The 72,089-nt window shown below is 38.6% G+C and overlaps 2 protein-coding genes across 5 annotated transcripts; one reads left to right on the top strand and one right to left on the bottom strand.

Annotated features, from left to right (window-relative positions):
* Nucleotides 1-13,978: 13,978 nt before the first annotated feature.
* Nucleotides 13,979-61,025, top strand: IBR3 (acyl-CoA dehydrogenase-like protein). Of its 4 annotated transcripts, XM_088978270.1 has the most exons (20): nucleotides 13,979-14,078; nucleotides 14,223-14,287; nucleotides 14,777-14,867; nucleotides 14,956-15,128; nucleotides 15,273-15,407; nucleotides 15,776-15,916; nucleotides 16,090-16,221; nucleotides 24,169-24,354; nucleotides 24,678-24,755; nucleotides 24,930-25,049; nucleotides 37,888-37,986; nucleotides 38,113-38,230; nucleotides 48,523-48,800; nucleotides 48,987-49,181; nucleotides 49,405-49,547; nucleotides 50,039-50,123; nucleotides 50,227-50,436; nucleotides 50,857-51,009; nucleotides 51,527-51,631; nucleotides 60,459-61,025. In XM_088978270.1, the coding sequence occupies exons 4-20, from the start codon at nucleotides 14,994-14,996 to the stop codon at nucleotides 60,648-60,650; spliced, it is 2,505 nt and encodes an 834-aa protein (XP_088834396.1). In that variant the 5' UTR covers nucleotides 13,979-14,078; nucleotides 14,223-14,287; nucleotides 14,777-14,867; nucleotides 14,956-14,993; the 3' UTR covers nucleotides 60,651-61,025. The 4 variants fall into 4 exon arrangements, with proteins under 4 accessions (XP_088834396.1, XP_088834397.1, XP_088834395.1 ...); XM_088978271.1 differs by lacking the exon at nucleotides 13,979-14,078 and having other exon boundaries at nucleotides 14,183-14,287; XM_088978269.1 differs by lacking the exons at nucleotides 13,979-14,078; nucleotides 14,223-14,287 and having other exon boundaries at nucleotides 14,761-14,867.
* Nucleotides 61,026-63,693: 2,668 nt separating this feature from the next.
* On the bottom strand, nucleotides 63,694-66,397 carry LOC148867589 (endoglucanase 17-like). Its single transcript, XM_088976686.1, has 8 exons — nucleotides 66,017-66,397; nucleotides 65,690-65,896; nucleotides 65,255-65,455; nucleotides 65,057-65,149; nucleotides 64,801-64,962; nucleotides 64,571-64,682; nucleotides 64,329-64,492; nucleotides 63,694-64,227 (listed from the first exon to the last, which is right to left on the bottom strand). Exons 1-8 carry the CDS (start codon nucleotides 66,272-66,274, stop codon nucleotides 63,895-63,897), a joined length of 1,530 nt encoding a protein of 509 aa, XP_088832812.1. The 5' UTR covers nucleotides 66,275-66,397; the 3' UTR covers nucleotides 63,694-63,894.
* Nucleotides 66,398-72,089: the final 5,692 nt, after the last annotated feature.

Genomic DNA, 72,089 nt, shown 5'->3' with positions numbered 1-72,089 from the left:
GATGGGTATCACTTACCTTTCCCTGGTTTTCACATAAATCTGAAAAAAGAATATGGGATTCTTGGTCAATGGGAATCAAAATCCCATTGGCCAACTTCCCCCTTCTCAAAATCTAGAAAAAGAATGCCCCCATAGTCACTGTGGAGGGTGACTCAAAGCTCATTGTCTCTTGCCTTCAGAAGGCGATTGACCTGCCATGGAGATTGAAGAGCATCGAGGATTGCCTGAAGCTGAAGAACTACTTTGACAGGGGTATGGTGTACCATCACGTATTCCACAAAGCAAATCAAGCCTCTGATTAGTTAGCTCATGAAGCTCTCTTTTGTGCCCTAAATTCCTCAAATTTTAATGTGCAAATCCTTCTTCGTTCCCTTGCTTTCATTTGTTCTTTTGGTTTCTAGGGAAGTGTTATCTCCCGTCTTGTGTAGCTTTTCTTGTTTTATCAAGAAAAAAGAAAAAAAAAAAGAAATATCATAAATCAGGTTTGCATTGTACATATTTGTTTTTGCACTTTTCTCAAACTGGACTTTAGAGAGTTCAGTCAATTTGTATTCTTAGAGAATCTCTATAGACAAAGACTTGAAATGCATGTACAAACCCAAATACCCAATAAGCCTTCTAATACAGCATATGTTGAACTTCCATAGCCCACTTTCCGACCTATGAAATATTTATGGCATGCAACATTTTTCGACCTATGAAATATTTGTATTTATACTGTATATATACAAATATGTACAGTACAAATACATATAAAATAATACAAAATGTAAGATTTTGCACTCTACATATTTGTATTTGTACTCCTTCCAAACTGGACGAAAAACTTTGGCTGTTTGCAAAAAGCAGCCTAGGCCATTTGGGAGTTTCTTGTGTTAGCTTATTCAATCCCTTGCTGAGGAGAAAAGAAAATGAACCTTTGTTTTTTTTGAAGCTGATATAGCTTTTAGCTCCATGAGCTTCTAAGTTCAAGATTTCCAAAAGTGTGTTTTACATTAGAAAATGCAAAGAAACTTATTTCTGTTTCACCAAAAAAAAGAAAAAAAAACGCAGCTCTCTTCATCCATTTTTTTTTTTTATTATCCATCTTTTTGCTACAAATGCAAAGAGATATTGATGGTGTTCGGTACTAGAGTCATTTTTCCAAGGTGTTTCTGCCATATCAGCACCATGTAGGCATTTTGCTCTCTCCCTCATTTATCTTGTATGATTGAGTATTTTCAAGCCATTTCAAACACCAAATATCTCATGTTATGTTAGGTCATTTTAATGTTTCTTGCAATAGAAACAACTTTTTCAACTTTTTGCTCATGTGACACTAAGTCACTAACGCCTAATGGTGCTTAACTAGCACCAAACGAGGTTCAAAATATCGCTACCGGCGTATCAAGTCATATTGGTACATTTTTTTTTTTATTTTTTTCAAAATCGGTTCAGGGGGATGGTTTAAGGCTCCTCCACCCCCTGAACTGATCAGAACCCCGATACACCCCCTGTACGGGTGTATCAGAGAGCTCCCAAAACAATACGTCTCAACCAATATGGGTTGATATGTGTTGATACTTGGAACCTCGGCACCAAATAACAATATAAGATATGTTCAAAAATAAGAGTTAATTTAATGAATTCTAAGGTGCATCTATTGTCCACGGAAATGGCAATGATACCAAACATCTCAATTGATAGAATCCAAATCGCTATGGATGATGAAGTGTCCCATAGCAAAAGGGAATTTAAACTAAAATCAAACTCTCCTCTTATCACATGCCAAGAGAAGATAGTGTTAAATCATTCAGTAGAACTAAAAGTGGTTTTACAAGAAGATAAAAGATAGATTCTAGTAGGCTTCTTCAATGAAAGATTAAAGGGAAAATATCTAAAACTCACCATGACTATTCAGCATTTCTCTTAAATTCACCATAACTTTTCAAAATGTCCAGGAAATGTCAAAGAGCTTTTGTTCCGCTAGAGCACTATTAATGTTTATTGATAGAAGTTGTCCATATCAGCATGAATACAACTTTCATGACCAAACTGCCCTTGAATGGTGAATCTGCCTTATTAAACATTTTTCTGACTAAAATACCCTTAAGCGCCCAACTGCCTTATACAATGTAAAACATTAGAAATTGGAAATAATAAAAAATGAAATAAAATAAAAGCTGTAAAAACATAAAAAAATTGCACAACCAGGGAGTGACCCTACCCACCACCACTCAAGTGGGAGCCGCTTGTATGTCGCATTCACAAATGAATTACCATGACCGGCCCCACGGCAACAAGTGTGCCAACCACGCTGCCACTCACCTCCTGCCCTTCACTGCCAACCAAGTAGACCGTTAGCCCAGTCGACCAAAGTGGAGCAGGAAGGCTCCACTTTGGTCGAATTTTAATAATATATCTCGAACCAATCGTGTAGTAGATTGATGGTCTTTGGTAGGGGTGAGCATTCGGTTTTTGGTTAAAAAAATCAAAACCGAAATTTAGAAAAACCGAAATAATCGAAATCGAAAATTTCAATTCGGTTTTCGGTTATTTCAGTTAAAATCGAATTTTAATAATATATACTCTATTATATATATTATATATTATGAAATCAAATTTCAGTATATTATATATTAATATATAAATATATAATATATTATATATTATATGTTACATATTATATTATATATTACATATAGTAATAAAAAGTTTAATTAATTTGGTTAATCAAAATTTTAATTTCAAAAACTAAAACCAAAAGCCGAAATAGCCAAAAACCGAAAAATGAACCGATTTAACCAAAAACCTAAAAAGCCGAACCAAAAAAACTGAAATCAAAATTTTCGGTTCAGTTATTCGATTTTAACTGAATAATGCTCACCCCTAGTCTTTGGTCATAAAGATAGGTGGCTTCAGCTTGTTCTTGGGACCCGATTACCCGGGCAGTCATCCCCTTGGATGATGGGTCCCAACCTCGACAACTCCTTTTGGTTCATCCTCGTCTCTCTCTCTCTCTCTCTCTCTCTCTCTCTCTCTCTCTCTCTTTCTTCTTCTCTGTTGCCACTGCTCACTGGCCATGTAGTAGATTGGTGGTCTCTGGTTCCATCTTTTGGTTCGTCCTTGTTTCTCTCTCTCTCTCTCTCTTCTTCTTTTCCTTCTCCTCCTGTCGTCACCACTGCTTCACCAGTCATGTAATAGTTTGCAGCCCCACTTTCCCAGTCCACCACCTGTTTTCCAAGGTTGCAAATCCAAGAGAACAAGACATGAATACATGGTCGGTTTGTTTGCTTGTATGGACAACCCTCTGCCTAGTTGATGCCTGGCAGCCCCATTTCATAAAGGGTCTTGTAATTGTTATTTGTTGTTTGCTTGTAATTGTTTCTTTTACAAAATCAACTGTAACATGAATACATGGTCGGGGAACTAGAGATGGAGAGATGGAGGCGAAGAGGTGGAGGCAGAAGGTAAAATGGTAATTTATTAATTCCTGTTAGTATGTTTGACAGTCACTTACTCACATGGTGTTTCCTATATGTTTTGAAAAGCTATGGTAAGTTTAAAGATAAATGCTGAAAATCCATGGTGAGTTTTAGATAGCTTTCAAGATTAAAAAGATTTCATGTGAACGACTAAAATCATCTTGTTAAAAAGTTTTTTTGATAATATATATCTATCAAAAGAATAAAAAATATATAATTTTTAATTAACCTTTGTTGCCCGTTGAAAATAATTTGGACCAGCAAATTTTTACATAGTGGCATTTGACTGGATATGAGATGTGATTCCTTTTTCCTCTATTAAAGGATTTAGTGATCTTCATTCCACTCAATAGTCAATGCTAGAAGTAGAAATCTCCTCACAGAGCACACCTCACAGCAACATTTCACTCTATATTGAGAACATCTCCACATGAATAATAAATACAAGTACGGGAGATGTTCCCAATGTACTGCCAGGACATGTTGTGAAATCAGTGTGAAGCATGCTGTGTGAGGAGAAGATTTGGACTTAATAGAAATACATCTTTTCACTTTTTTTTTCACAAGGATATTGAAGAATTTGGGATTTTTTCTCACAGTTACATCCCACCATGTATTGGAAATATTTCCTTTGAATAATAATATACAAGTAGGGGAGATGTTCTCATGTATGACTTAAACATGTTGTGAGGTTGGTGTAAGGAGTAGATCCGGACTCGATGTTAAAGCCACTTCATTCAGGTTTCTTCTTTGTTCCTTCGACAAAGGACTAATGCATCTTTTTGCATGTTTTTATTGGTCCATGCCAGTAGTCCTGCCATGTCACATTAATAATAATTGGTAACTTAGCAATGAAGAGTCGTTGTCTCCGGATCCACCTATCATCGTCAATATATAACCATAAAAAAGAAGGAGCGCGAGCTTTATCAAGACATCATAAATTTGATGATTCCCACCAAAAAGAAATCGACAAAGAAAAAAAAAAAAAAAACAGAAATGGAAAGTTTCTCCTGTGTTCCTTGAAACCTTTATGCGTTTGGATTGAAGACCAACAACAAATCATGTTCTTCCAAACATTTCATTTACCTGAATACCCTCCACAAATCACTTTCCCTTCCCTCCAGAAATTTATTAATACATGATGGAAATATAGTGTCTCTAATAAATTAAATCAAGTTCAAAAAGACATTTACGAAAATTCAAATAATATCTCCCTACTAAATCTTGAGAATGCTCTTCAAAAACAACTTGATAAACTATTGGAAAGGGATGAGGCTTAATAAACTATTGGGAGATAGGAACAATAAGTTCTTTCATACATTGGCTACTATTAAAAAACATTGAAATAGAATTATTAAAATAAAAAATGATGAGGGCGTTTGGATTAATGACCAACCAAGAATTACATCTCACTTCATAGAAAAATATAGGCAAAGATTCAAATCAGAAGGTATGGAATCGAAGATTTCATAAATGAAATTGACCAATGCATTACTGAGGAGCAGAATGCTCAAATCTCTAGAAATGTAACAAATGCTGAGATTCGGGAGGTGCTTGATTCTATGAAGGATCTCAAGGCTCCACGTCTAGATGGTTTAAATGTATTATTTTTCAAAAAAAATTGGAATATTATAGGAGATTCAATGTGTGGTGTAGTTAAACCTTTCTTCCATAGTGGAAAACTATCTGGGATTTTAAACCAAACTTTTATCACTCTCATCCCAAAAAAGAACCCTTAAATCGTGAATGACTTCAGGGCCTACCAATCTATGTAATGTCATTTATAAAATCATTACTAAAATCCTTGTCAATAGGATTAAACATCTCTTAGACAAAATTATATCCCCATATCAGAGTGCCTCTGTGCCGAACAGACAAATAAATGATAATATCCTAATTGCACATGAGATGATTTATTCTATGAAAAAGAATAAAGGAAGCTCATGGATTATGGTTGTAAAATTGATATGGGAAGGCCTATGATAAATTAGAATGGGAATTTATTGAGAAAATTTGAAAGAAATTTAGCTTTCATGAGAAATGGATTGCATGGGTTATGGAGTGTATTAAAATGGTCTCCTATAAGATTTTAATCAATGGGAGTCCAACAGATGAATTTAAACCCAATAGAGGTATTAGACAAGGGGACCCTCTTTCTCCTTACATTTTTATTCTATGTCTTGAAGCACTTGCAAAGAAACTAGAAAAATAAGCAAGGGAAAATGAAAAGCAGGTTGTTTTTAGAGTTTCTAGAGGGGGTCCAAAGATTCCTATCCTTCAATTTGTAGATGACTGTTTTATCTTTGCAAATACTACAAATCCTTCATGCATGAAAATTAAGAAAATCATTATAAATTATGCAAAGGCCTCAGGCTAATGTCCAAATTTTAACAAATTTGCAATTTTTTTCTCAAAGAATACCCCTCATAGATTCCAGAAGATGCTCACTAAAATGCTCAAAATCCCTCTAGAGGCTAAATCTAATTCTTATTTAGGGGTCCCCATAATCATTGAAAGAATTACAAAGAACACTTTTGCTCAGATTAAAGAGAAAATGATGAATAAATTAACAAATTGGAAAATACATTCCCTATCAACTATAGGTAGATTAACCCTCATCAATTCAACAACAAACATGATGCCTTAATATATAATGAATTCATTCAAAATCCCTAAAAATGTTATAGATGAGTTGGATAAAATTCAAAGATATTTTCTTTAGGACAATACTAATGATAAGAAAACCCTCCACTTAATAAATTGGAAAAAAAAAATCTACACTCCCAAAAGGTAGGGAGATATGGGAATAAGAAGGCTCTATTGGGTCAACGAGGTTAGATTGGCTAAGTTATGATGGATGATACTAAATGAAGAAGATAACTTATGGGTAAAAGTTATAAAGAGCAAATATTTGATAAGGGAAAACTTTTTGAACACTAAAACTAAAAAAAGAAATCTCTTCGGGCCGGAGAGGCATCCTCCTTGCTAGAGATCTCATTAGATTGGAATCTTGATGGCAAGTGGGTGATGGAAGCTCTATAAATTTCTGGTTCGATAATTGGGTATATGACAAACCTCTAGTTGAAACATTGAACCATGAAAATATCACAAATATTAATATCAAAGTAGCAAAAATGATTGATTTTGAGAGGGATTGTTGGAAGGAAGATAAAATTAAAAATGAGGTCTCTGAAAATGTATGGCAAGACATTAAGACTATTCATATTGCCCCTAACTACATGGAGGATAAAAGGGTTTGGGGGTTCAATCCTAAGGAGACATTCTCTATCAAATCAACTTATTTACTTAAATGTTCCTCTTTTTCAAACCCTCCTAGCAACTTTAATTGGTTGAATAGCATTTGGAACTTGAAATGGCCTCCAAAGATCAAATTATTTCTATTCTTTCTGTTTAATAATAGACTACCTACTAAAAGCTACTTGAGGAAAAGAGGATTTAATATTAATGGCTCTTGCAGTTTTTGTGGGCTTGAGGAAGATACTGCACATATTTTTAAAATTTGTAATCACATAAAGCAAGTTTGGTTGACTTTAAACACACCCTTGGAGGGTCCAAATGAAAATGAAAATCTAAGTGATTTGTAGATAAGAATGTACACTAAAAAAGAAAGCAAAACTCAATTCATAAAAGAAAAACTAACGTTTGCTTTATGGGTGGTCCGAAAAAATAGGAACTCCAAAACTTTTAATGATAGTACTACTCCCATTCCAATACTATTGGATAGAACTCTAAATATGTTTATGGAAACTTTTGATGGGAATAAATTCAGTACCTCTACCACATCGCACAAGTTGTGGAAACAAATTAGATGGAATGCTCCAAAATATGGTTATATTAAAATAAACTTTGATGCCTCTCACAATAGTGATGGAAAATGTTCAGTGGCTTGTATAGTCTGGGACCATCTTGGTAAGGTTCTAGCGATCAAAACATATAAACTTGGTACTTGTTCCATCAACCAGGTTGAAACTTGGGCTGCATGGGAAGCCCATGTCCAAGCTACAAATTATAGGGAGTTTCCTATCAGATTTGCCTCTTGTCATCTCCTGCCTCAAAAGAAAGGTGGATATTCCTTGGAAACTGAAAGGTACTATCTCAAGCTGCTTACGGAGGAGAGATCTGTTCGAATGAGACCTTCATTATCAATATGTTTTCAAAGAAGCAAATCAGGCGGTTAACTGGTTGGCTCGGGAGGTTTTTTCTTCTTCTTCTTCTCTAGATTTTAGCATCTCATATCTTCCCTTTTCTGTTATTCTTATTTGCTCTTCTGACTTTTGGGGATGTACTACCATTTCTGTTTATTTTCAAAAAAAAAAAAAGAAAAAGAAAATATCTCCATGTGAAATAAAACAAATAAGTAGGTAGATATTCCCAATCGTTATTCATCATGGATAAAATGGTTATATATAACTTTACGCAAGAAAACAAAATAACTAATAAATGTACTTATCCCTTAGATTCATTGATTTCGAAGCAAAAAGTCAAACTTACGATTTGAGTGTCATACTCACGGGTTCGCATCTGCCCCCCACATACTTGCCCCCCAAAAACTTTCCACAAAACCGGAACGCGACATGTGTCATGACACACACGCATTAAGCGAGACGCATGCGGAACCCATTTTCACACCATGAAATGCACCTCCGTTAATTCCTTTCTTGCTTAAAAGTGCTTCTTCTCCCATATTCTTCCATTCTCCTTCCAACTGAAACTCTTGGCGCCAGACACCTTTCGTGACCCACTCACTGGAGATTAATCCGGTCGAGTTCCGCCGGCCAACACCGATGGCCATAACGGTAGGAGGTAAGTACTCTGTAGGTTTTTCTCATTTCTGATATATATATATATATATATATATATATCTATATATATATATATATATATTGCTTTTTCTCATTCATTTTCTAACATTCACAAATCTGAACCCGCCGGAGTGGGTTTGGCGAATTGTCCATTTGCCATTTCTAATAAAAAGCAAAGCAAATATTAGTCAACAACCTGATTTAGTTCATGTTATCTACATACATATGGCTTTTAATCTATATTTCATTTCCATTTGTTCGTCTCTGAGATTTTCCTCCCATTTCGATGACGGAGACTGCGAACTATGTCTCTAGAAATGTGGGAAACCACATAAAGTGCATGGAGCCAACTGTTTCAATTGCATAACCCCACCATCTTCTGTAAATGATCACATCCACTTATCTCATGAACTTTCCCTTTGGCCTCTATCATACAAAGTTCATTGCCATTTTAAATTAAACATTTCTGTCTAATAGGTGCTTACCCATCATATTCGTGAACGCCAAGTCTTCCATTTTAGGATAGGCCCCTCCCACATCGGTCTATGACGCCCCTATCATCTTATGAAACAATCCAACAAATCCAACAGCAAATGGATAACCCAATTTTATGGTGCATCTCCTCATTACTGAATGACCCATCTTCATGCTAATGATAGAAGACCTTTAGAGAGTTCATCATATGAATCTCTCTATCACATGCACTTATATTTTAGTAGAGGGAACAAAATATTATGTCCTAGTTTTGTTTAGGTCAAACCAAAGTAGCTCCCACTGGTTTTCTCAAAGCCAGATTTAAATAGGCCCTAAACGGCTAGGGTTCTGCACGGTTCTTCTTGGGGAGGAAGCTTATGTGAGGCCCATCAAATGGAAAAATCATCAAATGATCTTATGGACACCATAGTAATGATGTACATTCAGCCATGGTGTGCGAAAGAACCACTATCGAATTAACATGGACCAAGTACTTATGGCTCATGTACGTAGCATATCACACATCCATACATTGCATGCATGAAACAAATTAATCCAATCAATTGAAATATCTATAAAACCCTTAACTAATTAAATTAAATCGGTATCAACCCAACCCATAATATTATCATATAACATTATTTAGGTACATGGGCTATAATACAAAAAGCAATTCGACCCATGCAGCTAAATCAGGGCTGATTCAGTTTTGTCATATTAAAAATGGGTTTTTACAGAGGTGGGCCAAATTAAAACTTGAAGTGGGCCATCAACCCCCTGGCCTAAATCGAATTTGGGTCAGAAAAACCAACCACATCGAACCAACAATTCGATCTAACCAGTTTGAACCAAATATGGTCTAAATCAGCCCAAGTTTTGGTGTCCAATTCAAGATTTAATTCAAGAATAATGATCTAAAATATAAATTAAATCTAGATAATCAAATTATCAAGAAAACGAAATCAGAGGGCAGCAATGTGATTTTCTTGGACATCCTGTAAACCTACAAAGAACAATTAATCGCATATTGTAGAATCGATATCTACAAAATCGCATATCGTAGAACTTCTTTCTACAAAATCTTCTTCTCCTCTGTTGCGCACTCCAACAATCTCTAAATGGAAATAAAACAGAAAAACCTAATTTTTCTATTATTACATCATATCGAGTTCCTATACAATTTGTCTAAAAATAAAAAGAAAAATATCTACAAACCAAATTGAATAGAAAAGAAATAGCAGGGTGTGCCAATCTTGGCACCCGAAAAATTCGACCTCTATTACATGTGCAGCCCAAATATTCCAGAAACATTCACAGAACAATATAACAGAATAATAAAGATTTATTTTCCAGATCATCCGCCCAAAATCTGGAAACCAATTCTCAGAAAAAAATGCTAACTACGCGAATCGGGTAGAACGCCTTCTGCCCATTTGCGCATATTTAGATATGATATAATTTGGTTCAAGACTTGAACCTGACTCTGATACCACTGAAAGGATGGAAGATTCATCATATGGGTGGTCAAGCCCTACAGGAAGGTTGGGCAAATTTTCAAAAAATTTATTTACCCTCATCCGGGAATCGAATTCCCAATTTAGAAAACTGTATTTTCAAGGTTTGTTCTTGTAACCAAACCAGATCAAATCTGAAACCAAGATTGGGGAGGAATATACCTGATACGAAATCCACACAAAAAGCTCTTCCCGACACAGGTGTTCAGGCCCAAAAAGTGTAACAAATCCTCCCTCCACTGAAGATGACACAACTTAGTATGTGGTAGGATCAATAGGTAGTTCTTCACCAAGAACTTGTGATTCTTCAACAAGAATCGAATGGGGTAGTGAGCACAGATTCAAAATTGTTTCTTCTGGCAAGAAACAATATCAAGATCAAATCTTGATCAGTTCCAAGAATTGGAGACCGAACAAGATAGGGCAGCAAGAGCAAGGAGAAAAAGAACTGAATGCAAAATCAGTTAAACTGAGTTATCTTTTGTAATGTCTGTGTTGTGTGTCTTTTTCAGGTCCGCCCTGCTCTCTATTTATAGCCTTAAAGAGACAACCTCCTAATATGATTAGAAGTCTCATCATCCAAATCTTTATTTGGATTTAGACTCTTTAAGTGATAAGGATAATCCCTTATATTATTTGCAAATAAAGATCAACTATTCCTAATCAAATTAGGAGTTCCTTGATCCAAATCTTTATTTGGGTTTGGACTCTTTAAGTGGATAAGAATTAACCTCTTATCCTTATCTGCTGATCCATAATCAGATTCGCCCCTATTTAATTAATCCAATTAACCTAGTTTGAAATGGGCTTCAGGCCCATTAAGCTTTCAGGCTCACTTCCTTTTAATGTTGGCTTGGCTCTCTTTGTATGGCGTGGGACCCTATCATTGATCTACACATCAGCCACATTGGTTTAATTTAGCCTCTGTTACAAGGCCTAGTCGAATTCATTGTTGAATACAGTGAACCGCTGAGTTCATCACTATGGGCTCTTAATGGGCCCAACATTTACACTAAATGATCATTGGGTCCAGCCATCTTATGAAAGCCCAAGGACTGTGGGCAGATGCAAGATTAGCCCATCAAGTATAACCCTCAATGGTTTTGCACTTAACCTCTCAGCCTTTAATGATCAAACACTACTCGACAAGAAATGACCTCTCCCTTGGTTGCATGGTACAGTGTTGCACTTTCTACTCACATGGATCCCAGAAATTAAAACCTTTTGCAAACAATTTGAAACCATAATATATAAAATATATATATATATATATATATCTATATAAATATATTTTGCAAAACCAAATTTCGAACACATTTGAAATCCACTACCGACAGTTTAGGTTTCTATCAAAGATAGTGCATTTTCCCAATCATTCACTTTGTTCGACAAAGGGGCTGATCCTATCACTATGATCACCCATTCAGATGAATTCTCGGACTGTCCCAACATACCCAAGTTTTGACCCCCTCTAAGGATCTCACTGATTGGCACATCAAAGACAGCCAAATCCAACACCTAGTACAGTATCATAGTCGAGCCTAGGGGTCATGTGTAACATTCCACTTTTTCCCATCTATCTCCAAGGTCCAGAGCAATACTGAAAATTTGGTCTGGTTCAGGGTTTCAAGAAAATACACATTGCATGCACCTCAGGTCTCACCCTGGCAACTAAGACAAGCCACTCCAACCAACTTGGCACTACATCAGTGTCATCCTTTGCAATATAAATCTCCCCAGATCTATCCAATGGTTGTGAATATTCTAAACTAACACAAGTCTCATATGTGTCCAGTTTACCACAATAACAGGAATCAAATATGTACTTTATTCATTTACAATAAATGTCATAATGTACATCATGCTGATTGGAGCTAAGGGCATACATTGTGTCTAACACATGTTTATTGCTCATGTATGCATTTAGGTTGTTTCTATGTCTTGAAGAGGGATTTTGGTAATAACCAAATACCAACAGTATTTATCTGTATATTTGTAGTAGCAGGAGTCAAAGTGTTGTGTAGTAAGTACTCAGTAGATATATACTCTCATCAACACTGATGCTCCTTTAAATCTTTGCTTTCCATTGTTGTTACATGATCTATGCAGATATGAATTCCAGGTCTAAGGCTACATTTGGCATTCCTTGGTTTAAGGACTCCTTTTTGCGGTTAAAATGCCCCCAACGCCAAAAAGAGGTAAGTCCTTGAAATAAGGAAAGGCAAATGAAGCCTAAGACTTAAAAAAATTTACCATGCTGAAACCAACTGCCTCTTCAGAGAGAGAGAGAGAGAGAGAGAGAGAGAGATTGTATTACAGTGTAGATACTAATAAAGAGAGATGAAATATTGACAAAAAACCTTTAATATTTCATGAGATAATACATGACGATCATTACAAAGGGAATTATGATCAAATTCATTTGTCGCAACTAATCTCTCAGCTTCAGTAGCATCCTCTTCTTCCACTCCCTTCGCTACCTCTACTCCACCACTGGATCAGAAGCTACTACTAGTGGTGCAGCAGCAACAATATAATCTTGTCTTCTTTTCTTTCTCTTGTAAACGAAGCCATCGTCCTTGCACAACTCCCACTCCTCCTCCCAGGCTGTTCCAACCATGGCCAAACGCCTCAAGTCAAAACTCAAATTCCAGAGAGTTTCGAATTTTGGAGGGCTTTCGAATTCCGGGGGTGTCAAGGGTTTGAAACGACGTCAAGAGGCTCCCACTCCAGCGGGTTCAGATCTGTGAATGTTAGAAAACAAATGAGAAAAAGCAAAATATATATAAGAAGTGAGAAAAACTTACAGAGTACTTACCTCCTGCGGGTATGGCCGTCGGTGTCGGCTAGTGGAAATCGGTCGAGTTAATCTCCAATGAGTGGGTTAAAAAATGGGACTGGCGCCAAGGATTTCAGTTTGAAGTATAATGGAGTGTGGGAGAAGAAACACCTTTGGGCAAGAGAGAAATTAATAGAGGTGCATTTCACAGCATGAAATGGGTTCCTCATGCGTCTCGCTTATTGCCATATTGTCACAAGTGACTCCTTCACCGCACCATCGAGCACCTATCGTCGTGCCATTAGAGTGCCTACAACGTGCCTTCTTGGTGTCATCATGTGTTTCATGGGTGGGCTATGTATGTATCTTATAAGGGAGGACCGCCAATGGCATTATTGTAATTACTTAGTATGATTTTCCACTCTTTTGATATTTTCTTATGTCACTCCCCCAAAAGCTTAACGTATTCTTTGAGGGGAGGTAGATAGTCGAGTGAGTCATGTAAAGGTTAAGCACGAGATCCCCTCGACACTGTACTGTGTGCTTGTACTTACCATTGATTAATGCAATACAAGTTGCCTTTTATCTAATTTATGCATCTTCTTGTTACCTTTTGTGTATTGTTACTTGCATTTATAGGCTTTCTTGACCCCATCGAGTGCCACATGAGTTCCAAGGACTGGTTGTACTTGTATGACTTTCTGACGCAAATTAGGCCGATTGGACAAAGGAACACTCCAGAGCGGTATCTATAATCTACCCGAAGTAGGAAAAAAAGGAAAGCTCCATATTATCTATAATCTACTCCCACAATACCCGAATTAGTGTTAATTCTACAGGGTTGGGATTGCAGAGCTAGAGCTTTGTGAGAGGAAAAGGGCTTATCTGACATATGGCAATCTGTACCTCTGATCTTCTTGTCGGCGTAAAGCCTGCTCAAGGGTTTGACGTTGATGCTCTGTTTCATTACGCTTGTGCCCATGTCGAAGGATTCCCTCCACCTGCCAAACTCTTTGTTTTGCAGGTCAGTTTTTGCTTTGATTCATCACTCTCTCTCTCCGTCTGTCTCTTTCTCTCAAAATTTCTTTTGTCAAAAATATCTGTGGAGTGGTAAAGTAAATTCATTTGAGTATGCAAAGCACTGATCTATTATCTGTCTGGACTTCAGTTTGGGCATGGGCAATCCAATCCAACGTTTCTAATGGAAGTCCGTTTTGGGAGCTTCTTGAAACGGTACGTCTTGAGAAAGAAGCCTCCTTGGAAGTTGATAATCGTGGATAAAAATCTATGATGTGAAAAAGATATGGTATGGAAAAAATTTTGATCAATTAAAAATCATAAATAAATTTTGATGAATAACACTTAATTTATTACCAAATCTGTTATTTAAGTGTTTTTTTGGATATTATATCTTTTTCATGAACCTACAATGCTTATTTATAACTATACGTAAGAAACAAAATAACTAATCAATTATGATATGGAAAATATAAAATAACTAATCGATTATAATATAAAAAATATATAATATTTGAAAATTTTTTTGACCAATCAACTAAAATCACGTCGGTTAAAACTCTTTCCATTTCATATCTTTCCGACTTCATAAATTTTCCATAAATATAGTTATCTATTTCGAAGCAGAAAGTCAAACTTACGATTTGAGTGTCATAACTCACTCACAGTTTGGTTGTATTTGTATGACTTTCCGACTCCAATTAGGCCGGTTGGACAAAGGAACACTCGACAGCGGTATCGTTATATGCCTCCCCTCCCCACTCTATCTTTTCGTCCCGTACTCATACTACCCGAGGTAGGAAAAAAAGGAACACTCCATATTATCTATAATCTACTCACATAATACCCGAATTAGGGTTAATTCTACAGGGTTGGGATTGCAGAGCTAGAGCTTTGTCAGAGGAAAAGGCTTATCTGATATATGGCAATCCGTACCTCCGATCTTCTCGTCGGCGTAAAGTCTGCTCAAGGGTTTGACGTGGATGCTCTGTTTCGTTACGCTTGTGCCCATGTCGAAGGATTCCCTCCTCCACCTGCTAAACTCTTTGTTTTGCAGGTCAGTTTTTGCTTTGATTCATCACTCTCTCTCTCTGTCTGTCTCTTTCTCTCAAAATTTCTTTTGTCAAAAATATTTGTGTAGTAGTAAAGTAAATTCATTTGAGTATGCAAAACACTGATCTATTATCTGTCTGAACTTCAGTTTGGGCATGGGCAGTCCAATCCAACGTTTCTAATGGAAGTCCGTTTGGGAGCTTCTGTGAAACGGTACGTCTTGAGAAAGAAGCCTCCTGGGAAGTTGCTAGAATCTGCCCATGCTGTGGAACGGGAATTTCAGGTAGCGTATATACGTGCATTTGGGTATATATAATTCACTCCAGATGACCGGTATCAGTGCAGCTAAAAAGGACCTCTCGGTTTATGCCAGCTTCTTTATTTCCGAGACAAACTACATATATGACAAAAGTTATCATTATTTCTTTTTTAAAAGCTCTATATTTAGAAACTAATGTTTTTTCTGTTTCCACTAATTTGAAAGGTGCAAACCTCTATCGTTTTAGCTGTTATGTACAGACGTTCTTTCTCCGCTCAAATTTTTTCTGTACAAAATCACAAATTGAATGGGAACTGATCTATTTCCTGCAAATACGACCTTTTGCTTGCACATATTTTGGATATTAAACTTTGAGCATTTTAACCTTGCAGGTCCTCAAAGCTTTAGGTCTTCATACACAGGTTCCTGTTCCTAAGGTTTTCTGCTTGTGTACTGATCCTAGTATAATTGGAACTGCATTTTACATCATGGAGTTTTTGGAAGGACGGATATTTCTAGATCCCAAGCTGCCGGTAAGATATTGCATCTGAATTCTACTTTGTAGTTTTATAATTTATGGTTTATATGCATTTTGTATTTTATTATTTCTTCACTAAGTAGGTACATTGCATTTAAACTTTGTTCCTAAGGCCACCATTCAATTGCAATGGTTTCATTCTGAGATATTACAACTCTTTATGGTCAGGGGATAACCCCTAATAGCAGGATGGCTATATACCGTGAAACTTCCAAAGCTTTAGCTTCTTTACATAGTGTTGATGTTGACTACATTGGCTTGGAAAGTTATGGGCGTCGCAGCAACTATTGCAAGCGGCAGGTGAGTCAATTTTTCTTTTTTAGAAGATTTAGATGATTTGGAGTTTTAATTTTGCTAAATGATTGCAAGGAGAAGAATGACTATAAACATAATAGTTGTCAAGGCAACCCCTAGGCGATAAGGTACTCATGAAGGGCTGCCTCGCTTAATCACCAAGATATTTTTTGCTGTTCATGGAGCATCCCCTTCTTAATTGCCAAGATATTTTTTACACAGTTCTCTTGGATACTTCTATATTTTTAACTTTTTGAGATTACAATAATAAAATAGGCATTACAAAACTAAATTATTCAGTTCAAGTTAAAATGCTACTTCCTTTTTCATTATTTTTCTCATTTGCTAGGGTTCAACCCTTGAAGACTTCAGAGCTTTAACTGTTAAGCATTGATAAAAAAAAAAGAAAAAAACTTTAACTGATAAGCATGGAAGAACTCAAAATTTTATCCAATCAAGACATATTTATTATTTTCATCATCTTCTTCTTCTTCCACAATTTCTTTTCTTTTCTTATTTTCCTAAGACAAAAATAGAAGCTTTGCCCTTTATTTTCTGAAATTTCTTTTCTTTCTTTCATTCATTTTTTTTTTCATGATTATGTTGATTTTTTATGTTTGAAATTAATCTTGCACATTTTTTTGTGAAGATTATAGACAATTAATAGTGAAAGATGGCTATTGTTTGTTATTGATAATGGAGCCTAAGAAATTACCTTGGGATTCATGGTTTTTATTCCAAAAAAAAAACCTAGCCTAACCTCGACACTTTTGAAAACTATGCCTCTAGGATTGACTGCCTTAGTTTGACAATCAAGAAATACAAAGATAGCTTAACATATGGAGCAGTGAGTTCACATGGTCACAACAGTTTCTTTTGACCTTCCAATAAAACATGACATGCTATTACTAAAATGAAAAACCAAATCACCTAGTGAATGACATGCTATCAATCAAATGAAAAACCAAATCACCTAGTGAGTACTTGCCTAATAAAACATAAACATGCTATTTATTAATCAAACAGAAAACCAAAGTCCAGTGAGTACATCCTACTATTGCTACCCTAAATGACACACTAACAACCCACTAACATATGAAAAAAATAGAGAGTGCCTCTATGATCTACTACCTTACTATGACAATTTAGAAATATCAAGGTGGGTTAACATGTTGAGTGATTAGTTCGAATGTGTTGAGGGCCCGAGAATAGGATCTCGTCACGGGTCGGTCCACGGGGAAAACCTCCTGTTTTCCCTTGTTCCTTCCTTCTCTTGATGAACCTATCTTGGCGCCTTGGTGATTTGTTCAAGAGATCACCAACTCTCCTAACCCACTTCTTTAACTGAATATTCGATATCTTCATTCAATAAAGGTGTCTCCTTAAATAGGAGATTACAAGAGTCCTAATCTTAGGGAGTCTCCTTGCTGAATAGGGAGACTTCCAGTTCTATCTTGCTAAGGATAAGATAAGTTAATCCTAATTTGATAATCCACTAATAAGATAAGATAAGATGAGAGCAATAGAATAAGATAAGAACAATAAGATAAGAACAAGATGATCTAATCTAATCTGGATGAGACTGTTGTTTCTGAACTGGGTAGGGTGAGAATCATTGAATCACTGCTGCTGCTGGCGGCGATGATACTTCTTCCCGAGGAATGCATCCATAACAGAATGACCACAACACTTTCATGCAACCTTCCAATAAAACAGAAAAATACCACTCAATTAAATGAAAAACCAAATCATCCAGGGAGTGCATGCCTGGGTAATTTGGTTTGGATGAGTTCACATGGCCATGAAATTTTCTTGCAGCAGCACAATAAAACACAGAAATGCTAACAATCAAATGAAAAATCAAATCACCTGATGAATGCATCCTACCCTAAATGATGCAAAAACAACTTATTAACATATAAAAAAATAGAGACTACCTCTAAGGTCTATCACCTTACCATGACAATCAAGAATTGCTAATGTAGCCTAATATGTGTTGTGATGTATTCACATGGTCACAATACTTTCTTGTGACTCTCTAATAAAACACTAACCATCTTTCAATAAAAAAAAAAAAAAAAACAAATCACCTAGTGAGTGCATGCTTGGGTGATTTGATTTTGATGAGTTCATGTGGATACAACACTTTCTTGTGATCCTCCAATAAGTCGCAAACAAGCTAGTAATCAAATTTAAAACAAAATCACCTTAGTGAGTGCATATATGGGTGATTTTGGTTTCAATTAGTTCACATGGTCATAGCACTTTCTTGTGTCCTTCAAATAAAACATAGACATTTTATTGATAAAATGAAATACCAAATAACCCAATGAGTGCATGCTTGTTGTTGTTACCCCAAGTGACACATGAACTAACTGCTATCGTATGAAAAATTAGAGACTGTTTCTAGGGCCACTACTTTACTAGGAATATCAAGAAATACGAAGGTAGTCTAATATGTGGAGTAATGAGTTCACATAATCATAGTACTTTCTTATGGCCCAGCTGGGGGAGTTAAGAAAGTTTATCTCCCCTTCTTTGTACTTAATTTTTCTGGTTGATTAATGAAATTGTTGTTATTGATAAAAAAAAAGAGTTCACATAATCAAAGGACGAACCAAAACACCTAGTAAATGCATGCTTAGGTGATTTTATTTTGATGAATTTGTTTGCTGAAGTACAACAGTAGAAGAGGAAGAAGAAGAGAAGAGAAGAAGTTAGAGAATGGGTGGCAATACTGTCTCAGCCGGCCCTAGACGCTATTCTATATATTTACAATAAGAAGTTACAGAAAAAGACTAGAATACCCTTGATTAGTGATGGGACACCTAGATATAATGAAGAAAAATAAACAGGTTTAGGCCCAATAACTAAAGGCCGATAACAGACTAAAGAACTTAAACATAAAAGATAAACTAAGCCCACCAACACTTTAACCACTTGAACCAACATTCCCCCTCAAGCTAAGCATGGATGTCATTCATGTTTAGCCTGCCAAGTAAGCTAGGAACTTCACTGAAGATAGTCCTTTTGTCAAAACATCAGCAACCTGCATCTCAGAGGGAGTATAAGGAATGCAAAGTTCACCCAAGACAATTCTCTCTCTTACAAAGTGTCGATCAATCTCAATATGCTTAGTCCTATCATGTTGTATTGGGTTATTTGCAATGTTGATGGAAGCCTTGTTGTCACAATACAGCTTGAGAGGACCATCAACCTTCACCCCGAGCTCACCAAGGAGAGTCCTAGTCCATAACAGTTCTGCAACACCATGTGCCATAGCCCGGTATTCAGCTTTTGCACTAGATCATGCAACCACATTTTGCTTTTTACTTAGCCAAATAACCAAATTCCCTCCAACAAATGTACAATATCCAGAAGTAGACTTCCTATCTCCAACTGATCCCAGCCCAATTTGCATCAGTAAACGCCTCAATTTAGTAGTCGAATAGGATTGCAATCTATCATAGGTTTAATGGGAAATTAACAAACAAAGATTGAAAAGAGAGAAGAGGATAAGAGAAGAGAAGAGGAGAAGAACTCGAGGAAGAGAATTCGGAAAAGAGAGAGAGAGACTCGCAACAGCCGCCCTACTCTTACAATTTGTATTAATATTTGAATGAAAGTAAAAGGGCTGAATTACCCTTACTGCTTACATGACAAATTAATAAAAGAAAACTAATAACTATAAACTGAAATAAACTACCAACTAACAAACTGAAATAGCTAACATAACTAACTGGTAACTACAGTCATACGAACACAGTGGGGACCACATCAGTGTTCTATACACTGAAAAATTTGGGTTTGCCCTCGGGGGCAAATTGTTTAGCTTCCTCGATTTGGGATCCAGTTATTGAAAGAATGGAGAGGAAATTAGCATCATGGAAGACAAGATATCTATCTTCTGGGGCTAGGGTTACTCTGATAAAAAGTACCCTTTCCAATTTACCCACTTATTTCCTCTCTCTTTTCCCCATCCCAAACAAAGTAGCAAAAAGATTGGAGCAGCTTCAGAGAAGTTTTCTTTGGAGGGGTTGGGAAGAGGAGCAAAGAATTCGCCTAGTCAATTGGGACCAAATATGTCTTCCAAAGGCTGAAGGTGGTTTAGGTATAAGGAAGTTGAAGAGCTTTAATTCTGCCCTCCTTTGTAAGTGGATGTGGAGGTTCTCAGCTGAAAGTAATGCTTGGTGGAAATCCCTCATAGCTGGTAAATATGGGGTGGAGTGGGTCAACTGGAGAATTTTTCTGCCTTCCTAGAAGGGATTTTAGTCAAGATTGGTAAAGGGAATAGAACTAAATTTTGGAAGGACTCTTGGTGCTTGGATGGGCCTCTAGCTGAGTTTTTTACCCTTCTATTCCAGTATGCTTCTAACCAAGAAGCATCTGTAGCTGAGTGCTTTTGTTCGGCTGGAGACTTTGTTACTTGGACCCCCCTCTTTAGGAGGAATCTTTTTGATTGGGAGTATGAAGAGATTGTGGAGATGATGACTCTTCTTCAGAAGCAGAAGATAGACCTGCTCTCGGAAGACAAATGGTGCTGGAAGTGGAATCCAGATGGGGAATTTTCTGTCAAATCCCTGGCCTCTAAGCTTTGCAGATTGGATCTCACTGATTTCCCAGCTACACAGATATGGAACTCTACAAGTCCATCTAAATCTAATTTTCTGATTTGGACAATGACCCTTGACAAATGTCTTTCCAGATCTAATCTTGTGAGGCAAGGCATTCAAATTTTGAATTTATCTTGTGGTCATTGTGGGTTCCTTACTGAATCGACATACCATTTGTGTATTCACTGTCCATTCTCCTCTCATGTTTGGGAGCACTTTCTCAAATCCATGAATATCAGTTGGGTTATGCCAAGATCGGTAAGGAGCTCCTCTACTGCTGGAATGTCAAAGGCCTACGCAAGAAAGGGAAACTGGTATGGAGGACCATTCCTGTTGCTGTCTTGTGGTCCATTTGGGCTGAGAGGAACAGTAAGATTTTCTGTAATAGAGCTAAGAGCCCTGAAGATATAATTCAGAGAGCAGTGGACAAGCTAATCTCTTGGGTGTCTGTTACTGAGGAGTTCAGAAGTCTGAATTTTCCTGTTTTATTTTGTTCTAACTCCTAGTGGAGATTGTAATTGCTGCAGTTTTCAGACTGCCTTTCTGGGTCTGAATCCAGCTTGTATGTGTTGGTTTGAATAAAATTACATTACCTTTTCCCAAAAAAAAAAACAATATTAAAGCCAACATTATTAAACTAAATTATTCGGTTTGACTCGTGCTGATACTACAAATAACTCTTGTTGAGATCTCTTTGATTTCATTTAAAATATCAAATGTCCAAAGACCTTTCTGAGAGCTATAGCGTGCAGACAACTATAGATCCTTCCCCCTTTTCAAAAAAAGTTATCTTTTTCACAAAAAAATATTTGGTTTGAGTTAAAATACTATTTTTTTTTAAATTTTTCTTCTTTGTTAGGGTTCAGTGAACATGTATAGTGTCTTAAGTCCCTCAAAGACTTCAAAACCTTAACTGGTAAGAATGAAAGAACTCAAAATTTTGTCCATGTTGATTATTTTCATCATCATCATCTTCTTCTCTTCCTTTTCTAGGACAAAAATAGAGGCTCAATCCCTCTATTTTTTGAACTTTCTTTTCTTTCTTCCATTTTTTCCAGAATATGCTGCTTTTCTGTGTTTAAATGAAGCTTATACATTTTTTATGAAGATTATAAACAGTTAATAATGAAAGATGGTTGTTGCTTTCTATGGAACCTAGGGAATTGTCCTAGGATTCTTGGTTTTTATTCAAAGAAAAGACCATTGCTTAGGTAACTAGGCAATAAGGCACCTCCATTAAAACATGACACGCCATCAACCAAATGAAAAACCAAATCACCTAGTGAGTGTTTGCTTGGGTGATTTGGCTGTTATGTGTTCAGATGGCCATAACACTTACTTGCAGCCCTCTAATAAAACATAGACATGCTATTAATCAAATGAAAAACCAAATTATCTAGTGAGTGCATCCCACTGTTGCTACCCCAAATGACACTAATAACTCACCAACATATGAAAAAATAGAGATTGCCTCTAGGGTCTACTACCTTACCATGACAATTAAATGCTAGGGTAGCCTCACATATTGAATGATGAGTTTACATGAGCACAATACTTTTATACGACCAGATGAAACACAGGTATGCTATCAATCAAGTGAAAAACTGAACCATTCAATGATTGCATGCTTGGGTGATTTGGTTTTGATGAGTTCAACCCTACAATAAAACACAAACATACTAACTCAAATGAAAAATCAAATCACCCAATGAGTGCATGCCTTTTTCCTAGCCTAAATGATACAAAAATAACCTACTAATATATGAAAAAATAGAGACTACCTCCAAGGTATACTACTTTACTATGACAATCAAAAAATGCCACAGTAGTCTAACATGCATTATGATGTGTTCACATGGTCACAATACTTCTTTGTGGCCTTCCAATAAAACACTAACATGTTATTAATCAAAAGAGAAAGTGCAAAATCAAATCACCTAGTGATTACATGCCTGGGTGATTTGGTTTCAATTGGTCCACATGGTTACAACGCTTTTTGCAACCCTCCAATAAAACATAGATATTACAGTAGATGACTTGCTGAGGAAGTGGAGTGAGATTGCTAGCTGTACCCAGACTAAAGCAAGGATTAGTGTGTCTTGGACTCCCCCACCTGTGGATTTCATGAAACTAAACTTTGATGGAAGTAGCAAAGGGAACCCTGGACAATCAGGGATTGGGGGTGTCTTCAAGGATGAGAATGGGGTTGTTTTTGCCATATTTTCAGGCCCAATTGGAGTGGGTGACTCTCTTAGAGCTGAGATCCATGCAGTAATGGAAGGTGTCCAGAAAGCTAGGGAGATGAAAATCAGAAAACTCATAATTGAAGGGGACTCGGAGATGGTGGTTGGGTGGCTGAACAAAGAAGATAGTGGTTTGTGGAGTTATAGTAATTTGAAGAGAAAATTCAGATGGCTGGTTTGAGAAATGGAAGTTAAAATTAGTTGGGTACAAAGATCAGCCAATTCTTTTGCTGATGAATTTGCTAAACAAGGGGTGGACAGGGATGTCATGTTCTGGACGAAGATGTAATTTAACTTTTTTCTTTTTCTGTTCTCTCTTTCTTTCTTGCTTCCTCTCTTGGGGCTCTTGATGTAGCTGGAAGATAAGCAAGTTGGTCTTCCTCTCTGTAATTTATTGTGATAATTAATGAATTGTGTTATTGATAAAAAAAAAATCAAATGAAAGACCAAATTATCCAGTGAATTCATGCTTCTTGTTGCTACCCCAAGTGATACTTGAACTACCCGCTATCATATGATAAATTGGAGAGTATATCTAGGATCAACTACCTTACTAGAATATCAAGAAATACAATGGTAGCCTAACATGTGGAGTGATGAGTTCACATATGATACAAGTAACAGGATAAACCAGATCACCCAGTGAGTGCATGCCTGGGTGATTTGGTTTTCATGAGTTCACAATCACAACAATTTCTTGTGACCATCCAATAAAACATAAACATGTTTCTATCATTCAAACGAAAAACTAAATAACCCAATGAAGGTATGCCTGCTATTGTTACACCGAACATAAAAGTATGTGCTACTTTTTCTTATTTTATCTTCTAATAAAGTTGATTATGTTTCTGATAATACAAATAATGGATAAAAAACGAAATCCATTTGTAATTTTATTAATTTCTTCTATTGGTTTGGCTGAGTACATTCTACTCTTTCAACTTTTTTTGTCTTTTAGGAATTAGGTTCAGACCCACATTGTTTTTCTATTTTAAATGTGTTGCTGAGTGGTTTGTTATTTAGTTTTTGAATGCTTATTTTTGGACATCTTATGTCTATCATAGAAATAACAGGTTGTGAATTTTATTTTTCTTTAGGTAGAGAGGTGGTCTAGACAATATATTGCTTCCACTGGTGAGGGTAAACCTGATCGAAATCTAAAAATGCTAGAGTTGGCTGATTGGCTACGGAAACATATTCCTCTTGAAGATTCTTCTGGAGCAACAGGAGGTTTAGTTCATGGGGACTTCCGGATTGATAATCTTGTATTCCATCCAATTGAGGTTTGGTACTTCTAGAGTTCTATTACTCTTTTTTTATCAATTGAAGTGCTCTGTGCCATATGTAAATCAGTTATTGAGTGATCAGGCATCATTACTTTTGAACATTGGGTTGTTGCTTTCTTCAGTTCCATGTGGTAATGACAAGTGATCATACATGTAATTGAGTTTAATTAATTGTAGATAAGATAGAAATTTATGAAATGTTATCTTCTTGAAGTGATTCGTAATGTAATGAAAATCATCACTGATATAAATGTTTCATGAAAATCTACTAAAAAGTAATAATGGGAGTAACACATCTAATGAGCTACACCATTCTGCAGGATCGATTGATTGGAATTCTTGATTGGGAATTGTCAACTCTTGGAAACCAAATGTGTGATGTTGCGTACAGCTGCATGGTAGTTACTCATTTTCTCAACATCCATTGTTGATATTGAAAGGAGCTATCCTGGCTTTTGTTTTGTTCTGACAATTGTTTTATTCATGATAATTTCTGATTGCATCATCTTGGGAAGTAATGGTGCAAATTCTCAAGAAGCAACAAGAGTCTGATTTCCTTTCCTCTCCTGCAGCCTTACATCATAAACGCAACCCAACTTGAAGCAGAATCCTATGAAGGATTTGAAGGTACTGGCATTCCTGAAGGGATTCCATCACAAGCAGAATACCTGGCAGAATACTGCTCTGCATGTGTAAGCACCATGTTGATGGTTTTGATTGGAACATTTCATCTTGTGCTTCCAGTATGATTCTAAAATTTTTTCCCTTCACTGAGGAAATTTAAGGTCATTGGCTGTTACCATGAGGGTGCCCAGGAGGGAAAACAGTAGAGTTGGTTTTCATTCAGGGGACTAGGGTTGTAAAGTGATTTCATCATGAAACCTCCTTTGCTAAATATTGACTTATCAATGTTTTAAAAGTAGCATGGGGCTTATACCTTGAGGCTTGCTTTGGGTGAGGTTTAAAGGGAAACATCCTGAGTCTCAACCTTGAGGTTTATGCCTGAACGAGTAAGATAAATGCCTCACACCTTGAGGTGCCTTGTTTGAGAACATGTGCTTCATATGCTAAGTGAAGTACAGTTCTCATCAGGAACTGCTTTCGATACCGTTCCAAGTTTTCCATGTGTGTATGTGCTATATTTCTGTTTTATTTTAATACTTAGTTGTTTTAACATGAGTTTATGTTTTGGTTTACATTAAGAGCTTCCTAGTGTATAGCTCTATAATTTTCTGGTTTTAGACTTTTAGTTAATTTTTTTTTTCTTTTGTTGACAGTATGAATTCCTGTGAATTTTATGTCTCATGCATCAGAAGATCCTAGCTCCTTGCCTCACACATGCCATCTTTAATGTTTGAACTCCTTTGGATCAAAAGAACACTGATGCAAGGTGATTGAAAAAGCCGAATGTAGCTTAGGCCTCGTTTGGCACGTCTTTCCGCGTGGGCTATTGGCTGTTTAGAAGCCCAGCAGCCTGTCTTTTCCCGTTTGTTTGAGGGAAGATCTAGCTGCTGAAAGACTCCGCCCTGAAAAGACGTGGGAAGCTCGATTCGAGCTTATTTTGGGAAGCTATAAATGAAGCTTCTCTCTTTTTTCGTCTCATCTTCGTGCTGAAAGACATGCCTCCAACCAAACGGTCTGTGGGCTGCCAAGATCTTTCAAAAATGACTTGCCAAACGGCACCTTAATTTTTGCCATAGATCTTCTTGGCATGTCATATTGTGATGAGTCTCATTCATCATTTAAACATGGATCTCTTTGTTTGACTGAGGAAAATTTGAGGAGGGGAATGGTGGTAAATGGAGACATCTGCCATGTGCAATGAAGCAATGGAGAGCACTAATCATCTTATATCTACTGCGAGATTGCTGAAACCCTCTGGCAGTGGGTGAAAGCTTTTTTTGGGGCAGATGGATGCAACTGTAGTTGGTGGAAGATTATGTTAAATGCTGGAATCTCAGAGGGCCAATTAAGGAAGGAAAGATTGCATGGGGAATCACATAATTTGCAGTTTTTTGGACCTTATGGACGAATTCGGATTTGCTCTTCACAGAGCACTCCTTGCACCATCCTCACAGCACATTGTAGCTGTGCATTGGGAACATCTCCCCATGAATTACAAAATACATGTAGAGGAGATATTCCCAATGCACAGATGAATGTTCTTTGAGTGTGAGGTTTGTGTAAGGAGCGCTTTGTGAGGAGCAAATTTGGTCCTCTTATGGACATAGACAAATTCAAGGATCTTTGAAAGCAAATTTGATATAAAAGAGGGCCTGTTGGCTAAAGTGAAGACCAGAATTGGAAGGAAATGGCTGATTCAGCTCCGGCTAAAGGCTGTAACTAGACCTCCTTGGTCCCCACCAGCTAAGGGTTTTTTTTGATAAATAAAATCATCTTCCATTAATTCAAAGATTGGTTACATGAAAATCCCCTTAGAGGAGCGAGGTGCGGCCTCTCCAAACAGCAAATACATAAACTATAACAGAGATTACATGAATGTTGATGTTAAACAAGAGTTACGATTGCGCCCGGAACAATGTTTCCCTATTTATCCCTTGTTTTGCCAAGACATCAGCAAATGCATTAGCTGATCTCCCAACCCACTGTACTGTTATAGACATATTTCTTGTCAGCCATTTGAATTTCTTTAACTCATTTTTGTAGCCCTAAGTGACATCCTCCAGATTATTTAACCAATCCACCATTGTCTTAGAATCCCCTTCAATCAGAAGCTGCTCCATGCCCACTTCTTTTGCAAGAAGTATTCCTTGTATTGCAGCTAATAGCTCTGCCCGGATAGAATTCCCAACACCTAAAGGGCCAGAGTAGAGTAAGACAACCTCTCTAGCCTCATTCCTCAATACACCTCCCATCCTAGAGGGACCTGGGTTACCCTGGCTACCTCCATCAAAATTCAGCTTCAAAGAACCAAGAGGAGGGGGGACCCAGCTAGTCAATACCCTTACCTTGGAGGAGGAACAACTTGTTACGAACATCCAACCCTTCCAACAATTAGTAAAAGAGAAATGGTTAAATAATTCTAGAGTATTTAACCAATGTATTCGACCTGTACATAATGCAGTCCTTTAAGGCTTGATTGCTCCTTCCTTTTTCTTGGAAGATCTTGGCATTCCTTTCTTCCCATACTGTCCATAACAATGCTGCTCACATGCACCTCTATATTTTCCTTCCTCTTTTATGGGGCCAAAAGAAAAAAGAAGGGTTAAAGATTGTGCTTACTTTTGCTGGCATATCCCAACTACACCCAAACAAAGATAGAAGCCAAACCTAGAGCTCTGTAGTTACGCTACAAGATAAAAATAGATTATTACAATCCTCACCATGAGATCTGCAGAGAATGCATCAATTTGGTGAAATACAAAGGACGGGTCTTCTCTTTTGTAGGTTATCCATCGTGTTTACTTTACCATGCCACACTTCCCAACACAAAGACATAACCTTGGAGGGGACCGGCCTACACTAGGCTTCTTTGGAAGGGAAACTTTGTTGAGAAGATGTTTGGCAGAGGAAATAGAAGAAGGAGCCACAAGAAAAAGACCCATTGGGGTGAATGGCTCAAATCCTTTTATCAGGTTTCAAGGGATCCAACCAAACCTTATCAAGGAGACAAAGAAGAGTAGACAAACACTCAATTTCCTCATCCCTTAACCCTCTATGGAAACCAAAATCCCAAGACCACGCAGAGCGGAAGGAATTTTGAAATCACCTCTTTTTTATACAAAGAAACAGAGCACAAAGATGGAAAAAGGTATTTTTTAGAGGGAGATCTCCTGTCCAAATGTCCTCCCAAAACCGAATAGAATTACCAGAGCAAGCATCATACTTGACACAACTGAGGAACTGCGGAAGAATTTTGTGAATTGCTTTCCATGGTGTAGCTAGGTTAGCCTTCCTTGATGCGCCAACATCCCAACCACTCTCTGAACATCCATGAATACTCTGTGCTAGAGTTTATCTTGCTCCAAAGGCCACCTCCACAGCCACTTCCCTAACAAAGCTGTTTTTTTTTTTTTTTTAAGCACATTCCCGAGCCCTAATCCTCCTTCCTCTTTGCTTCTACCCACAACCCCCAAATTAATTAAGTGATATTTTTTACCTTCTTCCGGTTCCCAAAGAAAATCTCTCATCAATTTTTCCAATTTCTTTGCTTCCCTAGATGGTATCCTAAGGACAGAGGTAATAGGTAGGTAGATTCATGAGGGTAGCTTTTATCAAAGTGATCCTTGCACCCAAAGAGAGATAATTTTTCTTCCACACAGCTAATCTCTTTTCAATCTTCTCCAAGCCTGGGGTCCAAAACCTACTCTCCCTAGGGTTTGCCCCTAACAGAAGCCCTAAGTAGGACAAAGGCCAGGAAGAAATGGAACACTCAAGACAAACTGCAATCGCCTCAACCTCCTCTAAGTCTAGATTTACTCCGGCTATGCAGATTTTTCCTAGATTGATTTTCAAATTGAAAACTCCTTCAAAATCTCTAATCAATTCTTTATGGTTTTCCACCTTCTCACCGAAGCCTCCCTCACAGAAGATCAACGAGTCATCTGCAAACTGAAGGTGAGTTACTGGAATTCGGTTTGTGCCTACTTTCCATCCCCATATCACATCTTCCCTATCAGCCCTAGTAATAATTCGATTGAACACATTAGCTACCAAGGTAAAGAGAAAAGGTGAAAGTGGGTTCCCTTGTCTAATACCCCTACTAGCTGGAAAAAAGTTCCTCACCACCCCATTTACTAGGATGGAATAGTGACAAGAGATGACACAACCAGACTCCCAACTACACCATCTTTCCCCAAACCTACACTTCCTCAAAACCTCCAGTAGGAACTGCCAGTCCACCAAGTCATAGGCTTTCTTAAGATCAAGCTTACAAACAAAGCCTCTCTGCTTGGACCTCTTCATCTCTTCCACACATTCAGTGGCAATCAGGATTTGATCAATTATCTAACGCCCTTGGATGAAAGCCCCTTGAGCCTGACTAATAATGGAGGGAAGGATTTCTTTAATCCTCAAAGATAGGACCTTGGCCAGGATTTTATAGATACTAGTCACCAAACTAATTGGCTTAAAATCTTTAGGATGGACAGCATCAGCTTTCTTTGGAACAAGGGCCAAGAAAGTAGCATTAATGCCTCGACTGACTATATGCTTCTTTGCAAACTCATTAAAAACCTCACAAAGGTAAACTTTTATCACCTCCCAACAATCTTGGTAAAAAGCCATTGTAAAACCATCTAGGCTTGGAGCTTTGGATCTATCCATCAAAAACACTGCCTTCCTAATCTCTTCTTCCTCAAAATTTCTTTCCAACCATCTAACCTGATCTTCATCCAACCTTGGCCAATCTACCCCTTCTATTTCCATCCTCTCTTCCAAGGGTCTTTTGTAAATCGACTTGAAATGATCCACAAACTTTCTGGCAATATCATCCTGATTAGTGAATGCCTCCCCCTGCCTCTAACTTAGATACACAGTTCTTTCTCCTCCTCCCATTTGCCACATCATGAAAAAACTTAGTATTTCCATCACCTTCCTTAATCCACCTATGCCTCGATTTCTGCCTCTAGCTTATTTCTTCCCTCAATAAGACCTCTTCTAGGTCCTTCAACTGTCCCCTCAAATCTCTCTGACTCTCTCCCCCTCCTCCATTCTAGATTGGGCCTCTCTTTCATCCAACTCTTCTATCCTAGGGATTAGATTCACTTTTTGCTCCTCAAGTCTTCCAAAGTGTTCCCTATCCCATCTTTTATTTTGGATCTTGGCCTCTGTAGTTTCTTGTGAAATCTTACTCCTTTCCATTTTATCCCCCTCAATTCCTCATTCCACCATAACTTTACTTTATTCACAAAGTCCGGGTGGGTTAGCCACATGTTCTCAAACCTAAAAGGTCTAGGTCCACTAGTAAAATCTTCCACACCTATTCTTATAGGACAATGATCCGAGGTTACCCTAGGCAAAGCTCTAGACACCAAGTTTCCCTAGTAGTTCTCCCAATCAACACTAAAGATAAATCTATCCAATTTCGACCACAAGGGAATTTCCTATAGGTTAGACCAAGTAAATCGAGCTTGCAATAATGGGATCTCCTTTAACTCACAATTAGCAATAAAGCTATTAAACTTTCTCATGCTAGTTGTGATGGTTTGTTGGGAGTTGTTAATTTTTTTAAAAAATCTTATCACATTGGAATCCCCTCCCAAGCACCATGGACCTTCCCATAGACCTTGAATTGCATACAATTCCTCCCACATGTCATTCCTTTCTCTATAGTTATTGGGACCATAGGCATTAGTTAACACCTAAGTGAAGTCATCCTCTACATTCTTAAATTTAATGGAAATTGAGAACCTCCCTATTAACTCCTCCACTGCCTCTACTACATCTTTCCAGAGTGTGACAATCGCCCTTGAGGCTCCCCAAGATGGGGCTGAAGTCCACCCTACTCCTCTACACCTCCACACGTTCCTCACACATCTTCTGGCCAGCTCTGACAACTTTGTTTCTTGCAACATAACAATGTCAGGCCTTTCCCTTCTAAGTAAATCCTTAATCACCCTCCTTTTCCTTGCACTCCCTAAACCCCTAACATTCCAGTTAACTATCCTCATAGGCACAAATCAAGAAAGCACCCTCAGCCATAGACCACAACTCCTTACTTCATGCCCTTTCTCCTATCTCCTCTACCACTAAACTCTAGATTCCCTTCTATGTCACAAATTAATCTTTCCACCTCAGATCCTTTTTTCTTTTCCTTATTCTTTTTTGCCTCCCTCTTAGTCTTTTTTGCATCAACTTGATCCCCCTCACCAATAACCTCCACAACTGAGGTCTGAAATTCTCCTCTAACAGAGTCAACCCCTTCCTTTCCCCTACCCATCACCACTTTGTTGAACCCATCCACATATCCTTCCTTTTGTTTGAGTAACTCAAACTCTGTGCAAACCAGTCTCCAAACTTCATCTACCTCTCCACTCTTCTTTTCAAAAAACCCTTCCCCATCTCTCCCACCTTCTTCCACCTCTAATCATACTTTTGTTGTACCTTCTTGATGGGATGTTGGTACCTCTGTTTCAGGCATAGCACACTGGTTAGTAACCACAAGCAAATTGACATCCATACCTAATTGGATAGGGATCGCATACGGAATGCTAGGACTGGGCTGTTTGCCAATAACGATTGAGTCTGGTGTTGTTTCCTTACAAGGGGACTTTTGTGGACCCAACAGCAACGCCTAACCTACCCCCTTGAAGACCCAAATCCAGTACTCCCTTTTCTGGTTCATCCTTATCCATGCTCACAAGAGAGGGCTGTGCTTTTCCATTTAAATCCTGTATGCCCTGAGAGTTTTCGTTGGCTTCCTCATCTTGAGATAGTGAAATCTGTTCAGCATTCGCAGCACCTCCTAACCTTCATTCTTCCTTGGGACAGTCTGCAATAGTCCCCTCTTCTTCTAAGAACAGAACCTCCGTATTCAAGCTCTCCGTTTCGATCAAATTTTGTTTTGCGCACAGATCAAAGCTACCCAGATTCGAGGCTCCATCTGACTCATAGCCGTCGTCACTATTGCTTTCTTCTCCAGGCCAATCTCCTGATTCTAGCTTTTCTAAACCAGAGCGCTTGATGCATCTTGGATTCCGCCTCTCAGGCAACAACCGATTCAGGCTCTTTGCTGAGATCCACTGAAGGGAACAACTTGACTCACACTCTATCCTCCCTTTCGAGATTGAGCGATGGAGCTCGAGGAGGAAGATGATAGACAATTAGCATCGTCTATCAATTGTTCCCTCCCTTCAGTCACGTGCTGTGTTAAGTGATCATGTGACCTATCCTTCTTAGATATGGGCTCAAAAATGGGCCCAACTGAAATAAGTTCTCCTCTCACCCTTGGCCCAAGAGAAAGAAGGTCCACGGGCTCAGTGCTCTTGTCCGACCCCACCTGATAACTTGGTCCACCACCTCGACCCACCCCCGGTTCACCCACCTTATTCCTTGGCCCACCAACTTGATTTTTAACACTTGCCTCTACTTTAGTCCCCTCCCCAACATTAAGGTTTGTCGTGGCATTGTTCCCAACCACCTATGCAAAAGTTCTGCTATGTGTCAGGGGGATTTCTTGCGTTTTAAGCCTCTGACTTTCCAAAAACCCCATGTCTTTATGACTCCCCAAAAGCTGTTGGCCCATTTTAGTATAACTCACAATCTTTTTTGAATCCTCCAATCTGCTTCTTCCATGTACAACTTCTTCCTCAACCTGTTCTCCTCTCTCCATTCTTGCTTCCTTCCACAAGCTTGCTTCAATAGAGGATTCCAGCCAGACTGACACGAAAACTCCCTCCACTCTAATCTCCACCTTCCTTGGTATATCTTCAGGCCTCACTCCACTTAGAAGAATAGCCGCAGGGTGGAGGTCCCCCCAGTAAGCACCATCCAATCTCCCTCCACACATCAATGCAATGGCCCACAGATGGAAAGGCAAACCTATTATCTGTACCAGAATCCCATCTTTAATCGAGAAGTTCTTGGCATTAGATAGAGGATTCCATTTGAAGATTGTGATAGGCCCCAGATCAGTCTGGAAGTTGACAGCCGAGAAGTCTACTTTGTTCTCCCCAAAATCAACTACAGCTTTACATTTATCGAAGGGAGTTACAATAAACTCACTTTTCAGCTTCAGGTTCAATATTAAGTAATCTGCAATTCTCCTCCAGTCAATATTCTGCATCCCTGCCTCTATTATGAATTTGTTATCCCACTTTTCCTTCTTTGAATAATCCATAACCCTGCATTGACCATTGGCTTTTGCTAAGATCACAGTGCCCTGATCCATGTTTCCAGTCATAGTAGCTCTCTCATACACCCCATCTTCCCTTCCTGAACTCTCCTTTGTTGCTGTTACTCCACGGAGCAAAAATTCCTGAAGCACCTTACTCACGTCCCTCCACCCTTGATTTTGTTTTCCTGCTGGGAAACAAACCAGCTGTTTCTTTCCTCCACCGAAAAACTCAGCCAGAGCTATGTAGCAACTCTTCGCATTCTTTCTGCTTTCAACTATATATTTCTTACCTTCATCAGCTGCAACCTCTTGGCTGTTATTTTGCTTACCTTTCGAACTAGCCCCTTCGACAAACTTCTGCAGCCATTCTACTACTTTTATCCCAGTCAACAGAATCATAGCCCTCCTCGTTTCCTTTATCTTCAGACTCAGCTTTCCTCTACCTTTTTCTTCCTCAAACAGGAAATCCTTAGCTTCAACCTTCAGATTTCTTCTCCACCGTCCTGCCTCCACCAACCTTCTCTCCACACTCATTTTTTAAGGCTTTCATTTACTAATATCCTAGTTTACAGACAGTAAATCCTGCTGCAGTCATGATATTACATTTTTCTTTGCTTGAGGCCTATTAGCAGGATGTAACATTGTTCATCTACCTTCTTCAACTTCCCGATAAAGAACGAGAGCAACCCTGTTCTTCACCTCTCTCTCACCCCACCAGCTAAGGGGTTCACTAAGCTGAATTTTGATGGAAGCAGTAAGGGTAACCCAGGTCCTTTGGGCATTGGAGGTGTTTTCAGAAATGAAGAATGAAAAGTTGTTGAATTGTTTTCAGGGCCAATAGGTACAGGTGATTCACTCAGAGCAGAGATTATGGCTCTATTTGAAGGAGTGCAAAGGGAAAAGGAGCTAAATGTTAAGAAAGCTAATTGTGGAAGGTGACTCTAAGCTGGTGATTATTTTTTGATAGGAAATGGTAACTTTCATTAAATAGAAAATCAGTAATTACAAACTGTCACCTACAGAAGGACAAGGTGACCCCTGAAACAAAAAGCAAGTTACAACACAGCCCAAAACAAAGTCTCTCTATTCACCCCTTGCTTTGCTAGTAAGTAAGCTAAAGCATTTGCTGACCTCCTAGTCCAATTAACAACTACACCCAACTCCCTTGTAAAGCTCAATAATTCTCTTACAGCTTGTCTTAGGGACCAAGTTCCCAGACTATTTGTTTGCACCTACCCTAGTACTAACTTTGAGTCTCCCTCCACTTCTAGCTGTTGCATACCCAATTGCTTAGCCAATCTGAGCCCCTGAAGGAGGGCCAACACTTCTGCTCTAAGTGAGTCCCCCACACCTATTGGACCGGAGTATATAGCTAAGATTCTTCCTTCCTCATCTCTAAATACACCCCCAATTCCAGATGGTCCAGGGTTCCCCACAGAGCTGCTGTCAAAGTTTAATTTCACAGTACACTGTAAAGGAGGGGACCAAGATGCTTGTAAGGTAGAACAAGATACTGAAGACCCTGCTTTTATACTTCATCCTCTAGTCAAGTCATCTGTAGAGTAGTTCTTGAACAAATCTAGAGTTTTCAGCTAATGTATAGCCTTGATGGTGATCCCTTCAATAAGTTCAAGAGCTGATTTTTCTTTTTCTTGGAAGATCCAAGCTGCCTTTGTTGTTCTCCACATCACCCTTCCCTTCTTCTTTGATTGTTGGAAGAAGCTAGGGTCAAGGAGATCCTGTACACTTGAGGGAGATTTCCACCTGCAATCAAAGAGAGAGGAGAACCAATCCCATAAAAGAGTAACAAAGGGACAAGAAATTAATATATGATTTACCGTCTCACCATTCCTCAAGCAAAGGCTACAAACATGTGGAGACGAGAACCAACTTGGTCTTTTTCTTTGAAGCACTTCTAAGGTATTATTTTTTTGGAGAACCACTTTCCAACAAAAAGCCCTTACCTTTGGAGGCACCGGAGCACTCCGGACTTATTTAACAGGAAAAGGTATAATCAGGTCTGTAGGGGGCAACAAAGCATTGAAGGAGGAGGAACAAGAAAAACAGCCTGAAGAGGTTTCAATCCAAATTCTACTATCAGGACAATAAGGGTCCAAGAAGACTGAACTGAGAAGATAAAACAGATCATCTGCCAATCCCACCTCTGAGTCCCCCAATCCTCTCCTTAGCCCCAAATAACAAGAATCCTCAGAGACATGAAAAGAAGAAATAACTTAAAAGTTTTTTCAAAGAAAGAGAATAGATGATCGGGAGACTATCCTTAAGGGTAAAGTAACTTTATTAGAAAATGATCAAGAGATTACAACAGCAGCCCCAAAAGAGGAGCCGAGTATACAAGATCAAAGCTCTAGATCACATTACAATTCTACCAGACTTCTAGTCCTCAGATGAGCCCCAAGAACCGAGGTCTGGAGACCTTTTGCAGCCGCAACCCAAGAGACCAGCTTGCCAAAAGCATAAGAAATTAGACAGTCCAAATCTTTAATACTTCTGGAAAATACTTCTATTCCTTTCTGTCCAGATAGTACTAACCACTTTTAGTTTTTTCCAGCTTGGACAAACCATGGAGCTCCCAACTCCATAACAGGTCCAACACAGAATTTGGCATGATCCAAGATAAGCCCAAGGAAGATAAAAAATTGCCCCCAAATAGCAGAGGAAACAGTGCAATGGATGAACAGGTGATTGCTATCCTCTTCTACTTGGCCACACATCACATACAGCAGGTCTTGAATCTGTAAGCCTCTTCTTATCAGGCTCCTTTTGGTTAGGCACCTATCCAGCGTTGCTGCCCAGCCCAAGGCATTTCCTTCTGCTAAAATCCTTGCAAAGGACTTGACAGAAAAAAAACCCATCTGCACTGCTTTTCCAGTTCAAAGTGTCATCTGCCAACAGATCTAGGGACTGCCTAGACAGCAACTCCAACAGCTCTGCCACTTGATCAACTTCCAATCTTGAAAGGGTCTTCTAAAGGAAGGGCACCGGGAGATGATATTATCCCTCACTTCATAACAATCAGCCACTAGTCCTTTTTGATTCTCTGCAATTTGATACAGCTGGGGGAATAAACCTCTGCAATTTGACACAACTACTGCTGCACAAGTTGTCCTTCCAGAAACTCAGTCTAAGACCGTTATCCAACTTTGGGGATAAACTGCTAAGAAGAGTAAGAGATTCCATGATTTTCTTCCAAAGAGAACACCCCAAATAAGGTAAATGGGATATAGTTACCTGTTAGTGTAGGGGTATTTCTGTCTTTATACTTATGTTGAGGTTGCTGATCTGTTATATTATATTATAACTAGTGTCCCTCACTTAAATAAGGGCACATGTTTCTTTTCCATTCTATTAATAATATAAAAACATGTCTGGCCGAATGGGGGTGTGACTTTTACCCTAATTCGAACCAGACTTTTCTTCTCTCTTTTTCTCCTCCTTTCTCTCTCTCTTTCTTCCCTCTTTCTTCCTCTTTCTTCTTGACTGTTATCAGACTAACAGAACTCAAAGGCAGGCCGAATTATAACATTACCCAATCACCTCTGTCAGTAATGTATTTAACAGCAATTAACTTCCTCCACCAGTTGTCTTTTTCTTTTTCAAACCTCTAGTTCCACTTTCTCAGAAGAGAAACATTGAATAACTTCAATTTCCTCCTCCCACCCTCTCCAAAGAAAGCCTCTCTGCAACTTTTCTATTCTTTGAGCCACCTTAGCTGGAATTGGAAACAAGGAGAGGAAGAGGGAAGGTTGGATAGGGAACTCTTTAGGAGAGTGATTCTACCTCCCAGGGAAAGGTATTTGGCTTTCCAAGAAGTGAGTTTCCTTTCCACACGTTCCACTACAGGATCCCACACCAAGGAGGAAGTACGCTTAGCTCCTATAGGAAGACCTAAATAAATAGCAGGCAGAAAACCAATCTGACAAGCTAACACCTCTGAAGTTCTTCTAAGTTCTCCACCTTTCCACTGGGAACATTCTTCTTTTTGACCAATTAGCTTTCAAACCCGACACTACTTCAAACCAGCTAAGAACCCTAACAGCACACCCAACTGATCCACATCTGCATCAATGAAGCAAAGGTTGTCATCTGCAAATTGTAGGAGCTGGTGTTATATTAACTGGTTACAAGTTACAACAAGAGGAAAATGCATTCAGGTGTTATATTAACAAAAAAAAGAGGTTTAAATGGCTGACCCAGAATATGGAAGTGAGGCTTCAGTGGGTGGGGAGAAGTGTTAATACATTTTCTGATGTACTTGCTAAACAAGTGGTGGGAATAGGTAACATGTTTTGGACTCTGTTGCAAGTTGAGTTTTTTGGTAGGGAGGGCTAAGAGAGCTTATCCCTCCTCTGTTTCTCTTGTATTTTCTTAATCTTTTATTGAATTGGTTCAGTTATGATAAAAAAGTGAAGACCAGGACTTTTCTTTTGTGGGTGTGTAAAGGGCTTTTTAAGGAAATCTTATGATACTTTTTTTTGACAAAAGATTTCTTTTTGTAAAATTTGGCAATTAGGTTGGAAAGGTTGCATAATCCCCATTGTACAGATCCTTGGTGTACATGAGGTGTCTTTTTTGATATATTAATTAAATAATTATACTTTGCCTCTTTCAAAAAAATCCCGTCTAAACATGTACCTGTTTCCTATTTCACATTTAACATTGTTACTATGATTGGACTGAAACTTACCTTCTTGGAGACTATTGGAATTCAGGGGAAGCCATGGCCAGTTTCTGAGTGGAAATTTTATGTTGCCTTTTCCTTGTTTCGTGGTGCATCAATTTATGCAGGTGTCTATCACAGATGGATTATGGTAAGCATTCTATTTGGTCCTTTAGTTTTGGAAATGAAGTGTTTGGGCACACGTGCATATTTTGAATGGAATATGGATAAATAAGGCCTAAATTGTAATGTATATATTTATTGCACTGAAATGTAGGGTAATGCTTCAGGGGGTGAGCGTGCCAAAAACACAGGGATATTAGCTAATGTTATGATAGATTCTGCATGGGCATTTATCAATAGGAAATCTGTGCTTCCTGAGCAGCCTCCATCTGGTAATTTGATCAGTAATTTCTTTAGTTGTATTGTCAATTATGTTATATTGCTCATTGTCAGGATTAAGATGGTTACAGCTTTGTAGAGTTTGAGGGGTACATTAAGTTAAGTTAGGTGCATAATGTTTCATGAATTTATATAAGAGTCAGAATTTGGCAAACTGGGAACTTGAACCGCCTCTATAATTGCATCATGTTTTTTCCACTTAGCCACAGTGACAAGAAAGGAAAAAAATCAAATTGTTCCTGAACTTTTTGCTTCACCAGTTGAAAAATTAATCAAATCTAACCATCCATTATACGTACACATATTCCTTTTTAGAAACACCAATCCTTAATTTGGTGTTTCGTATGTGTGTGTATCTACCATCTACATGCATATTTCAGTTAACACTAATTAATTGCTTAAAGTAAAGCCTGCAATGAGAATACTTATCCTTGAAATTCATAACTAATCTTTTCCTAAATCTGCTTTCTTAAACTCTTTTTTTCTCTCTCTCTTCCATGCCTGAAGTCTGAACTATCCTTTCACTTGTTTCAGAACCAAAAAGGCTGAGTGAACAAGAAGAAAAGGGGCCTGAGGAACCAAAAAAGAAGCCAAAGATAAACCATATAATTTTTTCTTATTTTGGAAAAAGAGCTGTTCTTTTCATTTGATACCTTACTGTAAAAATTTCAACAATCTGTCCAAATCAAGTTTGAAAATGAATACAAAATTTGAAGCATCACATGCAACTTTTGCAAGACCTTACAGCTTATTAATCTATCAAAACTTTGGAACAGATTGGCCATTCATCTCTTTTCACTGTCCAGGCATTTCAATTGCTGTTAATTGCTGGTTCCGTAATACTAACTTTGAGGTTTTTGTAGAATAGCTTATGGATGCTTTCTTCATAATTTTGTTTGGTTAACCTTGTTAAAGTAGTAATAGGCCATGTCTTCTGTTCCTTTGTAATGTAAGCATACCAAATTCTCTTTTGGTGTGAAATGAAACTTGGATGGGTGCAGTGAAAAGACAAAAGATAAATAATAAAGGTTTTTATATTGCTAATCATAAATAAACTTGTGTTTTAGAATTTGATGCACTATGGAGCAGTGAAACGAAGGCTTGAGTTCTGTTCATTATTTTCCTTAATAACATAGCAATTGATGTCAAGTATGTCTTATGACATCAATTAAATGTCTTATGTTGCCAGTGTTGAAATTCTGGATTGAAAAGCAATCTTTTCCTTAATGATTGTTGGAAAGATGTTCCAGATATTGGCTAGACCCATATATTTGGTTGCTAATGGTTATACTGAGTAGCTTTAGGTCCATATCATATTTTTTTATCAGCAATAAGCAATTTCATTAAAAAAGTAGGAAATAGTATGGATTATGAGTAGCCTCAGCTACCACACTAGACTTAAAATTAGCCAGCTATCAGCTTTTGACTTTTCAGCCCTATAACTGAGCCCAAAAACAATGTTTCCTGTTAACCCCTTGTTTAGCTAGCTGGTCTCCAAAACTATTTGTCGCTCTTGGGGTCCATTGAATTAGTAACTGCATGTCCTTGGATATGTTTTTAATCTTCTTGGTTTCATTTCTGAAGAACCAAGGAGTCTTTTCATTCTGCTGTAGCCAGCTTATAACCACTTTGGAGTCGCCTTCTACAACTCGCTTTCTCATTCCCAAAGTCCCAATTCCATAGCTTTTTGTATCTCAAGAATCACTGCCTTTAGTTCAGCTGTAATGGAATCTCCCATTCCAATAGGGCCCGAATACAACCCCACTATAGACCCCTTGTCATTTCTTATCACCCCCTCCAATTCCAGGCATTCCTGGATTACCAAAGTTGCTTCTATTGAAGTTTAATTTGAGAAAACCAGATTCGGGGGGGGGGGTGTCCCAGTTCCTTAAGGCCTTCTTTACTGATGCAGAGGATGCTACTGTTCTCCAATTTCTGATTATGTCATCCACAGTAAAGTCTGAGATATAATAAGCGTCCACATCATTACTCCCCTCCTGGACTAAGAGCTTGTCCTCAAGCTTGAATTCAGGATGGGTGTCTTGAAACACAATCAAAAGAATCCAGGATATGTGGAATGATTTTGCCCTCTTGGATCGGGTTCCAATGAAGAGGGTTCATCCTCATCTTCCTCTTGTTCCACCAGGAGGCAGAAAAGTCTCTTGCACTTGTGCCCTGCTGAGTAAAGTTTATCACAATTAAAGCACTGTCCCCTCGCCCTGCGTTCCGCCATCTCAGCCCTGGACAAGTGCTTGATAGGGAGTGCAACAACGCTGCTCCCCACACTGGGTGCTGATCTGGAATTGTTGCTCATCTGTGGCTTCCGTTCTTGGCTGGCTGCTGAAGATGGAGCCATTCCGAGTGGTTCCGGGGATGCCCATGCTGCTGGAGGCCGCCCTATACTGATACTTCCACGGTTGAGTTGTAGCTTGCGTTCAAAGGCGCGAGCCAAATTCATAGCAGTAACCAGATTGGGGGGATTTTGCATCTCCACATCCACCCTCAAGGTTTCTGCTAACCCCGCGGTGAACATGTCAACCTGCTGGTTTGGTCAAATCGATGATGCTCTTGCAAGGAGGGTCTGAAACTGACGCTGATATTCAGCCACCGTTCCCGTCTGTTTGAGGATGATTAGTTCGCCTAATGGGTTGCTTGTTAATGGGGGCCCAAATCTGAGAAGGCAGTAGGATTTGAATTGGGTCCAACTGAGCCCGGGTTCCTCCTTCTCCAATTTATAAAACCAGAGCTGTGCCTCCTCCGTCATGTGGAATGCGGCTAAGCTTACCTTGTCGCTGTCCCTTGTCCGATGGTTGCGGAAGAACTGCTCACATCTGTACAGCCATCCCAAAGGATCTCCGGTGCCGTTGTAAGAAGGGAACTCTAGCCTGCTGTACTTGGGAACGACCGCGGCTACTAGGGCGACGACTTGCTGTTCATCGGACGATTCCGTCCAGTCTGGTCGGCGGCTGTTTGTGGTTGCAGCCCCTTCTGGATTCCTTTCCTTGTTAGAGAAATACAACTCCATCTAGCGCCGTAACTCTTGGACATCGTCCTTGATTTCGCGTACCTCCGTGCTGTTCTCCACAAGCCTGTGCTCCAGTTCGTGGACCCTGGACGTCAACTGCTCCAGATCACCCATGACGTTTGGCTCTGATACCAAATTGTTATGGGCCCGCGAATAGGATTTTGTCACGGGTTGGTCCACGGGGAAAACCTGCTGTTTTCCCTTGTTCCTCCTTTTTCTTGAGGAACCTATCTTGGCGCCTTAATGGTGATTTGTTCAAGAGATCACCAACTCTCCTTTGCTCTTTTCTTGACTGAAAATTTTCGATGATTTTATTCAATATTCTCAGCTCCTTAAATAGGAGATTACAAGAGATAAGAGTCCTACTTTTAGGAAGACTCCTTGCTAATTAGGAAGACTCCCTACTAATTTATCCTACTGAACTGATAAGATAAGATAAGACTGAACTGATAAGATAAGATAAGACTCCCTTAATCTATCCTACTGAATTGATAAGATTAGATAAGACTGAACTGATAAGATAAGATAAGACTCCCTTAATCTATCCTACTGAACTGATAAAATAAGAACTGTATCTAGCTAGAATTAGATAAGATGAGAATCAGCAAATCTTGCTCCCTTTACTGCTGCTGCCGGCGGTGATATGTCTTCCCAATAAAAGCGTCCACATCACCCACACACTTTTCTTCCTCTTCTCTTCTCTTCTCTTCTCTTCCTTCTTCTCTCCTTCCCTCTCTCTCTTCTAGAAAGAAAACATGGTATCAGAGCGCAACTCTTGGCAATAGGAGTCTCCCTTCTCTGAATCACATCCATTCAACCTAGTATTCTGATTTCTTGGACAGTGAAGGCAAGAGACCCTAATCGGAATGATCAGAACCACTTCTTGTTGTTTCTTCTGGGTTCTTCCTTGATCGTAGCACCAAGGTAACCCTAGTAGGAGGAGGCCGATGCTGCGAAGACTTGGTCTTTGGATTTGCACCTTCGTACAGGTGCTGTACAGGGGTGTATGATTCCCTTCGTCACAGGTTTGTGCTGTGATTGATTGATGTGTGAAGTGTGTAGTCCAATGGTGACTGGAATTTAAATTTCTGGACTGTTCCTGGATTGTTTATTTGTTTCCAGTGGATTACAGCAGTGTTTTCTTTATTTCTGGACTGTTTAGCTGCTGCCAGTAGACCTCAGCAGTATGTTCTTTATTTCAGAAGCAGATTTTTTGGTGTTTAGTGCCCTAGTTGTGACTCTGAGAGGTAGTAGTTGAGTGGGGACTGGTCTTGTGCACCTGTGGGCTTTGTTTTTTTTGTCTTGTAGATCTGTTTCTACCAATGGCAAATGATGATTCTACCTCATCTTGGGTTACATCAACCCGTAGTACAGCTGGTATGGGAGCTAAAAATATGATGTTTCCTATGCCAATTACCCCTTTAAACGGCCTGAACTACCTAGAGTGGGCTAAAGGTGTAAAACTTTATGTAACAGCAAGGGGAAAAGCTGGTTACATAAATGGAAGAGTGAAAGAACCCAAGAGTGGGACAGCTGAACATGATAGGTGGGATTAAGAAAATAGTATGGTGATGTCCTGGCTTCTTGTAGCCATGGAACCTGATGTGAAGAACTTTATGTGTGCAGACACTGGTAGTGAGATATGGGTACATGGTAACACCACCTATTTTGAGCAAAGGCACTATGCCAAGATTTACTAGTTACAAGATGAATCCTCGACCTGTAAATAGGGAAACCGGAGTTTGTCAGCCTATTATTCAGCCCTTACCTCAGTATGGAAGGAATTGGACCACTATCAGGTTATAGAATGGAAGCATGATGGTGATGCTAAAGTCTATAAGAAGTGGGTTTCTTAGCAGTGGATTTTTGCCTTCTTGTTGGGACTAAACCCTGTATATGAACCTCTTAGAGTTCAGATTTAGTAAAGAGTTGCCTTTAGCTTAATAGGTGTATGCCCTTGTTCAGTTTGAGGAAAGTAGGCGGAGTGTGATGGTTACAACTGAGGGGAAGAAACATGTGACATTAGCTATAATGAGTGGTAAAAATATGGGAAAGAAAAATGACTCCAATAAAGTTGATGATAAGGACAAGTTGTTTTGTACCCACTATTGGCGTTCAAGACATACACGTGACACATGCTAGGAACTCTATGGGGGGCCAAAGTGGGCTGTAAAGAACCAAGAATAGGGTAAGGTATAGGGTCAGAAGAAGCCTAATACAATACATAATGCAGCAAATGTGGCAATCCAAAATACTTAGTCTGTTGGGGTATCAACTGGTACTGAATGTTTGGGAGTACTTCACTGGTTCTGACCCCAAGGAACATATCGTGAATTCTTGTCGTAGTCATTTGGAATCATATCAGATGGACAATTTAGTTATTGGTACCCCCTCTACTTCATTTGCGTCTACATCAGTTAATGTAGCCTCTTCCTTCCATGTCTCCACTGCCACTGATTCTCCTTGGATCATTGACTCAGGGGCCTCTAATCACATGACCAGTAACCCAGACCTTTTTCAGTCTTATAGCCTTTTGTTAGGAAGGGATAAGGTGAGACTTTCAGATGGATCATTCTCCTCCATTGCAGGCCAAGGATCAACATCCCTTCCTCATGGACTTAACCTGAAAAATGTTTTGCATGTCCCTCAACTTACTATCAATCTGCTCTCTATTAGTAGTATCACAAACTCTTTAAACTACAACGTAACCTTTTTTCCTGGTTCATGTGTTTTTCAAGATCAAACTTCTGGGAGGACGACTGGTAGATGAAGCTTAGTTGATGGTCTTTACACTCTCAACAACAAGGCTGGTTTCTTAGTGTCATTCTTAAAGTCGCATAGTCAATCAAACAAGAGTCATTTTTTTTTTTGGCATAATCGGTTAGGTTGTGTCTTTTGAAATAGTGCAGTCTTTGTTTCCTTATTTATTTAAGTCATGTCCAATGTCGGATTTCCAGTGTCAAACATGTCAATTGAGCAAGCAATGTAGAACAAGATTTCATTCAAGTAATAAAATATCAAGTTTCCCTTTCCATATTGTGTATTCTGATGTGTAAGGGCCTACTACTATAACTTCGAAGGGCGGATATAAGTACTTTATCACATTGATTGATGATTTCTCCCGCTATACATGGGTATTTCCCATGCCTAGTAGAAACAAAGTTCCAACGATCGTGAGAAATTTCCTAAGGATGGTGTTTACACAGTTTCATGTTGAAATTCAAGTTTTTCAATCGGACAATGCGAAGGAATATTTCCATGGTGAGCTTAATGAGGTCTTTGTTGGATCCATTCATAGAAGCTCATGTGCAAGAACAACGCAATAAAATGGTGTTGTAGAAAGAAAGAACAAACACCTCTTGAGGTAGCACGGGGGATGATGTTACACATGAATGTTCCAAAATGCTTTTCGATAGATGTTGTACTTGTTGTTGCTTATGTCATCAACCACATGCTCTCCAGAGTGTTGAACTACAAGGCCCCTCATCAGTTGTTGTTCCCTTAGTCTCCTTTATTTTCCATTCCCATGAGGGTGTTTGGTTGTCGTGCTTGTCCATGACTTATCTCCATCTTGTGATAAGTTAGACCATCAGTCTATTCCATGTATCTTTCTGGGGTATCCCTTCTCTCAAAAGGGTTATCGGTGCTTTGATCCCGTTGGTCATAAGTTCTTTGTCTCTATGGATGTCTCATTTTTTGAGTTTGAACCATTCTTCTCGGTTTCTCCTTAGGGGGAGAGTAACGTGGAAGAGAAGCAGGTCTAGGTCCATCATGTTTCTCTTCCTTTATTCTGGATCTTGCTCCTTTTCGTGTCTTCCAACGTACACGCCGTAGAGATCAGCAGTGCGACAAAGATGTGGAGCCACCAAACATTGAGCAACCAACACCTTTAGGCTCCCATGAGGTAAGTCCAAATGAACTAGGCACTATTGCACTAGTTGATACCCCTACTCCCATTTCGGTTGTGGATGACCTTGACATTCCTATTACTCATAGAAAGGGAGTCAGGTCATGCACTACCTAACACCACATTACCTAGTATGCCTCCTATGATCACATTTCCCCCTCTTATCGTGCCTTCGTATTTGTAGTTGATAGCATCCTCATACTCAGGAATGTTGCAAAGGTTTTAAAATACCCTGAATGGACAGATGCTATGAAGGAGGAGATTAATGCACTCCATAAGAATCAGACATGGGAGTTGGTGGATCTTCCAAAAGGGAAAGATCCAATGGGGTACAAAGCAAGGTTGGTAGCAGAAGGGTACACTCAAGTCTATTGTGTTGACTATGATGAGACGTTTGTTCCAATAGCTAAGATGAACTCATTTAGGGTTCTTCAATTATTGGTTACAAACCTTGATTTTGAATTGCATCAATTGGATATAAAGAATGCCTTTTTAAATGGTGATCTAGAGGAGGAGGTGTACATGGTTCAACCCCTAGGTTTCTGTGCTAAAGGAAGTGAAAATAACATGTGCAAGCTAAGAAGGTCCCTCTATGGTTTAAAACAATCTCCTAGAGCATGGTTCAGTAAATTTCATATGGCGGTCCAGCGAGTAGGGTTCAAACAATGTCAATCTAATCATACTCTCTTTGTGAAGAGATGTCAGGAATAAGTTGTTGTGTTGATAGTGTACGTGGATGATATCATCATTACAGGAAACTGGAGCTCAGAAATACAAAAGTTGAAGGAGTTCTTAGTCTCTCAATTTGAAGTGAAAGATCTGGGTCCTCTGAAGTACTTTCTTGGAATTGAAGTTGCCCACTCAAAAAGGGGCATCTTTATTTCTTAGAGGAACTATATCCTTGATTTGTTACAAGGTACAAGCAAGTTAGGTGCAAAGCTAGCAGATACTCCTATGGATGTTGATCATAAATTGGGTTATTGTGATGGTGAACCTATAAAAGATGTGAAACAATTTCATAGGTTAGTGGGAACGCTGCTTAATTTGTCCATGACACGTCCAAACATTGCTTATTCAGTGGGAAGGTGTTGTGGATGATAGAAAGTCCATAAGTGGGTATTACACATTTGTAGTAGGAAATCTAGTGACATGAAGAAGTAAAAAGCGAAGTGTAGTTGCAAGGTCAAGTGCTGAAGCAGAGTATAGGGCTATGGCACATGGAGTGATTGAAGTTCTTTGGCTGAAGAATCTTTTAGGGGAACTTGGGGTTACAGTTCACAATCCTATGTTCCTTTATTGTGACAATAGGGCAGCTATAAACATTGTTAGCAATCCTGTCCTATACGATAGGACCAAGCACATTGAAGTGGACAAGCACTTCATAAGAGAAGAATTGGAAAAGGGAGAAATCTGTACTCCTTATGTCAACTCCAAGGAACAACTAATTGATGTTCTCAGAAAAGGGCTTCCATACTTGTGGCACAATGAGTTGTGTGACAAGTTGGGCATGATAAATATTTTCAGCCCAACTTGAGGGGGAGTGTTGTTGGATTTCGTTTTATTTCTACCGTTAAAGTGCTGTCAGCATGTTCTTTTCTTTGTTTAAGTTTTTTATTATTAGGGTGTCCCACCAGGGACATATTTGTAATTCCCTTTTCTTTTATTTTTACAGCATGTTATTATAAATTAGAAGTTGGGCGCCACCAGCCCAACCTTTTGACTCCCACACACTTTTCTTCCTCTTCTCTTCTCTTCTCTTCTCTTCTCTCTTCTCTCCTCCCCTCTCTCTCCTCTGTCCTAGAAAGAAAACAACAAATTTAGCTCTAAAATTGTTATTTAAATAACAATAACAAAATGATTAAAATATCTTATGATATTATAAAATAATAAAAAGATAAATATTAAGAAATAATAAAATTAATAAATTAAAAATTAATAAATAAGATTAAAAAGATTAATATTATAAAAATACTATTAATTGAAAAATATTATAAAATAAAAATTCTCTTTGAATATTAATATTACAAAATAATATTAATTGAACAAATCTTATGATATTTTATGAAATATTATAAAATCATATTAATTTATTTATAGAGATTTTGGCTCTGTTGGAGGGGGTGAAAAGGGCTAAGGAACTAAATATAAACAGATTGATTATTGAAGGAGATTCGCAAGTGGTAATTGGTTGGATAGAGAAGACAAATGATGGGTTATGCTCATGCATTAATGAACAAAGGCAATTCAAGTGGTTAACTCAAGGAATGGAAGTGCATATTCAGTGGGTTAAAAGATGTGCCAATTCAAGTGGTTAACTCAAGGAATGGAAGTGTGTATCCAGTGGGAAGAAGTCATTTGTTTTGGGCTACACTGTAATTTTCCTTTTGGGGGATAGTTAAGAGAGTTTACCTCCCCACACCTTTGTATTTAAACGTTTTTCTTAATTAATGAAAGTTTTCTGTTATTGATAAAAAAAATATTAATTTAATTATAGAAGAGACTGGAATCCTGGAGAGAAAAAAAGATAAAATATAAATATAAAAAACGGAGTATGGGAGAGTAATTAAGTTTGATTAGTTTTTACAAGGGGCACACTTAAGAGAAGATTGTTTTCTCTCTTTAGTTTTTTTACAGGGGCACACCTTACAGACTCCCCTATCTCTTGTCTCAACGGTGGCTGTGATGCAATTCTCCAAAACTCCAAACAGGCCACCAATGTGCCCAGTTCCCTTCCTCTATTTTTTTTCCTTTCTATTTTTTCCTTCTTCTTCCCCATCGATTCAGCGCTACTGAATCAGTCAATGAACCGCCATTTCTTCCCATTCTCCCCTCTCTCTTCCCTTCTTTTTAGTTCTCCAACAGGGATGAGAGAGTGAATAGTCGGCATTCTTTGTTCGTTGACTCCTTTGTTCACCGACAATGAGGAAGAGATGACAGAGAAAGAAGAAACATGAGGTCTGACTGTTGACTCCTGTTTTTTACAGCATTCAAACAAGACGATGAATAGCTTTGGATTTTTTGAACAAAGAGGCATGGGTGGAAATCGATTTTCGTCTGCTATCTCTAAATGTGGTTGGAGGAGATACCAAATGACCCCGAACGTCTGGAAAGAACTTTTTCTGCATTTGGAGGTCCATTTGATGCTACCAAACACCATCTTTTAGACCAAATCAACTTTAAAAAGGTTGATCTCTCTCGTCCTCCTAAATGATAGTTGAAGGCAGTTAGAAATAAAAAATTGAAGGTTTTCAAAACTTTTCAGTTAGTTGCATAGTATCACCATGTTTGCTTGCTCACCATCATTCTGATTATCTGGTTGCTGACTCAAACTATCACTTTTCACCTTTCCTCAGGTCAGTCAATTGCTAGAGATTCTTTTGATTATTTAAAGCAGTATGGAAATGAAAGTCAAAACCAAGGGCTTATAACAAATGGTGGGAAGTTTGTTCCAAGTCCAAAGGTTCTTGAATTGAGAAACATATTGATCAAGTTCATGGAGGATCACATATACCCCATGGAAAATGAGTTCTACAAACTTGCTCAGTCTGCTTCACGCTGGACTGTTCATCCAGAGGAGGAAAACTTGAAGGAGCTGGCCAAGAAAGAAGGGTTATGGAATTTGTGGATACCTGTATGTATTTCAGCTCTGTTTTTCATTTTGCTTTTTTTTTTTTTTTAATGCTCTGCTCCTTGTAATTTCTCTAGTAAAATTGTGCTCAATATGCATGTCTTCTTCAGAAAGCATATTTTTGACAGTTCGAAGATTATGTACCTACGAATCAGCTGTTTGATGCATGTATTTGTAATTTATACACAGCTAGACAGTGCAGCCAGAGCAAGAAAGATACTTTCTGATGGGTCAAACTACTTATCTTCGGGTAATGCAAAAAATCATTTGTTTGGCGCAGGGCTTTCAAACCTTGAGTATGGATACCTTTGTGAGATCATGGGGCGCTCAGTTTGGGCTCCTCAGGTATTCAACTGTGGTGCACCTGACACTGGAAATATGGAGGTAATCATGTTTTGGAGATTGCTTTCATCTATTTTGTTCTGGCCTATGAAATATATTTTCATTTGATGGTTAATCATGTATTAATCAACGGTAAAATCTATCAACAGGTGTTCAACTGTTTTTTTATTTTTATTTTTTGGTTTGTTTAGAAGAGAATATGTCATACCTAATGAATCTATTTTGGATTTTGTGTATCTTTGTGTTGTGCTCTCTTCTGTTTTAGGTATTGTTGCGGTATGGAAGTAAAGAGCAACTAGAAAAGTGGCTTATTCCTTTACTTGATGGGAAAATTCGTTCTGGATTTGCAATGACAGAACCACAAGTTGCATCTTCTGATGCAACCAATATTGAGTGTTCAATAAAAAGGTAGGTTCATGAAAGATGTTTTAATTGGAAAGGTCAACAAGAACTGTATAATATAGCACGGGTTTCTGGATTTTAAAGGCATGGATCTGTGGACTAGCAGTCTTAGGGTAGAAAGAATATTGAGGATGATGTGTAGGGGAAGGTCAGATTCTTGATCATTTTCAAGTGTTTTTTGTGATATGGTAGTAAGGTGGATTGTCAGAGTAGGTACTCAATATTGATTTACTACTAAGGAAATACCTGTATAATAGGTAGGTGGATATGCAATATGTTCACCTTTTGGAGCTCAGTTTTAACTTCCTTGGTTGCTAAAAGTTTAGAACTGTATGCTCTGGTCATGAATTTTGGGTTCTGAATTATAAAGTACATTTTAAGACAACTAATATGTTAATTATTTCGCAGCAATGTTCTGTAACTGTTAGTATTAATTGATCTAGAGTGGGATTTCTGCTCATTATTATTGATGGATCACCTAAACATTCTCTATTCAGACAAGGGGACTTTTATTGCATCAATGGAAAGAAGTGGTGGACAAGTGGAGGGATGGATCCTAGGTGCAGAGTTCTGATAGTCATGGTTAGTTGTACTTGTATAGCCACTTTTGGAACTTCAAGACAATAGGCCAGTACTGCCACTGTGTTTTGGTTGATGTCTTTAAGGTGATCTGAATAACATGCAGGGAAAGACAGACTTAACGGCTCCCAAACATAAGCAGCAATCCATGATCCTAGTTGATATGAACACTCCTGGTATACATGTAAAGAGACCACTCATGGTATTTGGATTTGATGATGCACCACATGGGCATGCAGAAATATTGTTTGAGAATGCACTTGTACCTGCCAAGAATATACTTCTGGGAGAAGGACGTGGATTTGAGATTGCACAGGTGAAAATTATTTGACCTTTTTAAAGCTTACCTCTTGAGGGATGTTTTGATCCTGTTCAAACCACTCCACTCTATTCAGTGGCAATTTAGGGTTAGCATCCTTTGTCAAATGGATCTCCTTCATGACCTATTCAAAACAAAATTTGAGCTGCAGATTGATTTACTATGAATGGTCCAGATGCTAATAGGAGAAATGGGTATATAATTCAATTATAGAGGGGTTTTGCAGGGGTGTCATGGAAATATGGTACCATCCCTCTGCATATGCCTCACATAATCATGTTTACAAATTTATTGTGGTAGGCCTTCATTAGGTTCTACCTCGTGAATACACTTTAGATTACCCTGTGTCTTTGTTAAATCTAAAATAAATTATATCATATCTTCGTGGATACTTCAGATTATCTTGAAATTTTGCAGGGCAGGCTAGGTCCTGGAAGGCTACACCATTGCATGAGACTGATAGGTGCTGCAGAGCGTGGGATGGGGATGATGGCACAAAGAGCTCTTAAAAGGAAGGTGTTTGGAAAATTGATTGCTGAGCAAGGTTCATTTCTCTCTGATATTGCAAAGGTGTGCTATTCAATTCTTTGTATTGGGTTGCCCATCCTGACTCTGAAACAGTGAAAGATACCTCCCTAGCTTTGTGAAGAAAAACTGATGAAATCCATTACCAAAATACAAATTGCTGAAGTTTCTATATATGGATTTTTTAGAATCTCTTTACCCACTTATCTTGCTTGCTGCCAATAAAAAATATTTACAGGTTCTAAATGCAATGCGGCTACATCTGTAACAGTTATACCATAGAAAGGTTCTCTACTTGTATATACTTAAGCTTGTTTTATCACCTATTGGATTGTTATACTGATTGGCCATCTCATTTATGAAACTTGTGTCGATCTAACTTGACTCAGAACTTGAGTCATTTGGTGGGGCTTCAAAACTGAAGAACTCATTTATTAGAAGTGTATAGATCTTGGGCCTTTTATGCATCTAACAATCTAGTAAGCTTGATTAAATCAAAAGTCAGATAATTATTTTGGCCTTGATAAATCCATGTGAATTAGAATTGTATCATGTTTTGTAGTGTCGAGTGGAGCTGGAAAAGACAAGACTGTTAGTTCTTGAAGCAGCAGATCAGCTTGATCGTCTTGGAAACAAAAAAGCCCGCGGAACCATTGCCATGGCCAAGGTAAGAGATTATCTATATATTAACCTGGAAACTGGATTGGTCTTGACGATTAAATCCTATATACAGTCACCAAGCTGCCTTCTTCATTCCGGCTATTTCCTATTGCTTTTAAGTCCCAAATACTTGATTGGTCTGTTAAATCATATAAGCCTCCAATGGTTCTGAGCTATTTTAAATCTTGCATATGCTCAACTTTTAGTTATTCCCCCCCCCCCCCCCCCCCCCCCAAAAAAAAAAAAATAATAATAATAATAAAAATAAAAAAAGGAAGAAAATCTGCTTAAAGTGAGGCTAGGTGATAGGAGAGCACCTTCTCACTTAGGTAATTAAGCGCCAAAGTTAAAACAGCAAGAAATTTAACTAAAGTGCATGGTGAGGCATGCACCTAAACAAAGTACCACCTTTTGTTGTTGTTTCTGTTTTTTTATTAAGAAAACAAAGGAAGAGTTTCATATAGGAGGATGTGTAAACCTAGATTTTGAAAGAAATAATATATTTCAAAAGCTTATTAGCTTAATTGGTTGTAATTGTTAATGTCGACTGTGTAGGGGTATTTTTGTCTTTATGCTTATGTTTAAGTTGCTGATGTGTAAAGTTATGTTAGTACTTGTGTCCCTCACTTAAGTAGGGGCAAAGGTGTCCTTTCTTGATTAACAGAAATATAAAATAGATCTGGCCGAATGGAGTGAGAGATTTTCTCTCTTGTTCGAACTAGACCTTTCTCCCTCTCTTTTCTCTTCTTTTCTTCTTCTTCTTTCTCTTATTTCTACTGTTACCATTAAGGCAGATTGGATTCTAAATATGGTATCAGAGCCAAATTGAATCTGCCCAGGATTCTGTTCATCATGCACCCAGTCTAGGGTTTTCTCTTGTTTTCTTCGCCATCAGTTGGAGATAAGGGAAGGAGCTGAAAAGGAGTGATCGTCTTCTTTCCTTGGAGGTCTCTATGCCTCCAGTCATGCAGTTCGTGGGTGGTTGCTGTGGTTGTAGGAAGCCCTCCCCTAATCAATGAAGAGAAGAGGGCTGATTCGAGTGATGCAGTGGGTGCCGAGTATAGTCTGATTTTCTAGTGATTAGGTAAGAGGTTTTTATGTAGTTTTTTATTGTGAATCAAATGATGAGTATGCTTCAGATCGTATGGTGGGAATTCAGGTTGTAGTATGTTAGGGTTTATGCAAATTCTAGTGTGATTTGAAGGGGGAGTGATCCACGAACAGTGTGGTGAGTTTTCAGATAGTCGTGTGGTAGGGTTGTGGTGTAGAGAGTGTGGTATTCAGCAATAACAGGTGCTGAGAACAGTGTGGTTCAATGTGCAGTGTGGTTTAGTGTGCAATGTGCAGAATTCAGCAATAACAATTCAACAATGGGAGACAACAGTGACAGTAAAACTAGTGTGGTGGTCCCTACTGACTACCTGAATGTTCAGATGACCTCTATTAAGTTGAATGGAGAAAATTATGTACCTTGGGCAAAATTTGTAGAAGTCTTTCTTAAGGCAAAGAAGAAAGTGAAACACATAAGGGAGGAAAAACCGCATACTAATTCTCATGAGTATGATGATTGTGAACAAGAAGATGCACAGATTATCACATGGTTATGGAACAATATGGAACCCAAGATTAGTATGAATTTCATGTTTCTTGATATTACCAAGGAAGTGTGGGACCATGCTAAGAAATTGTATTCAGGTCAAGACAACACAACTAGAGTATATCAGCTGTATTAGGAATATTTTAATTTGCAACAGGGTAATCAGGGTCTTGAGGAATACTATGCTAGTATGAGAAACATTCATAATGAGTTGAATGTGTATCACCCCCTCACATCTGATATTAAAATTTAGCAACAATAGAGAGAACAACCAGATGTGACCCGATTTTTGGTGGGGCTGAAGTCTGAATATGAACCAGTGCGGGCACAGATACTAGGAGGATCAGCTCTCCCTTAAAAGAGGTTTTTGCTCGACTTAGGAGGATTTCTATTGGATCTACTGAGAACTCTAGTGTTTTTGATAGATCAACCTTTGCAGTATCAAGGGGCCGTGGTGTTAGAGGTGGAGCTCAGGGAGTTCAATCTAGTCATAGTGGTAGCAGTGGACCGGTATATGGCTGTAATGGTGGTAGTGGACCTACGTATAACCGTGGTGGTGGTCGTACTAGAGATTGAGATTCAAGGGGAGTCCGCGGCAGAGGACGTAGTTCAGGTTCGAGAAGATGTACACACTGTGGTATGGATGGACATACCATTAATTATTGCTATGATTTGCATGGTCTATATTCAACTTGGGCCAATCATGCCATGACCAGTGATAGCAACTTCAGACAGGAGAGCCATTCAGCTGATCAAATGCTCCCTACATCCATAGATGTTCCTAGGAAGGAGATGATGAGTGTCCCCTATGATGAGTATGAGAGGTTTGTCTAGGCTACATCTCAACAGAACACAGCCACTCTTGCACACTCAGGTATGGCTTGTCTGGCATCTACATCCAATCCCTAGATTATTGACTCTAGAGCCTCTGATCACATGACTGGAACTCCAGGTGTGTTTTCTTCTCTCTCTCATTGCCCAACATCACAATCTGTTACCCTTCCTAATGGTTCTATATCCTCCATTTGTAGTGTTGGTAATGTTAACATGAACCCTTTACCCTTATCCTTAGTTTTGTATGTCCCTAAATTTCCGTTTAACCTTATGTCTGTTAGTAAGTTAACCAAGTTTCTTAATTGCTCTATCACTTTTTACCCTTCTTCGTGTGTTTTTCAGGATCTCAAGACGGGGATGAAGATTGGTGGAGGGCATGAAGCTGGTGGATTTTATTATCTTGATGGTAGTGGAAGTATGTCAACAGCTCTCCAAACATCTCTTTCTCCTCTCCAGTGGCACTGTCGATTTGGTCATCCTTCGCTGAAAGTTTTGAAGTCTCTTGTTCCTTCGTTGAGTCATCTTTTTGTTTTGGATTGTGAGTCGTGTCAGTTGGGGAAACATCATCTTGTTCCCTTTGGTCCTAAGGTTGATAAACGTTTGTCGAGTCGTTTTTCTTTAGTTCATTTAGATGTTTGGGGTCCTTATAAAGTAATGCCATACAATGGGTATAAATACTTTGTTATTTTTGTTGATGATTATTCAAGGATGACGTGGCTTTATTTATTGAAAGAAAATAGTGAATTGTTTACCATTTTCCAAAAAATTTATGTTGAAATTCAAAACCAATTTGGTGTCCACATTAAACTTTTTTCGTTTCGATAATGACCGTGAATATTTTTCTACATCATTTCAAGAATATTTGGACCAACATGGCATTATCCATCAAACTTCATGTACCTACACCCCACAACAAATTGGGGTGGCTGAGAGAAAGAATCGTCATCTTTTGGAAACTGCTCGATCCCTCATGCACTACATGAATGTACCTAAATCTTTTTGGAGTGATGTTGTGCTTAGTTCTCGCTTCCTGATTAGCTGAATGCCCATGTCTATCCTTGATGCTCATTCTCCCTTCACCACTTTGTTTCCTACCTTGTCTTTGTTTTCCCTTTCTCCTCGGGTTTTTGGGTTTGTCTGTTTTGTTCATAATTTGGGGTCGGGAAGGGACAAGTTAGATGCACGATCCATTATGTGCATTTTCCTTGGCTATTCAGAAAGGGTATAAGTGTTATAATCCTAGTACTCGACGTTCCTTTGTGTGTGCTGATGTTACTTTCTTTGAGTCCACTCCGTTTTTCTCGGGGTCAGGTGATGTTTCTTCCTCCTCACTACCTCCTCTTCCCCTTCCAGTTGTGGATTCCGTTCCACTTGTTCCAGTTGTGACCAAGTCTTTGCCTTCAGTGCCACCACTTGTTGAATGACCACCTATTTGTCAAGTGTATATACATCACCAACATGTACTGGCTCCTCCATCATCGTCGACATATCCGACAGTTGTTACCACACCATCCCCAACTCCAGTGTCTGAATTTGATCTTCCCATTGCCTTGCGGAAAGGTAAATGTAGTTGTACCCTTCATCCTATTTCTAATTATGTTTCTCACTCACCTTTCTATTTCCCATCGTCAGTTTATCTCCTTGTTATCCTCTGTTGTTGTCCCTAAGGATGTCCATGAAGCTCTTGCCTCTCCAGGGTGGCGTCGTGCAATGGAAGAAGAACTCTCCGCTCTAACTCATAATCATACATAGGATCTCACCACACTTCCTCCTCGTAAGTAGGTTGTTAGTTGTAAGTGGGTTTACACTATTAAGTACTTACCTGATGGTAGTGTAGAGCGGTTGAAAGCTGGACTGGTTGCCAAAGGGTACTCCCAAACCTATATTAACTACACAGAAACCTTCTCCCCGGTTGTTAAGATTGGTTCAATTCGTGTTGTGATATCCCTTGATGCTATGTATGATTGGCCTCTCTTTCAGCTTGATATCAAGAATGCTTTCTTACATGGTGATTTACTTGAGGATGTTTATATGGAGCAACCACCTGGGTTTATTGCTCAAGGGGAGGATGGTACGGTGTGCTGACTAAAGAAGGCCATTTATGGACTTAAACAGTCCCCTTGAGCATGGTTTGGTAGGTTCAATGAGGTGGTAAAGAAGTTTAGTATGAAACAGTGCCAGGTTGACCACTCATTCTTCAGTCATGACTCTCAGGCTGGAAAGATCCTATTGGTGGTATATGTAGATGATATTGTTATTACCGGGAATGATAAAGTGGGAATTGATAGGTTGAAAACCTTTCTGCAGGAACACTTTCAAACAAAGGACCTTCGTAAACTAAAGTATTTCTTGGGATAGAAGTAGCAAGGTCTAAGCATGGTATTAACTTGTGTCAAAGGAAATATGTTCTTGATTTGTTGGAAGAAATAGGATTATTAGGTGCTAAACCAGCTGAAACACCTCTGGAAGCAAATACTAAGTTGAGCAATGATATGGTGAAGAGTTTGAAGACCCTGGTAGGTACCAGTGGCTAGTAGGTAAATAGAACTACCTAATTATTACTCGGCCAGGCATTTCATTTGCGGTTAGTGTGGTAAGTCAGTTCATGCAAAAACCTTGGGTTCCACATTGGGATGCAGTTCTAAGGATTGTGAGGTATTTAAAGGGGGCTTCTGGTTGTGGTTTGATATATAGAAGTGGAGGAAAATTTGAATATACTAATGCTGATTGGGCTAGTTTTATATCTGATAGGAGATCCACTACAGGCTATTGTACTTTTCTTGGGGGTAATTTGGTGACATGGAAAAGTAAGAAACAGACAATTGTGGCAAGTAGTGTAGCGGAAAAATATAGAGATATGGCACATACTTGTGAATTAGTGTGGCTGAGGAACCTTCTACAGGAGATGGGATACACTATTGACACTCTAATGAAGCTCTACTATGACAATCAGGCTGCAGTCCATATCTCTTCTAATTCGGTGTTTCATGAGAACACCAAGCATATAGAGGTTGACTGTCACTTTGTGAGAGAGAAGGTGCTGAGTGGAGTGATAGATACTGCATATGTTAACATTGGAAACCAATGGGCAGACTTGTTTACCAAAGGGTTGAGTCGGGGAAGAGTGGACTACATGTGTAACAAGCTGGGACTATATGATATATACTCACCAGCTTGAGGGGGAATGCTAATGTCAACTATGTAGGGGTATTTTTATCTTTATGCTTATGTTTAAGTTGCTGATGTGTAAAGTTATGTTAGTACTTGTGTCCCTCACTTAAGTAGGGGCAAAGGTGTCCTTTCTTGATTAATAGAAATATAAAATAGATTTGGCCAAATGGAGTGAGATAGATTTTCTCTCTTGTTTGAACTAGACCTTTCTCCCTCTCTATTCTCCTCTCTTCTTCTTCTTCTTCTTCTTTTTCTTCTTCTTCTTCTTTCTCTTCTCCTCTTTCTCTTATTTCTACTATTACCATTCTAACAGAATTCAAAGGCAGATTGGATTCTAATAGTAGTGTTATTGACATAGTTTTCAAGGCGCCAAGGTGAGGCTAGGCGACAGGGGAGCGCCTTGTCGCCTAGTTGTGTAGGCGGGTGCCTAGGTGATGAATTTTTTTTAGTAAAACCATATATCCTAGGGTAGTTCCCTAGGTTCCATAACCATCTTTTCTTAACAATTATTCATAATTTTCATAAGAGAAATATAAGTTTCATGTTTAAGTCTAGAAAATCAACATTTTATGAGAAGAAAAAGAACAAAGGAAAGAAAATTCAAAAAATATAGGGGCTGAACCCCTACTTTTGTTATAGGAAAGAAGAAAAGAAAAGGTGGAAGAAGAAAATGTGTTGATTAGACAAATTTTTAAGTTCTTCCCTTGCTTATTGGTTCAGGTTTTGGATTTTTGACGATTCAATCAAGGATCAAATTTTCAATACGATACACCCCGTATCGGTTGTATTGTATTGTATCTTTGGGGTCCCGGTACCCTGTTTATAGGTGTTTTCGGGGACCCATTCTTTTAAATAATATATATATATATATATATATATATTTAAAAATGAAATTGAAAACCAAAGAAATAAAAAAATAGGGGGAGTATCGTTATAAGTACCGATGCACCTTTGCCAATACACAGAGGTGTATCGATACTTTGAACCATGGGTTCAATACAATAGTTAGCAATGTTTGCGTTGATTAAACCCTAACAAAATAAGAAAATAATAAAAAGAAATTAGTATATAGACATATAAAATGGAGGGGTTTAGGGAAGTTTTCAAGCTAAATGTTCAGCCCATATATTTAAAGGGGTTGGTTTTGTAATTTTAGTCACAGTTCATTCTATTTTGGGATCAAGAATTGGACATTGGTTGTATTGTTATTTCTTCTTTAGTGGAAATTTTATTATTTGTGTTCTTATTTGCAAGAACAAACTGTTTAGGTATTTAAAAGGTCTTGCTTATGTTTATTTTAAAAGTTGATAACAAAAAAGGCTCATTCCTAGACACAGCTAAAACATTGGAGGGGATAAGGTAAGCTTGTAAACAAGATAAAATCCTATCCATTTGCATGCACCCCATAAATGCTGGCAATCAAATCATGCCATATAGCCTCACTCTAATAGAATTCTCCACAGCCACTTGCCCAGTAATGCTAAGTCCCTCAAGCCAAATTGCCCTCTTCCTGGCCCCCTTGGTCCTTTATTTTAGAAATTAACTCCCAACTTATCAAATGATCCCTCTTTGAGTCCCCAAGGCCACAGTTTCTCTTCCATGTAACCAGTTTTCTAGTGAACCTATCAATGACTGGATCCCAAAAATTTCTTGATTTAGGATTACCTCCAAGTAGTAGGCCTAAATATCTGTCATAGGCCATTGGTTCACCACATACCTCAATATAGATGCATACCCCCTATTCTCTTCCACACCCATATTGATTCCAAAGATAACACTCTTCTCCAATTTGATTTTTTAAATTCAATATTTCCAAGGCACTTTATTAGAAGCTATAGAGTTCAGAATAAGACTCATGTAGCTGACCCAATATAGTTTGGACAAGGCTTAGTTGAATTCAGTTGAATTGTATGTGTAATACACTTTATCATATTTTATCACTCATGCAAGGGCATATATTTTACATGAAAATGAGGCATAAACATCTACTCTAATAATATTTCACAATGAAACACCCTTTGTCATCCCCTTTCACATTAACATACCTGTATACGTAAACCAATGTGTCTCCTCCCCCTTCTGAAATAAACAAAATTATATACATTAATCAATATTATCATACATGATGTACAACAAAATATCACATCAGATGCAGGTAGGTTGTGTTGGATGCACTATTACAATCACTGGAGTCACCAACAAACTGTGGTGGACATTTGACTGAACGAACCATCCACATACCCCATCTATTGATGAAGTCGAAAAATAGGCATAAATTGTGCCTTCCAGAGATTGAAATTGTTCCCATTCAATTTAAATGGGAAGAAAATGAGCAATATTACCCATTTTGAAGGATTGGGAGTGGTATAATAGACTAGAGTGGCGGCAACTGCCCCTGTGGTAGTAGAGTTTCCTTTAGCCATTGAAATCTGTGAATGGATTTCTGCTTTGATACCAACTTATAATTGGTTACAATTCGACTCAATTCTCACTGACTTGAACAAAGAAAAATTATACATGATAAGGCTAGTTACAGTAACCATACAATAACTACTAATTGTATAATAACCAGTATTTTCAACCTGCCGCTGACCTGGCTGGTTGAACCGTTCGAACCATCACCCTTTCAAGATTCCGGGTCCGATTTTAGTAAAACCCAGAGGATGGTCAATAACCACCCAACCCGGATGGTTGGACCATTGACCTATTTGACCCGGTGATTGGGTCACGGGTTGCATACTAAATGTGTATGCAAACCTTGGGAGGTTATGTCCAATTGAGGTTTTTTTTTTTTTTTAATTTTGGGTAACTTTTTGAGATCTCTGTGTCCCAAAATACATGTCCAATAGGCGCCTTGCCTTGCTATTTTCACAAAAAAAAAAACCTTTTTTGAAGTACATTTTTTAATATATTTTGCAAATAAAAAATTTAAAAAGGAATTAAAAAACCTAAATTAAATACAAAATAATACATATATTATTTTAAAACAGTTTGGCCTCCAGGTCGGTTTTTAAAACATTGACGATAACTATTAACTGTACAACAACTGAAGGCTGAGGTGGAAAAGGTTAAACTCCTTGTTCGTTATATGTGCTATTACCAGTACCAGACTTGGTGATTTTAAAACAGTGGCTTGTAGGGAAATAAAATATTATCCTTCTCGAGCATTTTAACCAAGAGACGTGGAGTAGCTCAAAATTGATAAGTTGTTTTGTTTGTGTGCATGGAGCAGGTAGCAGCTCCAAATATGGCATTGCAGATTCTTGACATGGCAATGCAAGTTCATGGTGCGGCTGGCTTATCTTCAGACATTGTCTTATCACATTTATGGGCTACCGCAAGGACATTGAGAATTGCTGATGGACCAGATGAAGTTCATTTGGGGACCATAGCTAAGTTAGAGCTACAGAGAGCTAGGCTGTAAAAATCTATAGAAGCTTGAAAATATTGTTTTTACACGGAATCGGCAATAAGCCATGATGGTGAGTGACCATGTAGAATAAATTCCCAGTCATGTTGTATAAAATACCACGGTAGTATACTAGTATATACTTCAATAAATATTATCATGTAAGCTCAGTGGTTTGTTTAGATGAAAGATTTCATATGGAGAAGGAAAACTGAAGATGCCTCATTTATTGGAGAAACAATCATTCAAGTGATGAGATCGGCTGGACTAGTTCTGATCTTGCCCCTGAATTTTAACTGTTGAATTTGGACTGGACGTTGATACCTTGATTAGAAACAATTGTATCTAGATTTGAATAAAAAGAGAAAAAACATGCTGATTGTTGGAAAAGAGTCGTCTTTACATTCTGTTTTTCACGTGTATCCAGCGCATTGTAAGGTTGGCACGCAACTTCAGCCATGGTTAATTAAATAACCAAAGCTCTAGACATGTTGAATTGAATGGCGTGGTGGTCTGTATTCGTCGTCAGCACTCAGAAGAAGAAAACAAAACAAAAAACTAGAGGGAGAATTTTGTTCTTTGTATAAACATTAAACATGGATGGCTTAAAAGCACATGGCCAGAATGAAAAAAAGGGAAGACAGACATGTGTTGCAATGAATGGGCAGGTTCCCTGTATTTGGATGCTGAAATTATTACATGATTGACTTTAACCATTGCTGATTGCACCCCCATGTTACTATCACGCAAGGCCAAACAAACTTTTTTCTCATATGAGATGTTTTTTCCGCTTCCTCTCTATTATATAATTGGAGTCAATCCAAACAAAGCTTGTTCTAAAAACTTATGAAGCCCTCTCTCTCTCTCTCTGTTGAAGACTAAGAAGTAGCCATCTCAGAAGAGTCTGAGTCATGTATTTACAAGTTTATGCAACTCCATTCACTCAAGGTCGAATATAAAGGGTGAAAGATGCCAAGAGAAATGTTGTTATCACTTATCAGACTATCTCTGCTTTGTAGTTGGATCTCCAAGTTTTTGGAATTCTCCAAATTTCAAATGAGAATTCAAAATCTGAGGCTCTGAGCCAGTAGCAGCAAAAACATATCCGATTACAGGTCTGGCACCATGCACATGGTTTTCAAAACCCGGATCGGACCGGATGGTCGGACCGGAAAAACTGGGAACCGGTCACCTGATTGGTTCTGTTTTCCTCCAAAACCACTTTTTCCCCAAAACCGTTGATTTTGGTCAGAAAACCGCTGAACCGTTTGAACGGCTTTGACTGTTTTCTAATTTTTTATTTTTTAATTTTTTTGTCAGAACGGGCCGATCGTTCGGGTCGAACAATCGGACCGTTTGAACTGGTAACCGGACCCCTGACCGGTTCGTTTTTAAAAACCATGAACCAACCCCCTCCTTGGACTCTATTAAATATGATCCTCACCATAAACTTCAAAGTTTACGGTTACAACAGCAAATGTGGGATATAAATACTTCACTCTTACTCGAGGGATCGAGTGGAGCAACTGAAACTGCAACTGCAACCAAATGGAGAATTGGAGATGGACTACCTTGATTCCAATAACTAGTACCTGGGTTCGAGTCCGATTCCCATGCCGTGCCGTGCCGTGCCTTTTGAGAATTGAGATACCTTATCATCTAGTTCTTGGTCTGAAAATCAGCATCAACATGTGCACCTGTGGCCCATCCAAAGTATAACAACTTTTCATGTTTGATTCAGTGGAATGGAGCTACTATTGCTAATGCTATTAGTAGAGAACTCTTTTTACATGTTGGGTCTTTTCTGGGACAAACACAGCTTCGATTCCTCCATTCCTCTCTGTATGTCTGATAATTACTCAATCATATATTCCAACAAAACACATCATACTCTCTCTCATACACAAGTTTCGGAATTAAACAGAATGGTGTTAATTGGGTCAAGACCTCCAAAATGAAAGCTCACAAAAAAATCTCATAATCAGCATTTGGGTTTGGGATCAGATCCCACCACCCACAGGATCAGATCAAAAGAAAGCATTTTCTTTCATTCTGGGGATCTGATCCGAATGCAGTATGGTTCCCATATGATACTAAATTACTAACTACCACGAGGATTCTAACAAACCAACTTCATAATTCCTTCCCATTTGAATATGGATATGGATTATATGGATCACAAAATCCAGATCCGACCTCTTTCGTTTATTTTAGTGGAGTGGAGGGATCATGGGAAGACCGGATTTGCTGCCAACAAGCAAATGTTTGTTTGCCACCTACCTCTTCACCATGTGACACACATTACACAATGCAAGTTGTGTGTGGTCGATTACTGTGGAGGACACGTGGCACACTTAGCAGCAGATCCGGTTTCCCTGCATACATTGCCAACTTTTTGCCTTCTTATCACGATGCCACGTATGAAGATTATATACAGTAGACTCCTTCCTATACGACCCAACCAGCAAAAAAACTACTCTTTTATGAAAATAAAAATCCAATTAAAAAAAGTGGGAGACAGAGTGGAATGAATGTCTTCTGGTCTTATGATCTTATCACTTGAGAGAGAGAGAGAGAGAGAGTCCAGTGGAGTGGGAGTGTGGAGAGAGAGTGTCCACACCCCCAATCAAATCTCTTATCACTTTGTGTCCTCCTGGGCATCCGCGTAATCTGACACCTGACACGTACTACTGAAACCTTTTCTTTTTTTTGACCACACGAACCAATAATCAATCCAGTAGAGGTCGTTTCGTCTCTTTCGTTAATTACCGCCAACGGTCAAATATTCAATGCTAGATACCAACCAACGGTCATTTATTTACGTTTCAGTTAATCTCTCTTAAGCTTTATTTACAGTTTTTAATTGAAGAATTTGCTAACTTGTCCCACTCCAGAGCCCAGACTCCAGAGTGTTAAAAGCAGACAAAGCACAAGTCCCAATAATACCACCAGTAACAAACAGTTAAACGCCGTTCCCGGCACGAAACTCACAGCACGCAAACACTTCCTACAGAAATGAGAAGAAATCCTTTGCTTGGTTAGATAAGATATTTGCTTGTTGAGGGGGCTAATCGTCTAGATTCCACATTCCACAGGAACAATTCAATACAACATCGTTTAAATTAAACAAATCTAAATTCTAAAATAAAACAAACAACAAATCTACAATAAAAGGCCTTGGGCCTTTGATTTGTTTGGTCATTGGTGTTATGTTAAAACTTAAAAAAGCTTGAGAATTTAGAGATAGAGACGACTTCAGTCAGAGCTGGCCGGAGGAATGGGCAAGATACGCAAGTGCACCCACTAGAGGTGCATTGATGTAAGTTGCAGGCTCTGATTGCTCGTAGTCGGGCCGCTGATCGGGGAACCGGTCGTGCTGGTCTGGCCCTCCGACCACTGCTCCCACAAGGATGTTGGGATTTGGGGATGGGGACTTCATGGCACTGAACCCGGAAGAGCATTGGATCTTGGCTGGGTGAACGGCGATGGACGGCAGTGATGAGCCCCTGTGGTGTATCCTCTGTGGGTATCTCCCTCCGTACCCCACCATGTAGGACATCTTCAGTGGGTTGTCTCCCAGCAGATAGTCTACCTGTTCAGTGTTCCACCCCATACAACCCATTAATCTTCTTTCTTCACTCTCAGGCAAGCAAAGCAAATCTTAACATTATTAACCCAATTAAATAATAATACCTGTTTCTTAGCAATAGCCCGGAGTCTCTTTGGGGTGACTGTCATTCCACCGCAGGTGACGACCTTGTGGGCAGTGGTTAAGTACTTGGCATAAGTTAATAGGAGGAACGAAGTGGAAGTCACATACTGCATATTACTGTCATTCATCCTGAACAGAAGCCCCCCTGTTTTCAAAGAATGTCAATTACTAGCCGTTACACTAAATTTAGGAGAGAGAGAGAGAGAGAAAGAGAGAGTACAACCTGGGGTATATTGAGCTTGAGAGAATGGGTTCCCTGGTATGAGAGAACATATGTAGTTATCAGCATGACCCTTGTAATCATGGAGGACTTGCACCTTCTGGACAAGGAAGGCCTGAAATAGAACAAGGTAAGAAGAAAAGAAAAGAAAAGGAAAAAAAAAACCATTCCACTAAATAGAATGAGTATTAATATAAGATAAAGTACGACAGAAAATGCTACAGAAATAGGACCTTGGAGAGAAGAATCCTTGCACCAGCATGTTTATTATCCCATCCAAATACATTGTCAGACTCGTCTGCTCCAAGGCTCTGTCCATTCACTTGAATATAGTTCAAATAAGCAGGGTTTCGGGTAGCTTTGTGCAACCAGGCAGCTCCCCACAACAGCTCATCCTTCATTTCAGAGTAAAACAATGGAAAATAGAAGGTTTAGAACGAATCCCTTGAAAATAAGAAACCTAAGTGAGAAAAAAGCAGAGAAACTTACCTGGTAACCCGAATAAGAGCAGTAGAAAGGGCAGACGTATGGTTTTAATCCATTGCTGTAGGAACCTCTGTACTTGTTAGCGAAAGCAAACACCTACAGCCCCACACAATAATTAGAATTAGAAAAAGAGTGAGAACTCAGGGGGTTTGGCGTGCGAACAAGGAGAGCAACACTTTTGGCCAACAGTTTTAACTCTACCCTGATGGCTCTTGTTAGGAGAAGCCTAGAGTAAGATGGGTCAGATTTTCTGAAGATCAAAGAAGCAGATGCAAGAGCAGCAGCAGTTTCTGCAGCTACGTCGGAACCCGGGGTGTTCTTGTCAATCTTGAAAACACTTCTCGGAGTATCCATGTCCTCTGGTCTTTCCCAACAAGAATGGTCCTTGTTAGCATCACCAACCTGCAACAGAAACCAAAACCACCTTCAGTTCCTCTCCATTGCTCTCTCCTACCAGTCCAATGGAAGAAATGTTTGCGATGGTAAACAAATAGAAGATATATTAATGATCGACAGGGCAACCCCCACAACAGATTTGGTTCTTGTTCCAGGTAGAGAAGAAACAGAGAGGAGATTAACAAGCACAGAACTGAAAAGAGGACTGGTGAAAACTGAAAATACAAACTCAGTACTGACCTGAACATAAATGGTATTAGGATGAGAAGTGGCTTTGAGAAGGTAATCAGTAGCCCAACGAATGGCCATCCTTGCGTTCTGCAACTCGCCCTGCATCAATCCACCAAACTCGAGAACACTCCATGAAAGCATGGTAGTCGTGAAAGCCATGGGAAACCCAAACTTCACATTGTCCCCTGCATCGTAATATCCTCCCACCAGATCAACCTGCATTTTTTTTTTTGCCATACAAAAATAAACAAAACCCAGCTCAGATTTTTAAGGAGGAGAAAACTGAGAAAAGGAAAGGTGGCAGTTGAGAGGTCGAAGTTGAAGTCAGAAGCTTACATGCAGGGCCGAGCCATCAGAGACACCGGAGTCTCTCCTCCATGAAAGCCTCTGGTTAGAAGGAAGCTTCCCTGATCTTTGTCCTTCAAAAAAGAGGATCGATTTGGTAAGTGCGTCCCTGTAGTTGTGACTGGCAAAGCGACGGTGGTTGGGGTGATGGTACAGTTGGGATGGAAAGGCATTGCCGGGAAACAGTGAGGCGAAGAAACAGAGGAGGATCAGAGTCGAGAAAGAGGTGAAAGAAACAGAGAGAGCCATTTTGGGATGCCTAACGAACCCAACTGCTACAACCAACCTGCAAGTCCTGAGAGCCGGTGTTCTTTATTTATAAGCAGAACTCCCTCTGTTTCGTCTTCCTTTTTCTTTTTCTTTTTCTTTTTCTTTTTCAGTTTTACACTTTTACTGTATTTAATACCAACTTTTCAGTAGGTCTTAATTAACTCGTTTTTATCTCCATTTTCCACACTTTACTTGTTAGTTATCTTCGTCGATTTCTGCTAAAAATACTTTGATCGATTAATCACTAGTCTCAAGAGAAAACAACTGAAATCAAATTAATTAATCAATATATTGAATATATGATATATTCTTTGGTTAATTACCATTCACGGATTAAACTACTGTAAATGAATAATATTATGAATTTATAAGTAGAATTTATTAGTGAGAAATAAAAATATCTTTAATATAGGTTTAGATGAAAAGAGAACTGGAAGTTAGCACCTTAAATATAGGAATCAATGAAAGAAGAATTAAAGGAAGTAAAAAAGTATTAATTTTTAATAATTATATTTTTTGCCCTAACAATTAAGAGGTTGTTTGGTGCCGATGACATTTATAAGATAAATGTTTTGTACGATTTTGTTTTGAAAAACGAGACAAAATCTGCTTTAAACGTTTTGTATGATTCTTTTTATATCTCAGCACTATTAGGCACCATATAAGCCAAACAGTGAAAAAATCGGTATTGAAAATGAAAAACGTCAAAATTTAATAAACGGTTCACATGATTTTCGGAAGAGCCATTTATTGGATAAATGACTCAACCAAATAACTTTTTAGGCATTTTTTTGTTAAACTCATCTCAAATGCAGAGCTGGCACCTTTTCTTCCAAAAGCTAAATCATACCAAACACCATCTAATAGAGGACTAAAATCAAAATAAACATGTTTTAGTAAAAAAATACAAAAAATCCACACAACTCGTTAATTAGTAACCAAAGGAGTTAGTATAATCTCTCCCCAAAACCATCCATACCATTTATAATCACTTTAAGTGAGTTCCTCTAATAAATCAAATCAAGTGGGTTCATTATAAGGACCCATAGGATGGACCATTTAGGTGTTATAAATCTCAATGATACATTCCTTGTGTCATAAAAGTCCCAGCAAAAACCAGACAAGACCTATGATGAGTGAGAGAGAGAATACTTGGTTCCATTCCTACTCAATACTCATCTACTCAGTACTCAATCTATGGTGTGGCTGAAGGGTATGAATCTACCCATCTGCTTTTTAGTTATGAGCAATTGGGCATATGGGTTGTCTCTAACCTTAGTGACTCCCCAGCCTTGCTCAAGGACCTTGATTAATGGGGGTAGAATGTAGAAAAACATCAAACACACTGGTCGTCAAAGTTGATAGAAAAGAGAAGAACAAATTTATTTTCCCATTTGTCCAAACTCCAACCATCCACCACCTGGTCCACCCACCCAGACCCAGGTTAATTAGAAAACAGATAAAAAGAAGCAATGACACAGTAACCTAAGTAATCTTAGTGAAGAGAATGATAAAGATTTTATATTAAAACAGATCTCATCTTTTTAAGCAGACTTAGACTTTGATGTAGTTGTGAGACAATGAGAAGGAAGAAAAAGGGTGGCTCAGTTTATAAAATCAATGATAATATACTTTTGGGAAAAGAAGACTAAGAATTGGTCAGTGTGAGTCCACGTAGAAAAAAAATAGTAAAATTAATAATAAATAAATAAAAACCCCCAAAAAGTAAAGATAGTAGGAAACCGGGAACCCAGTCATCCTAAGTCCAAAAGTGGTTCTAAAATAGCCAATGGGATTGGATAAAAAGATCAAATTAAGAAATAGGATTCCAACTTTTTTTTTTACTCGTTTCCTGCTTTGACAGAAAGTGATGGCTCAGATTAGACCGTATGTCTGTGCATTGGGGTTCATGTGCGGCTCTGATATCCCTCACATGCAAAAAGCAGAGCAAACAGATAGATGAGAGAGAGAGAGAGAGAAGCTCTGTGCTTGGTTCTATCAGTATAACAAATTGTATCCTGCAGCTCTGCAATTGTGACTGCTTCTGTGCTTGGCCGTGGCCGAGGAGTTAGAACAATTTACCAGTGACGTTGAGAATCGAGGGATACTCTTTATTAATATTTCCTTGGAGGCCCAACCCAATCCATTAGAGCAAGCAGTCAGTCTTCATCACTATTATCTCCTTTTTTTCTTTTACATTTATGTATATTTATACATGTAATGTCGACAGCTTGAGTTGTATTCTCATCTTCTTTCTTATTTATTTATTTTCTTGAGAAGTAATGCCACGTGTCCTTTATGGACTGGAACCCACCATTGGATATTTGGGTGGCCTCAGCTGGGAGGTTGTATAATAAGGCCCAATGCTGTGTTGCCACTTGCCACTTGCCACTTGCCACTTGTCACACGGAAAAATAAAGAAAAATTGAAGCAAAACCAGATCAGTCATTAGTAGGTCCACAACTGACCACAGTAACCAATTTGGAGTCTGTCATGTTGAGCTATACAAGTGTGCAGCATGATTGCTGCTTCTGCTTACATAACAGAACTAGTGAACATATATTAATAAAATCCTATTATTGAGATCTATAATTGTAAATCCTATTATTGAGACCTAATTGAGACTGAGGAGACTCCTTGGAGGAGGAGGGGGGGGGGGAGCTTGAATTTTTATCCCATAAATTAAAAAAAATCATGTGAGATGATGGTCCCTTGGCCTAATGTTCTATGAGCTTGAATTTCATCTTTAAGAGACTATAACCATAAAAATACATTCATATGTAAAATCACACCAATCATCAACAATCAATATCTCCTAACTTACTTGATCATAATTAAGCTTTTGAGATAGGATTCATGTAGCGGATGGGACCCATATAGTTGGGATAAGGGTTAGATGATGATGATGAATATAAATATCTAATCTCACTGCTATTGATTTGAATTATATTGTTCGTAAGTTGACAGTTGGGTTTGGTAAGAGAGCACAAATTTTGGTTCAGTTTTGCATTTACTTCGTAAGAATACATTTATGTATCCAAAAGATCAGCAATTACAATTCCAATACATTTAACTTATTTTGTTTGATTGAAGTAAATTAAGGTTTGAAGCATGATAGGTAAAACCCAAAATAAAATTAAACGAGAAATTTGCATTTTTTTGTTTTTTCATTTGCATTCCCATGCCTTTGTACTAGTGCAAATAGAATTGCATTGTAATCAAACACAGCCTTAGGAACTGATGGAGGGAGATTTGGCCTGATCCCTTGGCCATGCAACACGTGGAAGCAACCAGGGTGACCTAGCAGAAGTGCCAGATCGGCACGGCAGCAGGCCCACAACCCGAGCTCTGAGAAAGGAGTCCTGAGTTCCCCCAAAAAAGGAGCCCACAACCCAAGCTCCCCAAGGAGGAACCCGAGCTCTCCCTTCGAGGTCCTGAGCCTTACGAGGAGTACAAAAGGCAAAAAAACCCAGACTGCCCACCCAAGGGCAGTTCGGGCCACACTTCTATCCAAACTCAAGACTTCATCTCACACACCACTTCGGCTCCAAGTCGCTTGACTGAACAACCGTACCTGATGCCCAGGAAACCCGTACACGGAGGCGGCACACCTGACTGATTAGGGGTCCGACACATGACAGACGCCCTCCAACGGCCACCTGCCATCGCCATCCCAGACGGGGCAGAGACGGCCTTGGCAACTGGCAGTGGAGGTTATGACACCCAAACTGGCAACTGGCAGAGGTTATGGCACCCAATCTGGCAGAGGAAATGACACCCGGTCTGGTAGAGGAAATGACACCCGATCTGGCGGAGGTAATGATACCCGAACTGACAGAGGTATGGAAATAAGTGTACAGGGTGATTATAAAAAGCCCCCATCTCTCAAAGAAGGGGGTATGTGATTCTTGCGCTTTCTGGTCTTGAAGTTCTTCATTTCCCTTACCTTCTCAAGAACACTAACTTGAGGTTCGGAGTGTTCCAACCGGGTTCTTCCCCAGAAGTCTCTGTTTTCTTCCTTATTTCAGGCACCTCCAATTCCATCAGAGGCTAGGTAACTAGAAGCTAGGATCGACCGGATTGCACATTATCAGGAACAAAAGGCAATATACACTTCTCTAAAAGAGACTTGAGAATGGATAACCAATTACAAAAGGCAATATACCCCATAAATTCCCAAGCAACACATAAGTTTTGTATTCAAGCCCAAGTTGGCCCGTCTACAAATAGTTAGAATCCCATACCATATATACAAGTCCCATATCCTCCAACCAGAGTCCGGATCGAGTCCTAATCTAGTAGGCACATCATTGTAAGCATGCTAAAATTAATATTCTTACAACTGTATCAAAGGTTTTTTTTAATCTTTTTCATGCGTAGAGTGGGGATATTTTAAGGGACATGTGTCAAAATTTTCTAAGTGCTTACTTAATGCATTCACCATCTTTGCCTACTTAATTCAGACTAAACAAACTTATAAATTTACTTTACCAAAATTATAAAAGATATGTGTCCTAATCTGCTACTTACAATACGCTGTCTATAAGTCTATAGCTGTAAATCTCACGTACAACCCCATCAATGGCAACATACAAGTTAGGAGTGTATTGTGGGTAGTAGATCTTCTTGTGCATAAATGAATACAAACTATTTGCTATCGTGGAAAAATCTTCTAAATTTAAAAATTTGTGATAAATTTTACATTAATCAATAAGGGTTCATTGTTTGCTGTGACATGTGAAAGTGCAATAATTACAATAAGAGGTATATTGATGTAAGTCAAGATGACACTTTTTTTGTATTTGACCAATTAAAACCACCCAATGATTTTTTTATTAATTCTTATTGGTTAGTGGACAACTTAGCACGAATTGACAAAACTCAAAGTTGAGGAGATAGACCATTTTATTTCAAATCCATATTTTTGAGTTATATTTAAGAACAAATATGATATACAAAATTGTAATGACGATGAGCCATATTATAAAGACTTTGGAGGGAATAATTGTGAAACAATTACAATATGAGACAAATATACTAGAAAACCAACTTGGATTTATGCTAGGGAGATCAACTATAAAAGTCCTCTTTCTTTTGAGAAGATTGATAGAAAAGTTTAGAGAAAAAAAAAAAAGAGAAGTCTTCATATGGTCTTGGAAAATAAAGGGGTTCAAAATAGGCATATAGGTCTAATCAAGGATATATGTATTGGCACACCAACCAATATTAGAATGCCCACGGGAAAGACATTATATTTTACAGTTATGATGGGTCTTCACCAAGGTCCAACACTTAGCCCGTATTTATTTGCATTAATTATGAATGAATTAATTAAACATATTTAGGGAGGTCCCATACTGTATGTTGTTTATTAATAACATTGTTTTAATTGAAACTAATGAATGATTAAATGCAAAATTAAACTTATAGACAATGCCTTAGAAAATAAGTTACCACATATAAATTTGACAACAATGGGATGGGGGTGCAAATCAAAGTATGCTTAGAATTGGAGACCACAAAATAAATCAAGGTGACTTTTTCTGGTAGCTTGGTTTGATGATTCCTAACAAGGGAGAGATGGAGGAAGATGTTGCAGAATTAGAGTAGGATGGGCAAAATGGAGGGGGTGTATATGGAGTTTTATGTGATGGGTTAATGCTAATAAGATAATTCTACAAAACAATTATAAGGCTAGCTATATTGTATGGAGCAAAATATTGAAAATTCAAGAAACATGCCCGGAAAATGAGTGTGGCAAATATGTGTATGGTGAGATGGATGAGTGGAAAAA

The sequence above is a fragment of the Nelumbo lutea genome, chromosome 3, assembly GCF_056320005.1.
Source record: "Nelumbo lutea isolate HS-2025 chromosome 3, American lotus-T2T, whole genome shotgun sequence".
In the NCBI taxonomy this organism is placed as follows: Eukaryota; Viridiplantae; Streptophyta; class Magnoliopsida; order Proteales; family Nelumbonaceae; genus Nelumbo; species Nelumbo lutea.
This window is presented reverse-complemented; position numbering and strand designations above follow the sequence as displayed.

What these genes read in the sequence shown, in the direction of transcription:
- IBR3 (XM_088978270.1), top strand. Translation starts at nt 14,994, where the DNA reads ATGGCAATCCGTACCTCCGATCTTCTCGTCGGCGTAAAGTCTGCTCAA. An exon ending in CTGTGGAACGGGAATTTCAG is followed by an intron (nt 15,408 to 15,775) that starts GTAGCGTATATA and finishes TTAACCTTGCAG; the next exon opens with GTCCTCAAAGCTTTAGGTCT. An exon ending in TTCTCTCTGATATTGCAAAG is followed by an intron (nt 51,010 to 51,526) that starts GTGTGCTATTCA and finishes CATGTTTTGTAG; the next exon opens with TGTCGAGTGGAGCTGGAAAA.
- LOC148867589 (XM_088976686.1), bottom strand. Translation starts at nt 66,274, where the DNA reads ATGGCTCTCTCTGTTTCTTTCACCTCTTTCTCGACTCTGATCCTCCTC. An exon ending in CTAATACCATTTATGTTCAG is followed by an intron (nt 65,456 to 65,689) that starts GTCAGTACTGAG and finishes TTTCTGTTGCAG; the next exon opens with GTTGGTGATGCTAACAAGGA. An exon ending in GGGCTATTGCTAAGAAACAG is followed by an intron (nt 64,228 to 64,328) that starts GTATTATTATTT and finishes AACACTGAACAG; the next exon opens with GTAGACTATCTGCTGGGAGA.